The sequence below is a fragment of the Notamacropus eugenii genome, chromosome 6 (assembly GCF_028372415.1).
Source record: "Notamacropus eugenii isolate mMacEug1 chromosome 6, mMacEug1.pri_v2, whole genome shotgun sequence".
NCBI classification, from domain to species: domain Eukaryota; kingdom Metazoa; phylum Chordata; class Mammalia; order Diprotodontia; family Macropodidae; genus Notamacropus; species Notamacropus eugenii.
In genome coordinates this window covers 214,979,288-215,051,376 of record NC_092877.1, presented here as the reverse complement: position 1 = coordinate 215,051,376, position 72,089 = coordinate 214,979,288, and the positions used below count along the sequence as shown (strand labels likewise).

General features: G+C 35.6%; 1 protein-coding gene across 1 annotated transcript; it reads left to right on the top strand.

Moving 5' to 3' along the window:
- Nucleotides 1-17,792: 17,792 nt before the first annotated feature.
- TNFSF13B (TNF superfamily member 13b) lies at nt 17,793-60,271 on the top strand. Its single transcript, XM_072621989.1, has 6 exons — nt 17,793-18,251; nt 18,365-18,464; nt 31,234-31,290; nt 55,303-55,415; nt 55,503-55,653; nt 59,659-60,271. Exons 1-6 carry the CDS (start codon nt 17,892-17,894, stop codon nt 59,769-59,771), a joined length of 894 nt encoding a protein of 297 aa, XP_072478090.1. The 5' UTR covers nt 17,793-17,891; the 3' UTR covers nt 59,772-60,271.
- Nucleotides 60,272-72,089: the final 11,818 nt, after the last annotated feature.

Sequence of the window (72,089 nt, the reverse complement as noted above, 5' to 3'; positions counted from 1 at the left end):
CTTTTATTCATTAAATACATTTTATATAGCTGTAACATACTCATAATGAATTACCATTCAGTACTTTTAAAGAACAGTGAAATCATATGTTAAATGTTAGGATGCATGACATATAGTGGTAGTAACCTAAAGGTAGTAACCTGATGAACTGAATTACTCCATTGTAGAAAATGCTGTTAAAATTAAAAGTGACTCTCCTCAAGATGATGTAGTGAGTAGCACCCAAACAGCCTGTTCACTTACAACTACTTTAACAAGAATTTTTTTCTCTAAAAGTAGTGGCTCAAATGATCAGGTAGAAACCACAGAGAGTGCATTTTGCCAACTCACTTTTACACAAAGACATCTAGAAGCTTGCAGGTATCAGTGCAGTGACAGCCAGAAGATCCTAATTATGGTTCAGGTAGGCCTTCTTTACCTGAAGGAGTGGGGACTAGGGGTGTGCAAGAGAACCCTAGAGTCTGAGGGCAGTGTGCACAGGGACCTCGGAGGGAACCTGAATCAGGGTCTTAGACAAGGAACATCGAGCCTGCTTTTGGATACAAAGTCTCCCAGCAAAGGCCCCATATACACACCCAACTTGGTGCAGGCTGTTCACCATACACTGCCTCCGTACAATGAAATTATGAAAAAAAATAAAAAAGAAATTGAAAAGAACTGGCAGAACCAGATCTCAAAATTTAATACACTGTTCTAATCATCAAATCTAGTCCTTAGAGAGGTTAATCAATGAAACAGATTAGGTACACAATATATTTAAACAGACAAATCCAAATACTCTTAACTTCTGGGGTAAGGACTCATTATTCAAACATCTGCAAACTGCAAAGCAATTTGGCAGAAATAAGGTTTAGACCAAGTTCTTACACCATATGACACAAGTTCCAAATGGATATATGACAGAGATAAAAAGTCACATTATAAATGTGATAGAGGAACAAGAAAGCATAAACCTTTCAGAATTTATAGAGAACTCATGAATAAACAAGGGAATAGAATAAATTCTAGAAGATAAATGGGCAAGTGTGATTCTACGAAATTAAAAAGATTTTACACACACTAAACTAATGATGAAAATTAGAAAGTAAATAGTAATTTGGAGGGAAAGCCTTTGCAGCAAGCTTTAATGAAAAATGTCTCATATTTGAGACACAAAATTCAAATGTATAATAATGATAACTATTCCTCAGTGTTCCAAATCACTAAGAAGTAATTAGAAAATTAAATTTTAAAGTAGCTCTGAATTTCTACCTCATATCTATATGATTACCAATATTAAAAAAAAGTGAAAATTTCAGTTATCAGAAAGGTTGTGGGAAGAAAGACACAATTGTGCACTGTTTTAGAAGCTATCAGTTTGTTCAGCCACTCATTCTAGAAAGCAGTTTGAAAATATGTCCTCAAAGTAAAATGGTTCCTTACCCCTTGAACCAACAATGCCACTATTAGTTCTATAGCAACTGTAGTTCTATAGCCACTGCTTGTTCTTCTTGACTGAAGAGATTTTTAAAGAAGTACAAAAATGGCATCTATTTTTGTTGTAGCAAAGAGCTAGAAACAAGGAGCGAGCATTATTTTTAAAATAGCTAAACAAATTATGATCTACCACTAGAATATTATAATAAATGGTAAATGACAGTTTTGGAGAAACTTGGGAGGGAAAATTATAACAACTGACACAGAAACAAATGAACAGAATCAGGAGGACATTTTGTATAATAGCTGGGTAAAGAAAACCACTCTGAGAAACTTAACTCTCATCCGTGCAGTGTCCAGCCATGACTCCACACGTCTGGTGAGGAAGCGTTACCTGCCTCTTGACGGGTTGCCAAAGAAGACACATTTTTACACATGGCAGATGCGTGTATTCGTTTTGCTTAACTGTTCTTACTTAGGAAGATTGTTTTCTTTTTTATATTTTATATATGTGCACATATATTTGGTATAATATATATTTATATTTTATATTTATATCTATGTATTTCTTTATATGTATCTATATTTGGTAATATATTCTTTTTATATTTTATATTTATACTCTATATTTATATATTATATGTATATTTGGTGTATATTTCTTTTATGTTTATATAGAATATATGCATATTCTTTTTATTTTTTCATTTATATATATATTATATTTAGGGACTTGAGAGGAGGACTATTAATAGGGTTATAAAAAAAAGAAAATGTTATTGAAACATTTTTGAAATGAGCATATTACATTGAAAGAAGTTTCAGAAGGAAACATTTAAGAAATTCAGTTTTAAAGTAGCATTGAATTTATTATGTACTTCTAAAAAGCAAACTGTATAAGAGAGATTCACATTTTCACATATAATGCTCTTTCTATAATGTTCTACTTTGTACATTGAAATGTATTTTGGGGGTGTTTATTAAATTCAGAATGAAAAAATTAAAAATGGAAGAAAAACAATTCTTTATACAGACAGACAGATACACGCACACGCATACGAACATCAAGACCTAAAGCAGTCACCATACAAATTGAGGAAGCATTTTCAAATGAAACAGGTTTTTAAGCTCTTGCAGATATCAAGATGACTTCTAACTTATTAGCATAGTTTTTTTTTTATTTTTTTCAACAGAAAGAAAAGTAAATGCCATTAAATGTGTAACATGAAAGAGGAAATATTTGATGAAACGGAAGTAATGAGGACCTTGTGAAAAATTCTGCATGTGTACTACTGTAGCTTGAGCATATAAAGCAAAGATAACTGAAGCAATATGAGAGAGTCTGAAAAAATAATTTCTGAAAATACAATGCTGAACAATTCCAAAGAAAATGTCACTTAAAAAGATAAATGTAGCTCCACAAAGAACTCTTGAATAAACTTCACTTTTACAGTGATCTATGTAAAAGTTGGAAGGGTATTTTGATCAATGATTTTTTTTTTTTAATTTAGACTTCTATGAACAATATAAGTAACATTGAATCCCAGTATGAGATTTGGCTGGGAAAAATGGCAAGGGACATAAAAAAAGAAACTTCTTAATGTATATTAAGTAAAGTATATTAAGTAAAGAAGAATCAGAAAATGGAGAAGCCATTACTTGATGCAGATGATGCAGTGTCAACAGGAGTCAGACAAAAAGAAAAACTCAACTTTCATTTCATTTTTGTCTTCTCTATTAAGAGTGAAATAAAGTTAAGAGGAAATAGAAGTCCAAGATAAGTGAGAAGACGGAAGAAAATAAAGATCACTGATTTCTTTAAGTGAGTTCAGATGTTCTGAACTGAATTGATTAAATTCCATGGTATTGAAAGAGCTTTAACAGCTATGATGGTTGAAGTGTTAATGTTCTCAGGAATCTATGAAACTCTTGAAGAATTAGAGAGGTTTGATAAGACTGCAGATGAAGATTTTTTTTTTAAATTTTCTAAAGAGGGAAGATTCCAGGAACTTTAGAGTGGGGAGCTCCAATGTAGTCCTGAAGATTCTAAAATAGATTATCGAATGAATGTTTTGTGAATAATTGTAAGATGAAATAAAGGTCATCAGGAACCATGGTGTTTCTCTAAGAATATCATACTAAATTAAATTCATTTCCTTTTTTGATAAGGTTATGAAATCAGTAAAATGCCATAGAGAGAGCTTATCCATTTTATCTTGAAAGGAATCTGAAACAATCAAGGCCAGTAACAAGAGAATAGAGGCCAAGGCCTAGGCAGAAACCTCATGTCAGCAGCTAAAAGCTATTGGTGAGGAAACCTCAGGAATTAGAGATCTCTGCTTTGAGAATTCCTCAAGTTCCAGAGGATGTCAGAAAGTAATTTCAGGTTCAGACAGGCAACAACCAAAGTTTGGGAGTCTGACTGTTAGGTCATTTGCAGAAAAGCAGGACATCTGAAAAATAAATGGAGATAGAAAATTGGCTCTAGTGTTGAAGGGCAGGATTGAGAGAGGAATAGTAGTGCCATTTCTTAGAGGGGAAAGAGCAGTAGCTCAAAAGTAATGATAAACAACCTGCCAGGTAGTTATAATGGAGTCATAAATGATTAGATCTGGAGAAACCCTAAAGATAAGGAAAGCAGTCTAAGGAGATTAAATCATTTGCTGAAGGTCATACAATTAGTTGGTAACAGAGCTAGAACTCAAAGACAAGTATCCAGATTCCTAATGCTTTACTGCACTATGTTACCAGACTCCTGGGAAGTCATTTATTATGACAGTGAACTTAGGAGAATAGACACATTTCCAGAAGTAACAGGACTTGTCTGGATCTTTTTGGTCTGGTCTCTTTGTTTTGTAAAGATGGCCTGCCCAAACCAGTTATCTGGCAATATCTGGATTTCATGGTATGACACACTTGTGGACAACATGACCAACCCAAGCAAGAGGAACTGAATTGTTATCTAATTGAGCAACCACACCTAAAGGATGCTAATCTATGGATCATTTTGAACTTGATAAGAAATCTCTAATGTCAGGTCTCAGGGCTCTGCTCGTAACCCTTCTTAACCGAGAACATAATGGATTCAACATATAGATAACAGTTCATGTGAGAAAGTTAGTTTTTGTTGAGAGGAAGCTTATTTAATATTACTCCCCCAGCCCCCAATAAATAAAGACAAAGCAATCTTGGGCATCATTAACAGTGTCCAGAAAAAAAGAGATAATAAACCTGCTATACTGTACTAGGATGTACTAGGACTAATATAGTACATCTGTTAGGATGTATGTAGTGTAATAGGACTACATTGGAAGGATGTTACCTTACCATGATATAAATATAGCATATCATTTATTGAATAAATATTAAGTGTGGTGTGCACGAAGCACTGTTGAGTGCTAAGGGAGATAAAAAATTTATATAAAACATGGTCACTTCCCTCATGAACCTTAAAATTTTTTAGGAGAAGGAAAAATGCAGCCTGCTAATAATATACAATACTGCATGATAAGTACATTAGAAATCATAAAACAAAACTGCTATGTGAAATTCAAGGGGAAAGGTCATTATTGAAAGGGATCTTTAGAGATGGCATGCTGTGGGAGAATTTCTTTGAGTTTCTAAGAGTTTTTAAACTAGGCTTCATGAATTTGTTGATAATTATATTTCAGTTATTCTGAGAAAAAGTTCATAGACTTTATCAAATTGCCAAAGGGAGGTCCATGACAGAAAAAAAAAGAGTTCTTGCTGTAAAGGATGTAATCAATTAACAGTTGAAGAAAAAGGAGGAGGACATTCTAATCATTAGAACCATCAGGAGAAAAAGTACAGAGTTGGGAAAGTCCAGAATTTTCATAGTAGTCCAGTTTGTCTGGGTCATAGAATACAAGGAAGGGAAAAAATGGGATAGGGCTATAAAGTTTGCGTGGTGTCAGATTGTGGAGGACTTTGGTTGCTAGTCAAAGGAAACACGATTTTATTTGACAGATAACACAAAGTCACCGAATATTTTTCAAAAGAGGCAAACCTACCCATGTCTCCTATTATAGCACACTGAAGAATGAACTAGGTAATGGGGTTGGGGGGTAGTTAAAATAGAAACACCTATTAGGAAGCTGTTAAAATAGCCCTGACAAGTGGTAATGGCAATAGAGAGGAAGGGACTGATACTAAAAACACTATGGTGATGAAGTCAATGTGGTATGATAATTTATTGAGCATGGGAGATCAAGGGGAAAGGAGAATCAAATATGAAGCAAGGATTTAAACATGGAAATCTGTGTGTGAATGATGGTACCACATGCAGAAATAGTAAAGGCAAAAGCGACATAGATTTAAAGGGAAAGATCTTGAGTTTTGAATATACTGAATTAGAGGTTCCAGTGCAACATCCAGACAGAGATACATACTGGAGCTTTTGAATATATGATGGTGGAGTTCAGAAGGAAGGGCAGGGTTGGAGATTTAGGAATCTTATACATTAAGGTCATCTCTGCACCCATGGGGATAATGTTATTGCCTTGGGAGAGGATATAAGGACAGAAGAGAAGGGAAATGATAGAAAATTCACGTTGAAGATCTGGAAAGAGGTTTAGGAGACAAAGTAATAGGTAGAGGAATTGGGCAAATGCAGTATATCTGGAGCCAATGGAATGGAGAGTAGGAAACAGTGGTTAAAAAAAATGCCAAAAACTGCAGAAAATTAGAGTATGGAGGATGGAAAAGGCCATTTATTTTGGTAGTTAGGAGATCATTAATGAACATTCAGAAACATGATGGTAGAATGATAGAGAAATTAGATCACACGGGATTGAAAGAAGTGGATAGGAAAAAGTGGATGAATTGAATACAGCTAAATTTTCCTAGAAACTTGGAAGAGACTCAAGAGACAGTAACTGGATAGGTTAAAATGATCAAGGGAAAACATTTTATATGATAGATTTTACGTCTATGTAGATAGATGGGGAGGAGTTAATGTTAAAGAAATTACTGAATATTCACTGGCCGTGAGAGAGTTATTGCTGGAGTAAAGGAGCAGTGTAGTTCAGTGGGGAGAGGGTATTGCAATCTGGAGTCAGATCACCTGGGTTTGAATACAACTCTGTCACTTAGTTCCTATGTGATCTTGGGCAAATCACAAATTCTCAGAATTTCAATTTCTTCGTCTGTAAAATGAGATGTTGGACTAGAATACTAGATGATCTCTAAAGGCCCTTCCAGTTCTAAATCCACGATGCTATAGGTAAAGTCCTTTAGCAAGAGGAAGGCAATAGAATCCAGAGTGCAGGATGAAGGATTTAACATTAGTGAAGATGATAGAGACCTGTGACCAGAGGAAAGAAGAATGAGTGATGCTGCTGCAAAATTCTGAGGAATGGAGAAAATTTACATTAGTTGGATTTAATCTTCTATGGGAAGTATTAGGCCAAGTTATCTGTATAGCTTTGGGGTTTGTGAGTTCTTTAGAATAAATATGCTAAATATATACTAAAAAAAGCTAGTTATATGTAATATTCATGTGCATTTTTATTTTCTTCCTCATGGTTGCTGGTGTTTGTCAAGTTCAGAATAACTAAAAATAAAGATCATCTAAATAAAGATCAAAGGACAAAAATCTATCTGAATAGAATCCATAGGTCACCTCACAAAGATACACATAAGGCATCCAAGCTATGTGATAGTTGGGATCAAATTGATAGGTCAAAGAAAAGACATTGCAAGGAGTAAAAAAGAGACACTTGCATTTATTCTTTACTCCCATTCAGAATCAACCATGAGAAAGGAAATAAAAGATGAGAATGTTACATATTGAAAGGGAAAGGGAAAAGGCTTGCTTTTGTAACATCATTTAAAGTTGAGCATACTCTTATAAGGGAGAAAAGTCTTTTAAAAGAATTTAAGAAATTCAGAGATGGACAGAAATTCAAGCAACTGGCATTTATTAAGTTTCTACAATATGCCAGGTACTGCCAAGTGTTTGGTAGACGTAAAACAGACAAATCCTCTTCTCCCTTCCCTGCCTCCACCCAAGAAAGGCCTTAGCTCTCAAAAAGCACTTGGTCTAATTGGAAAGACAACACCTAAACTATGTACAAACAAGATATCTATATCTATATCTATATCTATATCTATATCTATATCTATATCTATGTCTATGTCTATCTATCTATCTACCTATATATATATATATATATATGCATATATATATATATTAAAATTAGAGATGATCTCAGAGGGAGGGTATTGAGAAGGATTAGTGAAGGCTTTTTGAAGAAGATGGCATTTTAGCTGAGACTGTGGAAAGAGAGATGTCTATCCCACACTGGGACCAGATTAGAATGGAGCAGATGAAAGCTAATGACTTTATGAAAAATCAAGAAATTATAAAACAAAACCAAAGGAATGAAAAAAATAGCAGGCAATGTGAAATATCCCATTGGAAAAAGAACTAACCTGGAAAACAGATCCAGGGGAGAGAACTTAAACATTATTGGACTACCTGAAAGCCATCATCAAAAAAAGAGCCTGGACATCATCTTTCAAGAAATTAACAAGGAAAAGTGCCCTGACATTCTACAACCAAATGATAAAATGGATATTGAATGAATCCACTGATCATCTCCTGAAAGAGATGACAAAAGGAAAACTTCTAGGAATACTGTAGGCAAATTCCAGAGCTACCAGGCCAAGGAGAAACTATTGCAAGCATCTTGATCTAAACAATTCAAGTACTGTGGAAACACAGGATAGCACAATATCTAGAATCTTGTACACTAAGGGATCCGGGGGCTTGGATTATAATATTCCAGAGGTCAAAGGAAAAAGGATTAAACCAAGACTCACCTATCCAGCAAAACTGAGTATAATACTTCAGGGGAAAAAGTCATCATTCAATGAAACAGAGGGCTTTCAAGCATTCTTGTTGAAGAGACCAGAGCTGCATAGAAAATTTGACTTTCAAACACAAGAATGAAGACAAGCATGCAAAGGTAAACAGGAAAGAGAAATTACAAGGAATTTACTAAAGTTGAACTGTTTACATTCCTACATGGAAAGATAATATTTGTAACTCTTGAAACTTTTCTCAGTATTAGGGTAGTTGGAGGAATTACATACATATAGACAGAGGAAGCAGGGTGAATTGAATATGAAGGTATGATATCTAAAAATAAAATTAAGGGGTGGGAGAGGAATATATTGGGAGAGGGGGAAAGGGAGAAGTATTTAAAATGGGGTAAACTATCTCTCTCATAAATGAGGCAAGAAAAAAGCTTTTTCAATGGAGGGGAAGAGTGAATCTTACTCTCATTGGATTTGGCTTAAAGATGGAATAATATGCACACTCAGTTTGGTATGAAAATCTATTTTACACTACAGGAAAGTAGGAGGGAAGGGGATAAGAGGGAGAGAATAGAATAAATGGGGGTGTGATAGGATGGAGGGAAATATAGTCTTTCATACGATGACTGTTATGGAAGTGTTTTGCATGACCACGCATGTATAATCTGTGTTGAATTGCTTGCCTTCTCAGTGGGGATGAGTGGGAAGGGAGGAAAGGAGAGAAGGTGGAACTCAAAGTTTTAAAAACAAATGTTAAAAATTGTTTTCACATGCAACTGGGAAATAAGACATACAGGCAATGGAGTATAGAAAGCTATCTTACCCTACAAGAAAATAGAGGGGAAAGGGATGAGAAGGAAAGTATGTGATGGAAGGGAGAGCAGAGTGGGGGAAGTAGTAATCAGAATGCACAATGTCTTGGGGTAGATGGAGGGGAGAGATGAGAAAATTTGGAACTCACAATCTTGTGGAAGTGAATGTTGAAAACTAAAAATAAATAATGTAATTAATAAAGAAAATGTAAAGTCCAAAATAAGTGAATTAAATGGAAGCTTGAACTGGGTGAGCAAAAAGAAATTTTAGAGGGAAGATAGAGTTGAAGTGGAAATAGCCTCAAATAAATGAGGGCCAGAGAAAAGTAAATATTTTAAAAGTGTTTGAGAGAAAAGTAAACAGCTCTCCCACCATCAAAGGAAAATGAATGAATTTTCTTATAAATTGGAAAAGAGGGACAAAATACAATTTGTTGTTTATAAGCTGCACACTTAAATATAAAAAATCATCTAGAATTAAAATGAAGTGTTAGAATAGAAATTGTTTCAGCTCAGCAGAAGCTAAAAAATCAGGAGTAAAATAGCTATCTTTATCTCACATGAGAAAGAAATAAAAATAGATAGCTAAGGGAGAAAAGCCAGGAAACCACCCTATTTTTAAGAGGATGATAAATGGTGAAATAATAAGAGTATAACAAACATACAGTATATCCACTGGATGACCTACCATTTAAGCATTTAGAGGGAAACCTAACTAAATTATAGGAAGACCTGGACAGTTAATCATTTTTGTGAGGAGCCTTCATCTTTTCACATTTAGAGAAATCTAACAGAGACAATAATTAGAAGTTAAGAATCTTCATAGAGTATTAGAAAATTAAACTATTGTAGACATTTTCTGATTATTGAATCAGACGTTTTTAATCTATTTTTCTCAATTACATGTAAAAATTATTTTTAACCTTTTTTTTTTTTTTTTACAATTTTAGCTCCCAATTTCTCTCCTTCCCTCCTTCTCCTGCTTCGTCCTTAAAAAGGCAGGCAATTTGACATGGATTATACATGTGCATTCATGCAAAACATTTCCATATTAGTATGTTGCAAAAGAAAATACTGAATAAAAAAGGAGAAAAGAAAATTTAAAACTTATTCTTTGATTTGCATTAAGACTCCATCAGTTTTTTCTCTGGAGGTGGATAGTATTTTTATAATAAATCCTTCAGAATTGTTTTGAATCACTGTATTTCTGAGAATAGCTAAGCCATTCACGGTTGCTCATCATATAGTATTGTGATTACTGTGTACAGTATTCTTCTGGTTCTGCTCATTTCACTTTGTATCAATTCATAAAAATCTTGCCTTGTTTTTCTGAAACCATAGCATAATAATATTCTATCATAATCATATATATATATATATATATTTGTGCCATAAAAGGAATTTGATAAGACTCCTATGTCTATTTTTTCCCAAATAATTTATGTAGTATTAAAATTAATTGTTCTTTAAATGTTTGGTAGAATTTACTTGTGAATCCATCTAATCCTGGGAATTTTCCTAGGGAGCTCATTGATGACTTTTTCAGTTTCTTTTTCTAAGATAGGGTTACTTAAGTATTTCATTTTCATTTTTGTTAATCTGGGGGGTTTATATTTTTATAAATATCCATTTATTTTACTTAGATTGTCAGTTTTACTGGTATATAATTGGATAAAGTATTTCCTTATAATTGCTTTAATCTCATCTTCATTGGCTGTGAATTAGTCTCTTTTTCTTTTTTGGTAGTGGTAATTTGTTTTTTTAATCAAATTAACCAATGCTTTACCTATCTTGTTGGATTTTTTATAAAATCAGCACTAGTTTATTTATTATTAGTTCAATGGTTTTCTTATTTTTTTTGCTAATCTATCTTTTGATTTTCTGGGTTTTGAATTTGGTCTTTATTTAGAGATTTTTAAGTTTGTTCTTTTTCTTTTTATTAGTCAGATGTCCAGTTAATGTATCTATTCTTTCTTTTATTGACATATGTGTTTAAGGATATAAATTTTCCCCTAAGTACTGCTTTTGCTGCATCCCATAAATTTTGCTATGGTGTCTTTAATAAAATTATTTATTGTCTCTATGATTTGTTCTTTGATGTACTCATTCTGTAGGAGTAGATTATTTCATTTCCAAATAATTTTTAATCTATGCTTCCACAGCCCTTTATTAAATATAACTTTATTGCACTGTGGTCTGAAAAAGGTACATTTAATAGTTCTGCTTTTCTTCATGTAGTTATGAGGTTTTTATGTCCTCATACATGGTCTGATTTTTTGAAAGTACCATGCACAGCTTAGAAAAAGGTGTACTTTTCTATTCCAATAATTTTTTTTGGTGAAAGGTCTGTCATATCTAACTTTTCTAAAATTCTTTTGATCTCCTTAACTTTTCCTTTTTTAAAATTTTCTCATTAGTTTTATCTAGTTCTGAAAGGGGAAAGTTAATTTCCCCCACTAGTATAGTTTACTGTCTCTTTCCTCCTGTAACTCATTTAACTTTTCCTGTGAGAGTTTGGGTGCTATGCCATTTAGTGCATATATGTTTAGTATTGATAACACTTTATTGTCTATGGCATTTTTAGCATCATGTGGTTTTCCTGTTTATCTCTTTTAATTAGCTCTGTTTTTGCTTTTGCTTTGTCTGAAAGAAATTGCTACCTCTGCCTTTTTTAAAATTCAGCTGAAACATAAGAAATTTTGCTCCTGCCTTTGTTTCTTTTGGTTGTTTGTTTTGTTTCTTACCCTGTGTGTGTCTCTTTGTTTCAAATGTGCTTCTTATAAATGACATTTTTTAGGATTCTGGTTTTTTTAGTCTATTCTGCTGTCCACTTCCATTTTATGGGTGAGTTCATTCCATTCACTTTCACTAACTGGTTATTTTCCTCTAACCTCTTCCCTCCCCTACTGGTCTCTCTCTCTCTCTCTCTCTCTCTCTCTCTCTCTCTCTCTCTCTCTCTCTCTCTCTCTCTCTCTCTCTCTCTCTCTCTCTGTCATACACACACACACACACACACACACACACACATCCTATCCTTCCTCTGTTTTGCCTCTGACCACTGCCTCCTTAATCTATCCTTCCTTCTATCAGTAATTCCACCACCCACCATCCCCTTTCTCTCCTACTTTCCCATAGGGTTAAATAGAATTCTATACCCAACTGAGTGTGTATGTTATTTCTTCTTTGAACCAATTCTGAGAAGAGTAAGGTTCAAGCATTACCTGCTACACCCCCATCTTCTTCTCCACTATAAAAGCTTTCTTTTGTCCCTCTTTTATGTGATAAATTTATCTCATTGTACCTTTCCCTTTCTCCTCCCAGTGCATTCTTCTTTCTCAGCCCCCCTTTAAAAAAAAATCATCCCATCTTAATCAACTCGTACCCTTGCCCTCTCTATATGTATACTTCTTCTAACTATAATAACTAAGTTCTTAGGAGTTATAATATCATATTCCCGTAAAGGAATGTAAACAATTTAACCTTGTTGAATCCCTAATGATTTCTCTTTTAATGCTTCTCTTAACTCTTTTATTTGAAAGTCAGATTTTTCTATTTCGGTCTGGTTTTTTTCATCAGGAATGCTGGAAAGTTCTCTGTTTCATTAAATGTATGTTTTCTCACTAAAGGATTATGATCAGTTTTTTCTGGGTAGGTTATTATTGATTTTAATCCTAGTACTTTTGCCTTCTGGAATATCATATTCCAAGTCCTTCCCCCTTTAATGTAGAAGCTGCTAAATCTTGTGTTAGCTTGACTAAAGTTCCACTGAATTTTAAATTGTTTCTTTCTGGTTACTTTCAATATTTTCTCCTTGACCTGGGAGTTCTAAAATTTGGCTATAATATTCCTGGGAGTTTTCATTTTGGTATCTCTTTTAGGAGATCAATGAATTCTTTCAATTTCAGTTTACCCTCTGATTTTAAGCAATCAGGGTAATTTCTTGAAACATAATCTCTAGGTTCTTTTCTTTGATGATATCTTTTAGGTAGTCTAACAATTGTTAAATTATCTTTCCTCAGTCTATTTTCCATATCTGTTATTTTTCTGATGAAACATTTTACATTTTTCTCCTATTTTTCCCCTTTGGCTTTGTTATATTGTTTCTTAATGTCTCATAAAGTCATTTACTTACAGTTTCCCAATTCTAATTTTTAAGGAATTAATTTCTTCAATGAGCTTTTGTGCCTCCTTTTCTATTTGACCAATTCTACTTTTTAAGGAGTTCCTTTTCTTGGTGAATTTTTACACCAATTATTTTTCCATTTGGTCGATTTTGCTTTTTAAGGAGTTGTTCTCCTCAGTGGATTTTAATGCTTCTTTTACCATTTGGCCAATGCTATTTTTTGAGGTGTTTATTTTTTTCTCAGTATTTTTGTGTCTCTTTTACCAAGCTCTACTTTCTTTTTACAATTTTCTTGCACCACTCTCATTTCTTTTCTGAATGTTTCTTCTACCTCTCTTATTTCGAACTCTTCCAAGAATTCTTGTTGGATTTGTGTCCAATTTACACTTTTCTTTGAAGTTTTGTATGTAATTATTTTGACTTGGTTGATTTCTGAATTTGTTTCTTAATCTTCCATGTCACCATAGTAACTTTCTGTGGTCAGGTTATTTTTAAATTGTTTGCTCTTTTTCTACCCTATTTATTGACTCTTAACATTATGTTAAAGTTGGACTTTGCTCCTGGAGTGGAATGGCCATTGTCTTCAGGTTTTTCACACTGCTGTTTTCAGAGCTAGTTTTTATAGTCTATAAGTTTTCAGTTCTCCCAAAATGGTGTGATCTTCTGGTCTATACTCTGTCCTGTAAGAACTAAAAGTACCCTTCTCTTCTCCGGAATTGTTACCAGTATTCCTGTTCCTCTGTGACTGCAAGTGCTCTCCTACTTTATGGTTCTGGAAATGTAACTGGGAATCCTGCTCTCCTGTGGCCATGTTAGTACTTTTTTCAGCCTTGGAGCTAAGACCAGCATCCTTGCTCCCTTGTGAGTGACTACAATTATTCTTCTCTGCCCTGGAACTGTGATCAGGGTCTCTATTCTCCTGTAGCTGCATATGTGAGTATCCTTTTTTTGTTCTGGGACTGTGACTTGGAACTGTGCATGGGCACTACAACAGGATCCTGCACCAGTGCCAGCAAAGAGGCCCCTGTAATCTCCTAATCAGTTTTCTGACCACTTTACCGTCTAGGAGTTTCCAAAGCTGCCACTGCTGCTGCTGCTTCAGCTACTTTTGAGGCCTGCTGTTGCCTTGTCAAGAAATGGCCTGCACTGCACTGTGCTCAAGGCCTGACCACTATGCTGGTGGGACAGACCTTTCCACAACCTCCTAAGTTGATTTGAAGCATTATTTTAAAGTTATTCAGAGGGGAAGATGAGTGAGTTCTGGTGAGTTCCTACCTTTAGTCTGCCATCTTGGCTCTTGAATGTGAATCTTAAAAAGGTCACATGGAAGGAGAATTACACTTATTTCACTTGGCGCAGAAATTGGCACTAGGAGTAATTAGTAGAAGTTATAAAGATACAAATTTAGGGAGCTGTAATGAGAAAGCTCCTGACAATTATAGGTGTCTGAAAGTGGGATCAGCTGCCTTGGGAAATGCTGGATTCCCCCTTACTGGAAATCTTTAAGCAAAGAATTCAAGGTACTGAATACTTTGTCGGGTATGTTGTAAAGGATTTTTTTCACATATAAGTTGGCCTAAATGGCATTTGAGGTCACTTCATCTCAAAACCCTTTGACATCATGTTCCACTTCTTCTTCTCCCTGGTCTCTGACAAAAGGGTGTCCCTTCTTGTCAAGGTTTACCTCTTTACATGTATATTTGATTACATTCATTAATTGTCTTCTCCATCAGATTGCATTCTCAATATATTCATTCTTTCAGGTCTTCAGCCTATCCCTATCAACTGATTCCTTCCCTGAAACATTCCAACCTGCCCAAGTCTTTCCTCCCCATCCCCCACATATATATATGAACATCTTCTGTGTCCTTCAGAACACTCTAAACAAAGTCAAGTGCAAGTCGTGTCATCATTTCTCTGATGTCATGGTTTTCTTTGAAAACGAAGGACCAAAATAAGAACATATATATATGTGTGTATATATATATATATATATATATGTGTGTATATATATATATATATATATATATATATATATATAATATACATATACATATATATATATACATATATATATGTATATATATGATTTTCAATCTCATTACTCAACTCAAACTACTCTCTTTATTGCCAAATATGTTTGTCTTTTCTCAGCACCAGTTCTTCTTGTCTGCTCCGCTATATTTTATACTATCAATCATCCTCTTCTCCTGGCTACTCTTTGTTCTCTGAGTTTGCATGACACTATTCTGTTCTGGTCACCTCCTTTCTGTCTAACTACTCTTTCTCATTCTTTGATGTATCACCATCCATATCACACCTTCTAACTGAAGGTGGTCCCCAAAGCTTTGCCTTAGGATCTCTTCTCTCCTCTCCTCTCCTCTCCTCTCCTCTCCTCTCCTCTCCTCTCCTCTCCTCTCTTCTCGTCTCCTCTCCTCTCCTCTCCTCTCCTCTCCTCTCCTCTCCTCTCCTCTCTCTGTCTTTGTCTCTCTATTTCTGTCTCTGTCTGTCATTCTGTCTTGGTCTCTCTTTTCTCTGCTTCTCTCTGTGTCTTTCTGTGTCTGTCTGTCTATCTGTCTGTCTCTGTCTGTCTCTACCTCTCTCACTGTCTCTCTGTCTTTCACTCTTTCTGTCTTTCCCTCTCTCTCTGTTTCTCTGTCTCTATCTCTCTGTCTCTAATATGTCTAATATGTTTATGTCTGCATAAACTCCCCTGAATTTGACAATTATCTCTATGTAGATGACTCCTAGATCTACCTATCCATCCCTGGTCTTTCTCCTGAACTCCAGTCTTGCATCACCACTTGCTTATTAGACATTTCAAATGCAATATCCCATCGATATCTTAAACTCACTATTCCTAAAACTGAACTCATTTTCTTTCCCCTCAACCTTCTTCTCTTCCAAAATTTGTTATTTCTGTCAAAGACACAGACCATCCTTCAAGACTTCCCGGTCCATAACTTCAGCCTTGCCCTCGACTCTTCACTGTTCCATGCCTTATATATTCAAAAATTTGATGATTTTTGCCATTTATGCCTTCACAATATTTCTCACATTCAATCCCTTCTCTCTATTCACACAACTACTGTCTTAGATCAAGTCTTTTTCATCTAGATTATTGCTAATTGCAATTCGCAGTGTCTCACCAATGCAGTCAATCCTATACATTGATGCCAAAGTAATTTTCTTAAAACATGGATCTGATTCTGTGATTTTCTTGATCAACCAATCAACTCCAGGTTTCTTGTTGCTTCTAAGATAAAATATAAATCAAGTTAGTTTTTAAAGCACTATAGAACCTGGTCCCAATCTATCTTTCCAGATTCATAGGGTATTTCTCCTCCTACACTCTGATCCAGACAACAGACAAATTGGCATTCTCTATATTATTCATACAGGAAACTTCATTTCCTTTCTTGGGGTCTTTACATTAGTTATCCTGATGACCAACAAACAACTTCTTAATTTTCTTCATATTTGTGTCATATGCATTTTTATATATACTTGTCTCTTCCATTAGAATGTAGGCCCCTTGTGTATACCAACTATTTCATTCTTTGTGTCTGTATCTACAGCATGTAGCCCAGGCCTCAACATATAGCAGGTGCTTAATAAATATTTGTTGTTTGAAGATGTTTTTGTTATTGCTGCTGCTGGGTTTTTTTTGGCATTGATTCCTAGTCTGTGATTCTTTTATCCTGTGATTTGGAAAGTTTTCCTGGAGTTCAACTTGGAAAGATGGATAGGATTTGAATAGGCATCCAGGAGAAAAGGGAATCCCCAGAATGGAAAGGATGCAGAACAGCACAAGAGAAGGGGTAGAGGTGGCACTGAACATAGTGTATGTGGAAAGCAATGAAGAATCTGTTCCAAGTAGGTGATTGTGTCTTGTTCCTAAAGAGCTTCAGTATGTCTCCATTAGTAATTTATGCAGAAGCCTACAGGAAATGTTCATTATTGGATACTGGATATTGGATCCCTCCCTCTCCCTGCCCCCCCCCACAACTAACCCAAATCTATCTTTCAACATTTCTACTTATGCTGTTAGATGGAATCAAAACTGCTGATGATCATTTCTCACATGATGACCCTTCATCTGTTTTAGTGCTTCAGATTATTTTTGAATCATTCCCCCAAGAAAATGACCCTGTACTTTATTTAGCTGACCCCACCTAATCATTCATTAGTTTTATTGCCCTGCCTTGGACTCGTCCCAGTTTAGCCTCATCTATCTTAAAGTAGACAGAGCCCAACCAGAGATAGTCTAATAAAGGTTTCATATATGGCTACTTAAACACACTAATCTGTTATTTTGGAACCTAAAACATTTCCCCTGATAGACCTCTTAGTCAAAGGTCAAAGCTGTATCTAAGAAAGAAGGGCTATGGGAGCCCATTTGCTCCTGGAAGTTTGAGAGATGCCAATAAAAACATATAACAAAAACTGAAAGTGAAAAGAGGAAGGCTGATTGTGCAATAAAATAAAAGAGGGAACGCCAGTAAAAACCTATTCTATGGTAACTAGAGAGATGCATAGCAGAGGAAGGAAGAAAATTCAGGAGAGGCCTCCTGATGAGGCAAGACAGGCTCTAAGATCCCCTCGGTGCTGGACATCAGCAAACAAGGCTAACAGGAAATGATCCATTCCATGTGGTCACTTATTCTGCCTTCTCTAACTCTCAAAGTTCAAATAGAGAAATGGATGACGACAGAGAAAGAGGAGCAGTTAAGATTTACTTCTTCACTTCTGGCCTTAAGAAAAGAGAAGAAATGAAACTCCTGGATTGTACACCCACCCTTCCTCAGGGAAGAAGCTCTGCATGGCAAGCTAGAAGAGGGCTCCTGTCAGCCACTCTGCTACTGACGCTTCTCTCCGGTGGCCTGGCACTGGTCTCATTGTACCAAGTGTTCACCCTGCAGGCTGAGTTGGGGAGTCTCCGGCATGAACTTCAGGCTTATCAGAGCAGGGCTGAGCAACTTCAGGGCCTGCAGAAGGAGAAAGCAGGAACACACCCTACTATTCTCCAGTCAGAAGCTGCTACCATCACAGGACTACAAGTGAGTTACCAAGAAGCTGCCTAGCCCTGGTTACAGGGCTCTCATGCTTCCTATTTCTTTTACTTCTGCTTAGTTTTGTTTTTTTAAATAACCTGGGTCTTTTCCATTAACAGGAGCTTGGGGTACCCCCTATCACAGGAGAAAGCAGTCCCCAAATCAGCCTTAGACAAAGCAGAAGAAGCAGAAGAGGTGTTCCGGACTCAGGGGAAACTAGTAAGTTGAGGGGAAGCAGTGTTTCAGAAACTTCCCAACTGGGGCATATACCCATAGCACAAACTGGAGAAAATTAGGTGAATTCATTTTCCTTCCTGGATCTCTGATCATATTTTCTAGCTGCAAACAAAACCTGACCAGCTATGTTGCTAAAACAAGGGAGCCCTTTACGAGGATTGCTTCACTTGTTGCAGGTTGTAATGAAGAAGACATTTAAGAGTCAGTCTTCAAGGGCCCTGGAATCATCTGGGGGAATGGTGGAAGGGAAGGAAAAAACCTCTTTTACTATTTTACTATTAGCTCTTCTTGGTGATTGCAATAACCTAGTCAGTATTTTAATGTTTCTAAATAACAGATTTCATTGGTGGAATAATTCACCTGGGCTTGAGATAAAGGGAGCAGTTTATTTAATCTTCAAATAAAATAAAGGCCACTTTGTCAGAAGCATTGCTCATGACTCACCTAATAAAACCACACCCTTTCCTATCCCTTTTCCAATTCTGGAACCACAATCAAATTAGGGACTGTTTCTACTTTTGTATTTATATATATACTCAATGCTAGACACAGTGCTTGGCACATAGAAAACCCTTAATAAATGTTTTGTTTTTCATTCTTTCATTCAGATGCTTTCATCTCTCTATTATTAGAATGTGCCTATCTGAGACAGAGAGTTGGCTAAACATACTCATCTCTCCATGCGCCATTTTGTGATACTTTATATCCAAACAGGTGTACTGTTTTAATCTTAATGCTTCTCCTAAGACATTTTTAATGGTTTCTCCAATGAAAGCTGAATGTACTGCTAGTCTTTTTAAAGTAATTCTTCATGGAGTCCTTAATTTTTAAACATCTTCTTATCTTAGAGAGGCAAAGTGTCAAAATGGATAGAGATCTGGCCTCTGAATTTTCTCCTGTGTCTGACACGTACTGACTATGCAATTCTGTAAAAGTCACTTAACCTCTTAGTTTTTAAACAACTCTCTAAGGCTATTATTTAGAGTGAAGATACCTTCCTGCATTCATAGACAGAGTTCCCTCATCTGGGAGTTCCCTAATCCAATGTAATAAGACGTTCAGTCTCTATTTTTCTGTCAGTTAATCTTTTCTAACCATGAGGCATTTACTAGAATGGCTTACAGCCTCACAGGGTCTTAGAGATGACCTTAGAATCCTTTCCATTAAGTGAAATCCAGTATAATTTAACGTAAGAGAAAACAGGCCCAGAGAGATACAATGCCTTATCTGAGAGATTAATTATACCGTTTTGCATTTAGCCATCATTTGCCCATGATCAGAAAAATTCTTTACAATAATTCAGGAATTTATGTTTTAGAGTTGACAAAGTATGACTTCAAATGTAATGGTTGTGGTCACATTTTTTATTAAAACCCCAGTGATTCCCTTTTTAAAGATGTGCTCATAAAATGCAATCAAGCTTTCAAGTCCAAATTTAAAATATATCTTCTTTGTGGGGCATTTCCTGAACACCCTAGATCATTATAAATCTTCCCTTACCCTGAACTTTTACCATTTATCATTTTTACAAGTCATACTCATTTGGCACTTAATGACATTGTATTTTTCACTCTTGGTTACATTTGTATGTGTATTGCCTGTTTACCAATAGAATCCAATCAGAAGCTCCAGGAAGAAGGAAGGAGAAAGGGAGAAGGTTAAAACTTGGTTCTTCTACACTACCTACTAGAGTCACTTGTACATAGTACACAGTAAACGAATGTTTAGTGATTGATTCAATAGGAACTTTAAAGTGATAGTGATTTGAATGAGTTTGAGGTTACTTGACATTGTATTTCTTCTGAATTTCTTCTGATTTCTCAGTTTGAATTTAACCAGAAAACATTTTATGAAATATTAAAAGTTCATATTTATTACAGCTGATTGAAAAACATAAGAGGACTGCCACAAAGTTTTAGCTAGGAATGCCTTTTGGTTGTGGTGGTGAGCCTAGGATGATAGCTCCCTGAAACTTTGAGTACAATGGCCGCAGAAACACCTTCTTTAAGGCATTCCTTCAGTTATAATTCTGGTGAATTGGAGTTTTATCTCTTTTTCATTCTTCAATGGCAATATTTTTCTTAATCATTTTTTAACCTTTCAAATTAAAGACTTAGCTGGGTTCAAAGTATTTCACAAGATTGTTTCTGGATAAAATCAAACAGAAATGTGGGGAAATCCAGTATAAAAGAGGTGCCAAATAACCACAAAGTTGCTCAAATTAATTTCATGCTTAAACCCATGAACATATCTAGAGTTTGACTCTTAGTAGCTTACTAGTGCAAACTGCCTTCTGTAGTAGCAAAGGCAGGTAGGCAGCATCGTTTCTTTTTAGGTGAGGACTTGACTGCCCAACCCTCCAGTCCTACTTACCTGAGTCTTTGTCCTTAGATATCCAAGCAGTACACGATTTATTTTCTGTAGCTAGCTTCTCTTTCCATATTTATTTTTGGGTAAACTGTATAGTGAGAAGAGATCCTAAAGATCCCAAAGAAGTGTAATGGGAGAGTGCAACATAAAGTTTTAAGAGTAGCAACGGGTCCCATATTCCTGCCTACATGGAAAAAAATCATGAGCCTCTTTTCTATCAGTTCACACAAAAGCTATAGCGGAGAGCCAGCTGGCTATTGACACTATACCCTCTGGCCAAAATTTGTCCCTGAAGGGATTTTTGTCTTCATCAGAAGATCAGAAACTTGGTCTCCAGTGTTGCAAGAGACAAACATCTGCTCTGTTTTTCAGAGTGGAATATGCAATTGACAGCCATGACCTAGCAACCATATTTTTTCTGAACCCTGTTATTGTTAAGCTTGACATTTTAAGAATATAAAGAGCCAAGAGACAAGATGAACATTTTCTTTAAGTCAAGTCAGTCAAAAGAGAAGTTGTACATGTCTATGCCATTCATTTGGTTGGAAGTAACAGATTTAATGACTAATATTTCTTCACACGTTCAGGGACTTTTTGAACCCATTTTGAGGTCAAGATACCAGTAATGGGCTAATTTTTCAGAAGTCTCTACAGTGTGAAAGAGTATGTAATAATGGCAATATGATTTAAAATTTGGTTACTGTTGGTGATATTTGTCAGTTGCACATTTTCTAGATCAAATCCTATTTATAATAAACTACTAAATCTTCCTTTTCTCATTGTTGAAATGGAATTTGATGCTAGCAAGTACATTTCTGGATGCAAGTGCTAATTCAGAAGGATTAGAAAAGAAACAGAACTGACATCTGATCTTCCCTTCCCTCTAAAAAGTTCATTCAACAATTAATCAATAAAGAACATTTCAGTGAGTTTTCATATAGCACTTTCTACCTCCCACATATTTTTATTCAGTGTTATTTTGTGTATCATAATTTTCTTCTAATCAACTATATACCCCTGCTAGCTTTTATGTTCCATGAGAGCAGCTACTATGTTTTGTCTAAGTTTTCTACTTTACCCAATACTCCACATAATGATCTACATATAGTAAATACTTAATAAATGTTGAATTTAATCAATCAAACAAAAATACATGTTTAGTGCTTCGTGTATTCTGGGAACAATGGTAGATACTAGAGTGTATGTAAAAAAGTATAAGACTTGTTTTCTTCCCTCAGGCAGCTTATGTGATCTAGTTTGAGATAGGTAGGTTTGTTGACAACTGCATGATGACAACATATGCATGTGAAATAGGTCACAATAAGTGTTAGTTCAGAGGAGGAAAAGAACACGAGGGGCTAGGATAACGTGGAAAGGTTTCAGTTGAACCCTATCTTCTACTCTTAGAACATTTACGCCCTTGTCTTCATGTCATTCATCCCTTATCAAGCCTCAGCCTTAGATGACTCTCACCACTGGCCTCCTCTGCTCCTGCTTCTGTGCTCTCGAGCAAAATTAGAAGCATTCACACAACCTTACTGACCTGATATCATAAAAAATTTGTGTCATCTAACTTTGACTGCATCTTTACTACAAGATAGTTCTTTCATTACTGGCTGATTCCTTATCTCAGTCCACACAGAAATTACACCAAACCGTCTCATTTCTCCGGAAGCCTGCGACACCTCCCACCTACCCCTTTCCTCTCAACAGAGGACCTTCCTATTTCTTTTACTGAAGAGATTAAGGCCACTCTTTTGTCTGTGAGCTTCCTCTTCTCATCTTTCTCTTTTCTTCCAGTGTCTAATAATGATGTGGCCCTTCTCAACACTTTGCAATTTGGCTTCTGATCTCACCATTCAGTTGCAGTTTTTTTTTCTTTAGAGTTATCAGTAATATCTTAATTGTAAAACCTGATAATCTTTTATCACACTTGATCCTTTTTAACCTCTCCAGCATTTTATACCTTTGACCATCCTTGCCTCCTAGATATTCTCTCCCTTCTAGGCTTTCCTGACACTTCTTTCACCTGGTTCTCCTCTTACTTCTCTAACCATCTCTCCTCACAAAAGAGAGACTCATACATTTCATGCCTTCTAACCCTAGGTGTTCCCCAAAACTCGTCTTGGGACTTTTTCTCATCTTTCTCTAAACTCCTCATTCCTGACTACTATGAATTTAATTACTATCTCTATGCATATAACATCCAGATCCATATATCTAGCCCCAGTTTCTTCCCTAAGCTTCAGTCCTGCATCACCACTTGCTTTTTGGACACTTCAAACTGGATGTTCCAGAGACATCTCAAATTCAGCATGCCACAAACAGAATTTACTACCTTTCTTGCCAAGCCTTTCCAATCTTTTCTATTTAAAGGCACCTCCATTCTTTCAGTTTGATAGATTTGTAACTTTGGTGTCATCCTTGAATTTCTTACTTTCCTTTACCCCATATATCTAGTCAGTTGCCGCGATTTCCACCTCTACATCTGACCCCTGTTTTCCACTCATAGCCACCATGGTAGTGTCAGCCTTTATCACCTCTCAGTTAGACCAGTGCAGTGGCCTTCTAATTCGCTTCTCTCCCCTCTCTAGTTCATCTTCCACAGAAATGTCAAAGTAATTTTCCTTAGGTGCAGATTTGACCGTACGATTCCTCTAATCAATAAATTTCAGCACTTCCTTATTGCCTCTGGAATAATATATGAATTAATCTATTTGACTTTTAAGCTGTTTACAACCTGGACCCACATTACAAATGACTCCCCTTTCTGCACTCTCTGATCCACAAACTACTCTTCTTTCTGTTTCGCACACCAGACACCCCATCTCTTCTTGGTATATGCTTTTGCACTGATTCCATCCTCTTCTATACCTTATAGAATCCTTCTCCTCCTTCAAGACGCAGTTCAATAACTACCTTCTTCTAGCTCCTAGAATTTTCTAAAGGAAGCTTTTCCTGATCACCCCAACTGTCAGTCTCCCTCCTGCCAAACTACCTTGTATGTATATTTTACTTATTCTGTTTATAATTTGTTCTGGTAACATTTATCTATGCGCATATTGTCTTCTCCAACAGAATATAATTTCCTTGAGACTAGGGATTATTTCATTCTTCATGTTTGAATGCTCAGTACCTGGTATGGTACTTCCATAGTGAGTGCTTAACAAATGCTTAGTGATTTATGGGATAGTTAGGCTCAGAGCTGAAAGGATGTAGGAGTGGAAGAGAGGATTCTGGAGGGTAGAAATGGCGTTTAAGTAGCAAGTGATCTATACAGTTAGTGAGAACAAAGATGCATCATTCATGCACAATTGCATTTGCACCTCTGAACCTTTGAAAAATATGTCATTTCCTTTAATTCAGAGATTTTGTAGTGTAGTTGTGATAGGTGGAGGTATTTAGGATATTTCACGTAGAGACAGATGAGAAAAGGTGTAGTTTGATGGAATTCAATGATGACAAAAAATTTGAGAAGGTCCACTATAGCTCATCTCTTCTCTTTCCATCCTTCTTAAGCTATAACATTTATAGTGAATTAAATAGCATTAAATCAGGTAAAACACTTTGAAAAGCACAAAGTATGTATAAAGTATTATTATTTGTAATGGTGCTAATAATATTTATCAGTGCAGATATAATCTGGTAACAGCACATAGTCAATTTTTCTTTTATTCATTGTCAGATGTGCAGGGACCAGAGAAACCAGTGTGTGTGTGTGTGTGTGTGTGTGTGTGTGTGTGTGTGTGTGTGTGCGCGTGTGTGAGACCAGATAAAGTATTGTTAACATTGGCTAAGTAGAGAAATTGCATACTTATTCAGAACCATTATTGTACACTAGATTATCCAGAACCCTTAATTATCCAAAATCTCTTATTTGTTATAATGGAATGAAATATAGAATGAATTTTACCCATAATCTTAGATCTTCAGGAATCATTTAGACTTTGTATACTAATGGGATGGTGCTCACACTTTTGAAATAGTTCATCCCAAGTTCATCATTTGTCATGGTAGGAATTTTTCCTTTTGCCTTTTATAAGCATCTCTTATACTGGGCATTAAGTCATAATTGAACAAACTTTTCTTTTGCCTATCAAATACATGTCAGAGATTAAAGGAGAAACAAAGATTACTAAAGTGAAGTGACAAGTTGATTAAAAACTGATATCAGAAAGAGTAAGCTTACTGCTTCACCAGAATGTGATAGAAGAATTCTTCTGTTCATATGGATTAGACTAATGAATATAATATAAATTATAATTGTATATGTAAGTATATTATACATTTTCATATTATTTTCAAAACTGTTTTGCTTGTTTCCTTCAGTTTTCTTATGTGAATTTTAAAAATGTTACAAGAACCCCCTTTTTGTCATCACTATTGCCAAAACTCTTACCTTTGATCTGCCCCCAATTAAAAATGGAGAGAAATAGGGAAAAGTTGTAAGAAATAAATATAATTGAGCAAATGAATCCTTGCAGTGACCATATCCAATATATATCTCTTTCGGTACCTTATGTACATTGCTTCTCTGTCAGGAGATGGGTAACATGCTTCATCATGGGTCCTCTAGACATATTGCATTGATCAGTCTTTCAAAATTATTTTTCTTGGCAATGTTGCTGTACTTGTATAAGTTGTTCTCCTAGTTCTGCTCACTTCACTCTGTGTCAGTCCTTAATATCCTGAATTCTCTGAAATTACCCCATCATTTCTATTCAATAATATTCCTTTAAACTCATTTATATTATACATATTATAATAATAACAAATATGGATTATTATAATTATTATATGTTATATATAATATAGCTCAACAATATTCATTTGGACTTTTAAACTCATCAGCTACAATTTGTTCAGCAATTCTTTAACTAAGAGGCAATCTAGGGCAGCCACTTAAATTCTAGCTTTTTGTCTTTCTTCCTGTTTTTATCTTTATTTTCAAGATCAGGATATTTGTTTAGTTTGTGACTATATGTTCCCCAATATTTTCTCCTCTCTTAACTGCTTTCCTCCTATCCCTGTTATCATGTTCTCCTCTGAGTCTTCTGACATCCAGTTTCTTCAAATGATCTTCACATGGTAAATGCTTGAGGTTCTTCACCATCCTGATTTCCTTCCTCTGGAATTTCTCCAGTTTATTATTGTTCTTAAACTATGATGCTCAGAATATCCCCAGAAGAGACCTGATACAAATAGAGTACAGAGAAACTTCCTGCTCCTTACTTCTGGAAGTTATGCTTTTAGTATTATGGCCCCAAATCTCATTAACTTCTTTGGTTGCCACATTTTTTTAGCTGCTGACTCATACAGAATTTGCAATTCATTAAAGCACCTAGATCTTTTCCCAGCAAACTTTCTCTAGTTATGCCTACCCCATCTTATACTTGTGAATTTGATTTTTTTTAATCCATTTCCCTTTTTTTGTATCCATTTATCCCCATTGAATTTCATCTGATCAGATTCATCTCAATGTTCTTGCCTGTCAAGATATTTTGAATCTTGACTGTTAAAAGTCACTAATTATTTATTAAACATCTAATATGTGCCAGGCACTGTACTAAACTCTAGAGATACAAAGAAAGATAAATGACTATCGTTAATCTCAAAGGAGCATAATCAGCTTAGTGTCATCTATAAATCTGATGAATATGCCATCAATGTCTTTAAGCAAGCAGCTAGTTAAAAAAAATAAATAGCACAAGTTCAAGCACAGACCCATGAGGTACTCCATTAACACTGAACCATTAACAACTTCTCTTTGAGTCAAGCCTGAAAATTAGTTCTGAACTCATATAATGTATTATAATTACTATTCCACATTTTTCCATCTAATTATATTTATTTTTGCTGCTAACCCTACCTTTTTTTTTTTTTTACTTCAGCTAAAACATAATCAATTCTGCTCCAAACCCTTATTTTAGCTCTGTTTGTCTGTTTCAAATGTGTTTCTTCTAAACAACATATTGTGGGATTCTGGTTTCTAATCCATCATGCTATCCCACTTCTGTTTTATCGGTGAGTTCACCCTATTCACATTCACAGTTACTGCTAAAAGTGTGTGTTTCTCTCCATCCTATTTTCTTCTGTTTATTCTTCTTTCTCTCTTTTTATCCTGTCCCTCCTTGAAAATCTGTTTTGCTTCTGACCACTGTCTCCCTTAATCTACCTTCCTTTTTCTCATCCATCTCCACTTCTCTTATCCCCCCTTCCTCTCCTGTTTTCATGTTGGGAAAGATGTATCTCTATACCCAACTGAATGTGTGTGTGTGTGTGTGTGTGTGTGTGTGTGTGTATTTTTCCCTCTTTGAACCATTTCTCCTGAGAGTGAAATCTAAGCATTTTCTTCCACCACCCATGGGGGTGGTCCCATTTCCCCTCTACTCTAAAATCCCTTTCTTGCACACCTCTTTTATGTAAGAAAAATGTCCCCATTCTACTTTTCTCTTCCTTCTCCAAGTGCATCCTTTTTTCTCACCTCTTCATTTTCTTTTGAGATCATTCCAACATAATTGACTCATACCCAGGCCCTCTGTCTGTTTAGACTTTAACTCTCTAAACCATAATAAAATTCTTAGGGAGTTACATGTATAATCTTCCAATTTAGGAACATAAACAATTTAACTTTACTAAGTACCTTATGAATTCTCTTTCATGTATTCCTTTATATACTTCTCTTGGGTCTTGTGTTTGAATGTCAGACTTTCTATTCAGCTTTTCATCAGGAATGCTTAAAAGTCTTCTCTTTCATTAAATATCTATCTTTTTCCTCTGAAGTAATATATTCGTTTTTTCTGGATAGAGTATTCTTTGCCTTCTGGAATATGGTATTCCACATGCTTTACTTCTTTGACATAGAAGCTGCCAAATGTTATGTAATCTTGACCATGACTCCACAGTATTTGACATGTTTCCTTATGGTTGCTCTCAATATTTTCTCCTTGACCTGGGAGCTCTGGAATTTGTCTGTAATAGTCCTAGGAGTTTTCATTTTGGGATTGTTTTTTAGGAGGTGATTGGTAGATTCTTTCAGTTTCTATTTTACCCTCTATTTCTAGAATGTCAGGGCAGTTTTCCTTGATAATTTCTTGAAATACAATGTCTATACTCTTTTTTTGGTCATGATTTTCAGGTAATCCAATACTTTTAAATTTATCTCTCTTCAATCTATTTTTTCTGGTCAGTTTTTTCTGTTTCCCCCCATTGTTTGGCTTTGTTTTATTGTTTTTTGATGTCTCAAGGAGTCATTGGCTTTCAATTTCCCAATTCTAATTTTTAGGGAAATATTTTCTTCGGGGAGCTTTTGTATCCTTTTTTTTTTTTTCCATTTAGCCAATTATGCTTTTTTAAGGTGTTCTTTGGTGAATTTTTGTAGCTCCTTTTCCATTTGGCTTATTTTCTTTCTAAAGAAGTTCTTTTCTATGGTGAATTTTTATGCCTCTTTTACCATTATGCCAATTCCATTTTTAAGGCGTTTTTTCTTCAGTATGTTTTTGTGTATCTGTTTTATCAAGCTATTCATCCTCATTTCATAGTTTCTTGTATCACTCTCATTTCTTCTACCAATTTTTGCTCTACCATTCATCTCTATCTTTAGCTCTTCCACAAATTCTCGTTATGCTGGTATCCAGTTGGAATTTATCTTTGAAACTTTGCTTGCAGCTGTTTCTATGTTGTGTTCTGAGTTTATGTTTTGGTCTTCCCCGACATTATAATAGCTTTTAATTGTCAGGTTCGTTTGCTGGTGTTGCTGCTGTTTGCTCATGTTTCCAGTCTATTTCTTGACTTTGAACAATATATCAAAGTTGGCTTTGTTCACCTTGGATTGGGGACGCATTGTCCCAAGCTTCAGGCGTTTTCATGCTGTTATTTTAAGAGCTAATTCTTGGGGTCTGCAAGTGTTTGGTGCTTTGCTGCTTGATCTAGGGAAAGGGGTCTTTACTGCTTTCTCAGTCTTTATCTTTATCCAGAAAGGGGCCCTGCTCCCCTACAACTGCAAGTGCTAGAATCCCCCTTGGCCCTGAAACTGGGACCAGGTCCCTTGATCTCCTGCAGGTACTAGTGCTGCTCTCTGCCTTAAAACTGCTCTTGTCCTTGCTCAACAAAAGTTGAAAAAGGGGAGGGAAGGAAGACAACATATAATCCTCTATTATCTAATTGGGGAAATTTTGTGTCAGTTTTTCTCCATTAATAAACACCCTACCCTCTCCCACCTGTAAGCCCCTAGTTTTTTGTTTTGAGGCATTTTTAGTTTGATTTTGGGTTTTTTTTGTTTGTTTGTTAGTTTGAATTTGTGGAGAAGAGTTGTATGTCATGCAAAGTCATGGAAATGAGTAAGGTTAGCTCTCTTTAAGTGCCCCAGGAAGGAGACCAAAATGACAACAGTATATCCTGCCTTTCTTTCTAGGTGACAACAGTAGTAATGGAACTGAGGAGGGATAATGTTGTTACAGATACCCACTGAAGTGTGAAAGAGGAAATTTAGTTGCTAATATTTAGGTTCTAGCCTTCTAAAAAATAGTATAGTACATGATCCATAGTAAGTGCTTAATAGATGTTTATTGATTTTTGGTTAACTGGTTGATTTTATTTTATTTTTTAAAATTCACTGCTATCCCGATTAAAATCAAGGTGCTAGCATCACTATTGTTTTTTTCCAACAAGAGATGCCCTACTCTGCTACTGATAGCACTAGCAAATCACTTTCTTCATATTCATTAGTTTTGGTTATTGTTGGTTTGCTCAAGTAAGAATAAACCAGATACTAAAATGTTTGACCTTCTAATAAATCACTAGATTAACCCAGCAGTAAATCTAGTTATATTATAATCTTAAAAAATCATCAATACCATATTTCCATCCTTAATTAATAGAATTCTTCTTTTAACCTTTCTTTGTGGAAAAAAACCAACTTTGAATATTTACATAGAATTTTCTATCCCTTAAGAACAATCTCATGAATTTCCTTAATGTGGCATTAATTTCTGAAAGTCTATTTTTACAATTTAGAATCAAATAATCAATGTTATAAGAGTAGCAAATATATTGAATGTATTCTGCAATAGATTAGTGCATACTAGTCCAGACTTTTATAGACTTGAAATTTTATACTAATTTTTTTCTTTCCTGGAAGAGACAACTGAAGATTATTTCCCGAAATATAATTGTTTGATTACATAACCTCATTAAGAACTCATATTTTATTTGGAAAAAAGTGTTGATTTCTTTTTTGGTTCAGTAATGTTAAGTGAACTCATTCTTCATTGTTAAATTTTCCAGCTGATTATACTGCATGTTAAACTAAATATATCAGAATAGATGCTGTCATTTCTCTAGTTTTTTTCTAAGTCTCAGTGTACTTTACAGACTAATCCTACTGAACCTTCTGAGATAAACACTTGAATTTTAAACCAAATTGGATTAAACACTAAAGATGAATTATAGGACTTCTGTCAGTCTGTGGAGCTCTTCTAAGACCATATGGGTATAAGTGTACATTATTTTGAAAAATTGGTCTTCACACCTATAGTGACACATAAATAAGAAACTATATCAAGACCAGTTGTGGACTCCACTTTATGCAAGTTGTAAAAATATTTCTTTGATATTGTACTGATGTCTTGGTATGTACATTTTGTAATCAATAAGACTTTATCAAATTATGGTGTGCTATAATACCATGCTATGTTTTGGAGATACAAAGACAAAAATGAAATAACATATACATGCATATATATGCATACACACAAACATATATGTGTATATTTATATGTGCAAATATATTATAATAGATTTTATATATATATATATGTATGTATTACAAGATAACTTTAGAGATGAAGACTGTAGCATTAGGGAGGACTATAAAAGGCCTCCTGTAGAAGGTAGCTCTTGAGTTGAGTCTTGATGGAAGACAGGGAATCCAAGAGGTAGAGTGAAGAGGAAAAGGTCTTTCAGGCTTGGTAGACAGAGAATTCAAAGGTATAGAGAGAGGGATATCCATTTGTGAGGAACAGGAAGTAGACTAGTATGGCTAGACCATAGAATACATTGAAGGGAATATTATATAAGGTGGCTGGAAAGATAGGAAGGGACCAGATTGTGGAGAGTTTTCAATATCAAGCAGAGGAGATTATATTTGATCCTAAAGGTAATAGGGAGTCACTGGAATTTTTTGAGTGATAGAGGAAAGAGAGGTGACATTGCCAGATTTCTGTTTTATAAAAACCACTTTGATGTTTGCATGAAATATGGGTTAGAGTGGGGAGAGCCTTGAGTCAAGAAGATAAATTAACTGTTAGCTTCATTTCTCAGGGAAAATAATTTGTATTAGCTTCTTATTATTTCTACTGACATAACATTTTTTGCCTTTTAGGAATACAAGACTGCTTGCAATTGATTGCTGATGGTACAAGTCCCACAATACAAAGAGGTAACACAACAAATCACATTTTTCCCTCTTTTAGACACTAGATTAAATGATGATAGATACATTTATCTAATGCTATCATTCTGAGTTACAAGTAGCACAACATATCTGCCTCAAAACTCATTTGTCTAATACTTCTTCCACATGTTGCATCTTAAAATTCCTGCTGTAGTAGACCCCTTCCCCTAAGGCTTTTCTTCCCTGGGCTAAACATACCCCATTTCTTCATTCAGTCTTAATACGAAATGATTTAAAAATTCTTTCTGACCCTGTGGGCTCTTCTCTAGACATTTTCCAGCTTATCAGTGTTCTTCCTAAAATGTATTACCTAGAACTGAACCTAATGCTTCAGATGTCATTTGACCCCAAAGCAAAGTCTGATTCTATTAATGTAGCCCAATATAGTTTTGGCTTTTTTTGTCTTCTACATCACGCTAGGAAGTCTAAATGAAAAGACTATGATCAGCATCCTACAGAATTTCTAATTTCTTATAAGACATGTAAAATAGTATATTCCCTGCACTGTGATTATGAAAAATGTACTGAATGAATCTTAAAGCAATGCAGAAATGGGATGATACTATGACTATATGTAAAACACCACAGTTAGGTCTTTGGGCAAGTAGGACAAATTCAGGGAGTATAGATACATCACGTTTCCTTCCTGTTAGTCTTCTGACCTATTATTTACATAATAAATAGTATTCCTAACTAGGGGTTACTACTATTCAGAGATGGAAGGGGTATTAAAGGTGACCTAATACAACAATCCCTCTCGTTTTACTGAAGAGGAAGTTGAAGTTCAGAAAAAGTGTCTTTGTCAAGTTTATGCAACTATTAAGTGGTAGAACTAGCACTTAAATCTATCTGTTGATTTTTACATCCAGGTTCCTTTGATCTGTTAAAAAGAATGTTCATTAGGCCTGGGTCTGTTTCTTTCCTATTTACAAATATCAAAATGGATCTGTGATATCACATATTTGATACAGACCATATAACATGTTTTAAAAAATATGTTAACGTAACAACATGATGGGAAGGATTTTCAGTAATGATATAGTCCTGGTTCAGTCGGACATAGATCCCTTCATCTCTGTGTAGGGATGTTCTCAAAAGGCAGCAGGAAGTCTCTGAACTCTGTAAAGACTGTGAACACTTTGAGAGCAGGGATCTTGTTTGTGTGTGTGTGTGTGTGTGTGTGTGTGTGTGTGTCTTCCCCCTTTGGACCAGTTCCAAGGAGAGTGAAATTCAAGTGATGCTTGCCATCCTCATTTTCCTCTCTACTATAAAAAACTCTTTATTATGCAGCTCTTTTTTTGTGAGACAATTTTCTCCATTTTTCTTCCCCCTTTCCACGTATCTCACTATGTCCTTCTTTCTCACCTTTTTTTCTTTCTGAGCTCATCTGAACATGATTGACTTATACCCATTCCCTTTATGTAGGCAACTTCTAACTCGCCTAATAATGATAAAGTTCTTAGGAGTCCCATGTATCATCTTCCCATTTAGAAAGGTAAACAATTTAAACTTATTGAGTCCTTTATGATTTCTTTCATGTTTATCTTTTTATGCTTCTCCTGAATCTTGTGTTTGAATGTCAAATTTTATATTCAGCTCTGGTCTTTCCATCAGGAATGCTTGAAAGTCCTCCGTTTCATTAAATACCCATTTTCTCTCCCTGAAGTATTACACTCTTTGTCGGGTAGATTACTTTTTATTGTAATTCTAGCTCTTTTACCTTTTAGCATGTCATATTCCAAGTCCCTTGCTTCTTTAATGTGGAAGCTGCTAAAATGTGTATGATTCTGACTGTGGTTCTACAGAATATATTTTTTTTGTGCTGCTTACAATATTTTCTCCTTGACCTGGATGCTCTGGGGTTGGCTATAATATTCCTGGAAGTTTTTGTTTTGGGGTCTCTTTCAGGAGATAATTGATGGATTTGTTCAATTTCTATTATACCCTCTGTACCTACTCAGTCAGGGCAATTTTCCTTATAATTTCTTGAAATATGACATACAGGTGCTTTAAAAAAATCACGGTTTTCAGGTAGTCCAATAATTTTTAAATTATCTATCCTCAATCTGTTTTCCAGGTCAGTTCTTTTTTTTTTTTTCTGGATGGAATACTTCATATTTTCTTGTATTTTTATTTTTATTTTATTTTATTTTTTACTTTGCTTTATTGTTTCTTGATTCTTGTGGAGTCCTTAGCTTCCTAGGAATTATTTTCTTCAGTGAGTTTTTGTTCTTTTTCCATTTGACCGACTTTGTGTCTAAGGAGTTCTTAAGTGATTTTTTATGTCTCTTTTACTAAACTGTTAATTCTGTTTTCATAATTTTCTTGCATCATTCTCATTTCTTTTCCCAATTTTCCCTCTCCCACACTTACCTCTATCTTTAACTCTTCCAGGAATTCTTCTTGGGTCTTTGTCCCAAAGATTTATTTTTTTCATTGAGGTTTTGGTTATAGCTGTTTTCACATAGTTGTCTTTTTCTGAGTTTTCCTCCATAGAAAGTTTTATGTTGTCAAGTTCTCTTTGTTTGCTCATTTTCCCAGCCTGTTTATTCCTTTATTTTAAACTTTGTGTTAAAGTTGGTTTCTGCTCACCCTGGGGGTTGGGTAGACACTGTCCCAGACTTGAGGCTTTTTTTTTTTTTTTTGGCTGCTGTTTTCAGAGCTAGTTCTGGAGATCTGCAAGTTTTCAATACTTCCAAGGTGGTGTGATCCAGGAAAAGGCATGGTCCTTGCTGTCCTGTTCTGTGCTCTGGTCTTTACCCAGGAAAGGCTCTGTTCCTCTCCAGCCACAAGAGCTAGTACTCCTCTTGTCTTTGAAACTGTGACCAAGTCCCCTATTCCCTTTTGACTGATTGCAGGGGGCTCTCTCTATCCTGGAAATGTGACCCAAAACTGCACCCCAGAACTACATATGGGCAAGAGTTGCCAAACAGCACCAGGTCCTACATCCAGTGGCAGCAAAGGGTCCCCTATTATCTCTTTCTGACCAGTCCCTATCTCTGAGTTGCAAGTTCCTGAATCTGCTGCTACCCGTGTTGCAGCTGCCTCGAAGGCTCTCCACTTATGTTGCTACAATGCCTCTACTCCAGTGTCATAGACCTCTCCTGTCTGAGTTATCTCTATCTGCAGTAATGTCTCATCATAACCATTTTTTTTTGACACTGATGCTCTAGAATTTGATTTGAAGTGTTATTTAAAAGTTGTTTGGAAGGAGATTTTGGGATAGTTCAGCTGAGTGGTTACCTTTACTTTGCCATCTTGGCTCTGCCCCCTGAACTTTCCAGTCTTAATAGATATTTCTCCTATCACAGACATTAGGGTGGAGATATCTTAAAGACAGGTTTTGATGTATGTTTAAAGTTCAAGAGAAAGGTCAATGTTGGAGATATAAATCTGGGAGTTATCTACGTATGTATGAGAGTTGTACTTGAAGGAAATGTAATCAACAAAGGGGAGAGTTTAGAGAAATAGGAATAGGCATGAGAACAGGACTTCTGACAGCAATATTAGAGTTTGGTAAGAAGAAAAAGAGGTGACTCAGCAAGAAGAAATTAGAGGATATGAGGAAAACTAAGAGACTGCAGTGCATTTGAAAACAAGGGAAAATGAATGCACAAAGAGGGTTCCAGGGTCTGTGCAGGTTAGGCAATGTTTGAGATGGTGTTTCAATTGCAAGTGGGAGGTGAGAGAGTGCAGATATTAGACGTGTATACTTTTCAACTAATTCAGATGTGATAAAAACAGAAGACAGGGTGATAGCTTAATATGGTAGAATAATTAAAGAAAAAAACTTTTTAGATCAGGGAAACCTGAGTAGCTGTGGGCAGATGGAAAGGAATCAGATTTAAAGCATGATACTGAAGAAACACGAATAAGATAAGATAATTAATGAAATAAAGTCCCTGAAGTAATCTCAGGGAATGGGAACATGGCTGTAAGTGGAGAAGTTAACATTGACAAGAAATAATAACATTTTATCACTTTAACACTGAGATAGGAGGAAGACAGAAACAATGGGTGATTATACTGAATTTGTAGGCATAGAGGAAGGTAGTCAAAAGGATGGACTTCAAGTGGTCTTGACCTAAGTGAAGTAATAGAGTAGGTAATTTTCTGTAAGTGTAAGGGCTGAAGGTGGACAGAGGACTTGAAGAAGGAAATCGTTTGAGGTAATCATGGTGGAACATAATGAGGGCTTAATAGGAATGCTGACCAACAATAAAGACCTAATGGAGCTTATGCAGATTTGTCATGGTTGAATTCAGAATGACATGTCTTTCTCCAGCAATGCTTAGTGGCCTGGGAAATAGAAGAAGAGGAGGTGGTTGGGCAGATACCTAGGAGCCTGGTTGGAATCTCTCAGGTAATGGCAGGGGCCAATCAAGAAAGAATTATTAGGTCTCCTAATCCCCAGTCTTTTAGCTTTAACCTCACACTCTACTAGATCCATCTGGTAAATCTTCAACTGTAGGTATTTTTCTGCCTTTCTGCTATTAGTTCCTCTAATCTCATTCCTAGGCTGCCTTAGGGGATATTACAGAAATATGAATCATTGAAATCCCTTTTTAGTCTTACTTGAAACCACCATGTTGGGAAGATCCCAACAATTATGAAAAATCTCTTTCACTGCCCTGAGTACTTTGGTACCCATTAGCACCCTCTCAGCTCCATTTAACCCATAAAAGTACAGAAAAATCTACTGCAGTTAATACTAACATTATCTTAGAGAAACTGGTTTCTTTTAAAACAAATGGTGAAATAGAAAGCAAAGCAAACTCATAAAGATAAAAATAAACAAAGCAGAATCAACCCTCTATTGACCATGAGCATAAGGGAAAGTACGGATGGAAGTGGAAGTCAGGTTCTGCCTCCAGTGTTATGACAATTGGCAACAGCTCTCTCTGGCTTTTGTTCAGGCAGGGTGTTCCAGGCAGCAGTGACTACACTTTGTCTGGTTTGTCCTGGCAATGGTATCAGTTCAAGTTCACTCAGGTAGCTAGCTTCCTTTCTTCTCATTAATGACTCCATTACTGACATTACTAATACACACACACACACACACACACACACACACACACACACACACACACACACACACACACACACACACACCTAAAATGCCTTGCTCACTTTTTATCTCTTACAAGCTTCAGCTCTGCCTACTCCCTTAGGATGAAACAGACAGAGAGATAAAGAAAGATAGACAGAAATAGAGACACAAAGACAGACAGAGACAGACAGACAGACAGACAGACAGCCTGACTGGTCATGCCTTTCTGTCCCTCAGTCCTGACACATAGGCTTCTGAAAGAGAATAGTCGGAGGTCAGGGAAATAAGGAACTTCAAGAAACAGAACGTAGAAAGTATATGGAGCCGAGTTGAAGCTAAAATTACTTTAGGATAAAATCTCAAAATTGTTTTGTTTTTTGTTGGTGGTGGTTTTCTTGTTCCAAGATAATTATTTAATAGCAACTTATATTCTTATCATTTGTCACTTTGTCATGAAGAAAACTTAAAAATATATTCTCCTCTTCGAACTCCAACATCTTATTGTTTATATTTTGAATAACAATTATTTTATTGCAAAGTGCCAAACAAAACCAAACTTTCCTAAAGGATAAGCTATCATATGTACACTATCTGAATGTGAAGAGGCCTGTGATAGTGAATAGAGTCCTGGACATAGAGTCAAGGAGACCTATAGGTTCAAATCCTACCTCTGGTATTAATTAAATATTTGATCATGGGAAATTTTCCCAACCTCTAAAAACATCAGTTTCTTCTTCTGAAAAATAATGAGAATAATACCTGTAGAATCTAACTCACAGAGTAGTTCAAGGCTCAAATAACATTATGTAGGCAAAGTATTTTGTAAATGTTGAAGTGACATATAAATGTCACTTATTAATATCTGTGAGGTCCCTAATTCATGAGGGAAAAAACATATGTCATAATAGAAAGAAAGCCAAGGTTTAATTTCCATTTTCTCCAGGGAAAATTTCTTACTGAGTTGATTTATGAATTTGGTTTAAGTGATTAAAAATATTTCCTATCTCAACTCTGGATTTTGAAAGATGTAAAATTAGATTTTCTTTACAAAACTTTTGTTCACTTAAGTGTGATATGAATGACTAAAGAATGTTGTTTTTTTTTTTTTTTTTAAAGCACTTGCTCTTTGCTCTGCTTTTCCAACAACAGATGTATGCAGCATTTAACTGGAAGCAAAAACAAATTTCTCAGAACTAAAATAAAACCACAAATATATATTCAGGTCAAATTCTATCTTTAAACAACTTGGAAACAACTTGAAGTTGTTAAAAAAAAGTCACAATATTGTCAAGATAATCTTTGGCAGTTCAGTTCACATGGGAGACACATGAAGGAAAGATTTGCATGACTTGGTAAACAAATATGCTATCTTTTTTGGTTTAAGATGATGTGTTGACTTATTGTCAGTGAAGGCTTTATTTAAGTTGTTTCTCCAGTAAATATGGACTCATTTTTGATGACACCTGGCACTCTCTCCATTTGGCCATTGATGGCATTGCATCAATAAGATCGTTGTCTGAGATTGAGGGCACCCTCCTGTTCCACAGCAAAGAGAACTAATTGACTCACATGGGGTAGGATCCTTGACTTGGTGTTGTGCTAGACACTATTTTAGTAAATAACTGGAGTAACCCAAGTATTCAAGTATTGGAACATTATCTGGAAAATAATTGTGATAGAGGTAATACAACTCACTAAGTGCCCTTCTTTCCATGATTTAATGTACTGTGGGAATCTAGTTCCCTATGCAGGAATCTCCCTTTTTGTGAAAAGAACACTAGACTTGGAGTCCAAAGTCTTGGGTTTGAATCCTGGTTCTGAATCTTATTAGCTGCAAGACTTTGGCCAAGTCACCTCATCTCCCTTTGCTACGGTTTCCTTACGTATTATTGGGAATACAAATGCTTGCAGTTCCTCCTTCAAAGCATCGTGAAGCTACGCAGTCAGGTACTTTATAATTCTAAGTTGTTATTTTTACAAGTTAAATTGATATCATTGACTTATTTACTCATTGATTTGATAAGCATTTGTTAAGTACTGACTACAGAAAACTGAGTAAGGCACTGGGAGAGACAGGAAGTGAGGAAGTGAGCATGACTAGTGAAGAAAATGCTAGAGTTAGTTGGCATCCTTCCTCAGAGACTTGCTAACTATATGACCATTGGACAAATCACTTAATTTCTCAGGGTCTCAGTTTCCTTAACTGTTAAATGGAAACAACAATAATTGCAGTGTCCACCTCAAAAAAGATGGAATGAGAAATGTCTCTTGCAAACCTTAAAGAGCTACTTAAATGTGAGTCATCATCATTTCTATAGAATATAGTCCCTGCCTTCATGGATTTTACAGCTTAGTAGAAGTGTAAGACATAAAACAGATTAGTTTGAAGCAGAGAAATGCAGAACAAATTGCTAGCTAGATGTGATATAAGGAAGAAGATCATCAGTGGTGGTGATGGGCAGGTCACACAAGCTTTCACATGCAAGATGGTTTTTGAATTGAGCAATTGAACTTAAAAGGCTAGCTACAAGTTCAGCAGATGAGGGTGGGGAATGATTATATCCTAGGCACTAGGAAAGGAGTGAGAAAGAATAAAGCAAATATATTGATTATAGGGCTGAAAAAATGTTGAGGTAAGGAGATATTGGGAGAATTTTACAATAGAATAACCCAAGTGGCTGGTGATGAGGACCTACATGAGGGTAGATGGAGTAGAACAAGGAGAGGAAAGCTGAGGGAGATGTTATGGTGGTGGAATCAGCTGGAATTTGGGACAGCGTGGAGATGAGGAAGAGGGATGAGTCTAAAAAATCCAAAGGTTTTGAATCTGGTAGTGGTGCCACTGACCAAAAAAAAATGGTGAGATGAGAAAGAGTAGGGTTTTGTTGGGGGGGAGGGGAAGAAACTTTTGTTTACTAATTTTGAATGTGATATTATAGTAGGTTTCTCAGGTATAGATTTTCTCTAGGTCACTGGGAATATGAATCTAGGCATTGTATTCCATATAAAGCAGGGCTTATATGTGTGGCTGGCTACATAAACCAAAAGATCAAGCTATGAAAGTACCAGAGGTGTTTTTTTAGAGCTCTGAAATCCAAGGACTATTTCTTCTCAGCATTCAATACTACTAAGAAGACAAGATTAGGATTGTAACAGGAGAATTGACAGTTTGACTTAACTCATTTCTCCAAAGCTTTATATTTTATTTTTCTTTCTTTCTTTTTTATAAATAATCTACCTCAAGCTTATGCTGAAGTCTTAGAATAGTCTTGGACCTGGTCGATTCTGCCTTTTCATCACTCAGCCACACAAGGAAGGACATAGGTGCTATAGATAGATTCGGAATGGAGGTTAGGGCTAAAGATACAGATTTGGAAATCATATGCATAAATAACAGGTAGTACTTATATGATGCTTTAAGGTTTGTAAGGTGCTTTACAAACAATAATTCACAACAGCTCTGTGAGATAGGTGCAGGTATTATCCCCATTGTTCAGATGAGGAAATTGAAAGGGAGAAAGAGGATAAGTGACTTCCTCAGGATCATGCAACTTATAAATGTCTGAGGTAAGATCTAAATCTAGCTCTCTATCCACTGTGCCACCTAGCATAGAGGTGATTATTTAAGCCATGGGAATGAATGAGATTTCCAAAGGGAATGAGTGAACTCTAAGATGAGGCAAGGAAGAAAGATATTACCTTGAATACCAAGATTAAGAAGTCAGGAAGAAAGAAGCCAGAGGAGAAAGAGAATGGAAGGTTAGAGAGTTTAGAAGAAAACATGCAGTTTCTGAAGCAAAGGGAATAAAGACCACCTAGTAAAAGGAAATGGTTAGTAGTGCCATATGCTAGAGAAGGGACATGATGGATAGGGACTGAAAGAAGGCAATAACATTTGATGATTAGCATTAATCTTTTGGCAAAAAGTTGCAATATAATGTTGAGGGTGAGAAGATCAGATTGTAAGGGGATGAAGGAAGTGGGTAGTGAGGAAATAGAGGCATTGAATGTAACCTTTCCCAGAATGTTTGGAATGTAGAGAAAGAAAAAAAAATGAAAGTTCTTGGATGGTAGAACTATCAAAGGAAGGGATTTTTTTTTTTCAAATATTAGAGAAAGAGGAAGGATCCAGTGGGAAAGATAAAAAGAATTTAGTACTGGAAAGGACCATAGAAATTGTCTTGTCTAAGTCTTTCTTTCTAAAGCTGAAAATCAGAAGTTAAGTGACTCGCCCAAAGTCACACAGATGGTGAAAAGTAAAGCCAACAGTTGAACCCAGTTCCTCTTGACTACAAATCTAGTATTTTTTTCACTCTGTTAAAATGAAATTAAAATGAAATATTAAAGATGCATGAGAAAGAGTAAATCAATGATTGGTGGAGCAAGATCCTAAAGAAGATGGAAAGAAATATGGTTAAGAGTACAGTTAAAAGTATCAGCTAGTACGAATGTCTCTTCTCTGAGTAGAGGAAGAGAGGTGAAAGTGACTGAAGATGCATTGAAATTTTGAGGAATGGAAGATCATTCTTGAGGAAGCTCAGGTCTTTTTGTTTGTTTTTTGGTTTCTCAGTAATGGCAATGGTTTTATACAAGAGTTTTAAAACAAGAGTAGTAGCTACAACTTTATGTGATTTCATCATGGTTTCATAAGAGCAGTGACTGCAGTCTATTAGAACACCAAAGATTCACATCATGCATGTGAGATGCAGATAAATCCGATCTTTTAGAGATATAATACACTTTTTCATACTACTTTATATTTCATCATGTCAGAGAAATGACCCTGGACTTTTGAGCATCTTACGCTGGAAAGGCTTCCAGTATGAGCCTAGCAATAAACGGTATATCTGTTGTCCAAGAACAGTGTTGAGAAATTTTGGCCTGCAGTTGATAAATTCTTTTTGACCACATTAACCCATGAGGACTATGCAATACAATTCTGAGAGCACTGTGACTTCTCTCAGTGAAAGGAGTATCCCCATACACCCAAATCAATATTGGAGTAATGAGGATTTTTTGGTTTCTTTTCTTTTGTGTAATATGAGAGAACTAACAGAAGTAGACGACTACCAGAATTTCCCATGTGATTTTCAGTTCATCTGGCTCTTGGTTCCTTATTTGATAAAAAAAAATAATAATTCAGTAATAGTGTTGTACTTCTTGCATCCGTATCTGAAACAGATGTTTTCTGGTTTCCATGAGAGGGTCTTTGCGTTACTATGGTTGCCAGCTGCATGAGGGGTCTAATGCTAGAAGCAATTAGACTTTTACAAAGTGTAAAACAAATTATTTGATGACATAAAAATAAAAGAAAACTCTAGGATCCTGGAAGATTTCTCAGATGTGAGCAATATTTGGGGCTTAATTTAAAGAAAAACAATAGTTATATTTCAGGAGTTAGTAGAGCAATTCTTTTAGTGTTTGCATATTGGAGTTGACTAGATGAATTTTGATTATATTTGAATTATATTGAACTGGAATAGAAAATAATTTTTAAATCCAGAATAACTTTTCCCTACTACACCCAGGATGCTTAATCTTGAATGAGCATACACTGAGAGCAGCATTCTCAAAAATATTTTCCTTGAAGATGGGGAAGTAGAGGCAGGAACTCACTCAAGCTTTCCCAAATTCTCCTCTAAAGAGCTTTAAAATAATGCCTCAAATAAAATAATGGAATAGCAGAGCAACAAAAGGTCAGTCTAACATAATTCAGGAGGTCGACAGGAAAAGTCTATGTCACTGAGGTGATGGTTGGGCCTGGCAACCAGTGTAGGCCCTCCATAGCAATGCCAGGAGCAGGCCTTGGAAGCAGCTGCATCTGAGGCAACAGCAGTTTCAGGAGCTTTCAGGCCACAGATGGTAAGAGAGTCTGAAAACTTGTCAGAAAGAGATTACAGGGACCCTTTGATGATGCTGGGTTCAGGACCCTGTTGGATGGCCCATATACAATGCAGTTCAGGGTTACAGTTCCAGGGCAAAAAAGGAGCACTAGGACACTAATATCTGTGGTCACAATGGAGTAGGGACCCTGATCAAGGTTCCAGGATGAAGACAAGTGCTTGTGGTTGCTCACAAGGAAGGAGGGGGCACTTGTCTTGGTTGTAAGGCAGAAAGCACTTGTGGTTGCAGGAGAGCAGGGGAACTGGTCATAATTATGGGGCCAAGAGAAGCACTAGAACCTTCAGGTACAGAAGCAGGGTCACTTTCTGGGTAAAGGTAAGAGCATAGGTCAGGAGAGCAGTGACCACACCTCTCTTTAGATCATACCACCTCAGAAGAACCAGAAACTTAACAGACCCCCCAGAACTACCTCTGAAAACAGCAGCATGAAAAAGCTGAAGTTTGGGACTTCCTCCCAGGAAGCAGAGCTCAACTTTAAATCAAAATTCAAAATGAAGAAATAGAGTGGAAAAATGAGCAAACAGCAGAAAAGAACCTGATCATAGAAAAGTTACTATGGTGACAGGGAAAATCAAGACATAAACTCAGAAGAATACAGTGATGTCAAAACAGCTACAAGCCAAACTTCAAAGAAAGACCTGAGTGTAAATCCAACCTCAGACACTCATTTTTGTTTAGTCATGTTCCACTTTTCCTGACCCGATGTCCACAGGATTTTCTTAGTAAAGATACTAAAGTGGTTGGCCATTTCCTTCTCCAGTAGATTAAGGTAAATAAAGGTTAAGTGACTTGCCCAAGGTCACCAGGTAGTAAATGTCTGAGGTCAGATTTGAACTGAGGTCTTCCTGACTCTAGGCCCAGCACTCTTTTCTACTGAACCAACTGCAAACAGAAATTAAATGACTTGCCTAAGTACTCGTAGGTATGTGGGCCAAAGAGATCAAAAGAAAAGGACCTGTATGTACAAAAATGTTTATGGCAGCTATTTCTGTGGTTGTAAAGAAATGGAAATTGAGCAAATTCCCCATGCATTGGAGAATGGTTGAACAAGTTGTGCTATATGATTGTGATCACATAATATGGTGCTATAAGAAATGACAAACAGGGTGGTTTCAGAAAAACTTAGTAAAACATGAATTGATACAAGTGAAGCATGTGGGACCAGAAGAACTGAATGGCTTATGATGAAAAATACCATCCACCTCCAGAGAAAAACTGATGGAATCTGAATGCAGACTGGAGCATACTTTTTTGTAGCTTTAATTTTGGTCTTTATTTTCTTTTGCAATATGACTAATGTGGAAATATGTCTTGAATGATTTCTCATACATAATTTATATCAAATTGGTATTATCAAAGTGGGAGGGGAGAAAGGGACAGAGAATTTGGAAATCAAAATAAAAAATAAATATTTAAAAAATTCTTACATGTAATTGAGAAAAATAAAGTAAAAAAATCCTTTATACAAAACATTTATCATATATGCTATATGTAAAATTACTTCTCTATACATCACATTTTATAGCATTTTGTTTCCAGTTATGGCAGGGAGAAAAGGAAGCAGAATGTTGACCTGAGAAGTACTTACTTTCCTGCAACAAAAATAGAGTAAACAAAACACACACAACACATGCACAAAAGATTAAATTATTTTCACTACAAAATTTGTTTTCATGAGTCCTAATTAGAAATTCTTTAAGTCTGATAAATCAGGGAAACTCAAGGTGATTTTTTTTGGGGGGGGGAATCAGAAAATAAATAGGCAAAGTACCTTCATATCATAACTTAAGCCACAGTAATAGAAAATTTATAAATGGTATCATACAATTTACATCATGGGAGTTAGGGGAAATCCCAGAATTATATTCTCCCCCTACTACACCCTGTTTATGTGATGCAATACAGTCTAATATGAAACAGTTGTCCTTGTAATTTGGAGTTGTGAAACATGTGCAGTAAGGAGAAATAATACATCCAAGTGAGAAAAACACTCACAACCAAATAAAAATATTACTCTAAGAATAGTAATCTCCATAAAGACATCCCCTGCTTGGTTTAAATCACATAGCTTTGTACATTGACATTTTACTTTTAGTAGATGTGTCTCTGGTTTGGGAGGGATTTATCAATTCCTAGCCGTACCAGATAAAAAATATCTCTACATCATTGCTGACACATTATTATCCAGCCTTTGCTAGAATGCCTCTAGTGAAGAGGAAAGTTCTGCCTACCAAGCAAACCCATTTGATTTTTGATCTAATGGTTACATCTTTCCTTATGTTGAGCTCCTCTCTGTGCCTCTCCATCCTCTTTTATCGTGCCTCGTTCTGCTCTCTGGGGCCAAGAAGAACAAAGCCGATGATCCTTGAAGACAGCTCTCAGAGCTTCCTAATAAAGCACTTACAAGGGATCCCATACATTTCTGGATTTCTCTGAATTTTTGTGTTTATGTTCCAAAGGTCCTACAGAGCTCTGGTCTTTTCCTCAGAAAAGCTTTGAAGTCCTCCATTCCATTAGAAGTTAATGTTTTCTCTAGTAGGATTTTGCTCAGCTTTGTAGACTTTTAGACTGGTGGACTTTGTAGTTTTTTGACTATTAGCCTATATATTAGAATCTGTGATCCTAATTATAATTCCTTGATATTAGAACTACTACTTTCTGGATGCTTGAAATACTTTTTTTTTCTTTGAAATGGGAGCTCTGGATTTTGACTGTCCCATTCCTGGGCTTGTTTCTTTTGTGGTTCCTTTCAGGAGATGATTAGTGGATTCTTTCTGTTCTTTGCTTTACCTTCTAATTTTAATAGATTGAGACAGTTATAATTTGTGATTTCCTAAAATATGATATCCAGACTTTTAAAAAAAATCATGATCTTCAGGGGATTCAATGATTCTTAAATTACTTCTTGACTTTTTCCCCCAAGTATTTTTTTTTTATATCAGGTATTTTATTTTTTGTCTTTTTATTTTGTTCTACCACTTCTTGCTGTCTCATTGAATCATTGATTTTTATTTGTTCTATTGTAGTTTTCACCAATTTTCTTTCTTGAATGATGTTTACCACTTTCTGGTAAAAGCTTTTTCTTCTTCCAATTCTTTTTTTTTCCTTCTTCAGTTCTTAAATCATTCTTGTCATCCTTGTGGAAAATACATTTTATTCTTTGAGCTTGCTATTATTATAGTTATATTTGCATTTTAAAAAATAGCGGTTGGTGGTTTTTAAAAATTGTATTTACTCAATTCTGCAGCTTTAGTTCCTAGTTAAGGCTTTGAACCAAAGTCAGGCTTCAGCTCTTGCTTCACTTTTGCACAGGGTAGTGAACCCTACCCAGTCTTACTGTGGATCCTCTGGGTTCTTTTGTTGACTTTCATCTCCCTGTGTTCATTCCTCCTCCTCCTGAATCTTTGATATTCTCAATGCTATATATGTGGGACCCTCTCTGAATCTCAGGACAGGGCATTAAGGAGCCCTTTGACCTCCTGGGCCTGGGTTGTTCATGTCTGAGTACTTGTTAGCAACATAAAAGTCACTATCACTATTTCTCAAGGCTTCCAAGATTCCCCATCCTGACACTTTCTGACCACACTGGGGCTTTTGAGGGAAACTCTGTACTCTCACTCTCTCTGAATCCAGAATCCACCAATTGACATGTTTCTCATCTCTGGTCATTCTGGTGCTTGCTTTGCTTGAAGGAGCCCCCTTTCCTATTCCCCTTGGACTTCTGGCTGACTTTTATACAGCTCTAGGATAGAAGTTGTCATTTACTGTAGTTTCTTTCTGGATTATTTAATTCAGATATTATCTGAATTTAACTGTTTTGCTGGAGTAGATAGATAAGATCTGAATAGCCTGTTTTTTGTTCAGGCAGCCATTTTGTCATGAGGTCCTTTTCTTTTTTTTCCTTTTTTTTGAAACTGGCACCCAGAACTGAGCAAATACCTCATATGTGGTCTAACTAAGGCAGGATGCAATTGAGCTATTACTTCCCTCATTCAGTGCACTTAAAAGCCTAAGTTTGGATCAGTTGTTTTTTGGCTTTCATATCACAGTGTTGAGTTATATGGAGCATTAAGTCCACTGAAACATCCAAAAATTTTCAGATGGGTTCTATTCTAGCTGTACCTTTCCCATCTTCTGTTTGTAAAGTTCAACCCAGTGTTCTAACCTGCTAAGATCTTTTTTGGGATTCTTTTACCTAATATGGTACCAACCCTTCTTGTTCTGTCATATGTGAATGTGATCTGTATCATCTGTTTTTATTCAAGTCTTTTACAACAAAGAGCCAAGGAGAGAACTTTGGACTCCTAAAGTTCCTTCTATGTGAATGTTGAACCATTAACCTGCACTCTCTAACCATTCATTTCTGAATTCACTTAACTGTATTACACTTCACTTTATCCATAAGAGTAGCATAAAAAATATTGTTAAATGATTACCTAAAGGCTAGGCAAACATTTGGCTACCAGTCTAGTAATCATGTCAAAAAAGGAAATGAAATTAGTCTGGCATCATTTATTAATGAAGACATGCTGATTTCTGTGTGTGCATACTAGATGCTAGATGTTCACTAACCATCTCCTTAGTAATAAGCTCTAGAATTTTTACCAGAATTGAAGGTAATCTCCATTAGTCTACAATTTGCATATTTCATTCTCTCCATTTTAAAATTTTTAAATTGAGAAGATGATCACCTTTCTCCAGTCTAAATAATCTCCCATCTAAATAATCATATCTACCAGTTATTTCAGTTCCCTGGAGAGAATTCTTGTGGATCGAGTGATTTAAACTGATCTAAGGAACCTAGAGGTTGTTTTCTTTGTTTACTATCTCTTTACTTATATCTTTATAGACTTCCAGGCTTATGCAGATTTATTATATAACAAAGGCTATTTATTTTAGGTGCGATGAATAAAGGGTCAGAGTGTGATGCCCTAAAGTACAAAGATATACTTTGTAAAATAGAAATAATACCTACTGTATCTGACTCACAGGGCTGCTGTCAGAATCAAATGAGTCAAAGAACATAAAAACACTTTGAGAACTACAAAGCATTGTGTGCCAGCTATTTTTCCTACTGTTATTATCATAATAACTTGTATGTTATGGCTCTTCAGAATGTGCAAAGCACTTCACATTTCTTCTCATTCTTAAAATGTTGCTTCTTATGAGTGAAAGGGATTATTGTTTCGTAATGGTTTGGGTGAAAGTGGAGCCTGGTTAATGATTCACAATAACTTTCTGGCATATACGATTTCACCATTTTCCTTTTTAAAATTGCAACATACATTTCTCTTCTTATGGGATCTATTTTTCCTACACACTTCCGCGTGAGGCTTTTCTAATGCCCACAGTTACTATCTGTCCCCCTCGCCTCATTACTTTGCATTTATTTTGCAGCTACTTATTTTGTATATACTTATATTAGTACATATTGTTCCCCTCTTTGCAATAGAAGCTTCTTTAGAGCAGGGACTATTTTGTTTATCATTTTTGGATCCAAGTGGATAGCATAGTGTCTGCCGATGTGTCGTATTTTGTTGCTTAGTTGTGTCTGACTCTTCATGACCCAGTTTGGGGTTGTCTTGACAAAGATACGGGAGTGGTTTGCCATTCCCTTCTCCAGTTCATTTTTCAGATGAGGAAGCTGAGGCAAACAGGGTTAAATATGGCTTGCCCAGGGTAATAAAGCTGGTAAGTGTCTGAGACTGGGTTTGAACTCACAAAGATGAGTCTTTTTGACTTCAGACCTGGTGCTCTATCCACTGAACCACCTAGCTATCCATTCTGTCACATAGTTGTCAATTAACAGATGGTTGTTGACTGAGGATATTTACTTTTTGGATTTCTGTTATTTGTAAATTAATTGAAGTAGTAAACTAACTGGATAAGCAAAACAGATTAATGCCAATAAAATAAATTAGAGAAAAGAATTAAAAATGTTAAATATTGGGTCTATCCAATTCTATTTTTCAGCTGTGGTATGCCTTTGGGATATAACATATAACCTGTTTCTGACCAGCAATAATTCAATTAAAAAAATTAGGAACTTACTTAGGCAAGACACTGTTTTAAGCACTGTGAGAAATATAACAAATCTCTTCTGTTAGTAAGAGATATCTAAACTGGACTTGAGTTCATACTTGTGCAAATTAAATATTTTTGAGTCCCCATTAGTGTTACATTCTCTTTCTCAATTTCTTGACCATGAACAGGCACTCTGTTAAATTACATGACACCCACTGTTGTGCTGAAAGTGGATGTTCTATTTGAAATATAAATGTAAGACAAAATCAGGAAAATATATTCACCACATATTCTATTAACATTATCCCAGAAAACCCCCAACCTAATCTCCAGGTTGAGAATTCAGTCCTACATTTTCTTTGTATTTTGACTCAACGTATTGGAACCCAGAATGTCTGTACACAGTTTTGCTTCTCCTACATAAACCTTTCTACCTCTCACCCCTGCAGCTAAAGGGATAGCTTAGTCACTCCTAGGGGGCTTTCGGTAATAATGTGGGCTACCATTGGTACTGCCATTTCCTCCCTGCTATAGAGCAAGTCTTAGGTGCACAGAAGCCAAAAGGGATATTTAACTGTGCATGTCTCTATGCTAGCCATCCTGCAACTTCTGCCCCTGCTGCTAATCTCAGCATAGGATAAACATAGAAATAGTGTTCTCCTGTTTATCCATTCATCTTCCAGCTTCCTGGGCCCCCCTTCCTCCCCCACTGTTCCTTGCAAAATCTCTGTGCATCTTTAGCAATAGCAGGGAAGTAGGAGTGTGGAGACAACTATCTTGTTGATCTGATGCACCATCTTAAGAAAAATAGAGTATGCTAGGACAACTATATCCATTTCTTTACACAAAAATAACCCCTGTCCTCTAGACACCTAAGATATTGCTGTGCACATAAGATAGATGAATAAGTAACTATAATAAAATGAGAATATGGTGAGTGTATAACAATGAGTTCAGAATGCTATGAAATATCCCAGAAAAGAGCTATTACTTTCAGAATATAGCACTCATTAAGTTTCTGAAATGTAATAAATGTTTTACATTGATTATAATAAAGTTGTTTTTTGCTCTTTTTAACAAATTTAAAAGAGGAAAAAAAAATGTCCATCAGACTTTATCCATTGTCCCCAAAAATTCTTTCTTTGGTAGAATGCCTTTTTTTTAAGAACAAACATGGAACCTCTCAGTTTTTCCATTTCTAGTCCTATTTAAGTGGTATTAAAATTAGCCATGGTAATCAATGGATCATTAGCTGCTTGTTCCAATGTGATGTGAAAAGATAGAATGCCCTGGACAAACTACATGTGGACATCCCTTTGCTCATTGCTTGGCACTCATATATACCTCGTAAGCAATGGCGTGTTTAAATTATCCAAATTCTTGTTCCAATTACCTTCTATCTGGGGCCTGTGGAGTTTACCTAAAGATGTAACATTCCCATGTTTCCTGTCTCCCATTTTAATGATCACATCCAAGTTTTTACTTAATGTTTTGATATCAATAATAATGAATAAAGAGTAAATAATAATAACGATGATGACATTATGAGTGATTCTCAAGTCCAATACTACTTACATGTATATAGTACTGTTATAGATTTACTATAACATTTAGTATTGACCTCAGACATATGTTATCTGAGCAGCTAACTGCTACACCACGTAGAGTGAACCATCAAATATTTTAAATATAAAAACAAACAAAAAAAAAGGTTCCTAAACAGAAATGCAGCTGATTTTTAAAGGCTTTTTGCTTACCAACTCATAGACCCTGGAAATAAAATTAATTCCCATCTGTGTAAATAGCTCCGATCCCATCAAAAAGCATTTATTTTCTACTCTGCTGACTTTTTATGTTTAGAAATTGTAAACTAAATCTTCAGGATAATTTCAGAATTTTAGATGAAACCTATATTTGTAACACGTATAACCCTACCCTTGTCTACTTCAACAATTTCACTGTGAGAACAAAAGGAGTATTCTTATTGTTTAATTATGGGAATTGTATTTTTATAAGATTTATGAAGCAGCATAGGACTGCATAGGATTGAGGACCATTTTGTATTTTTCTTTGGAGAGACAGTGCTAAGAATAACATCATTTTTGGTCATCTATAAATCTTAAGTTAACTCTTGGTAGTCTACATAAGAAGCCTTTGCCTAATGATGATTGATATGCTACCAGAGCAACTGATTTTTTTTAAAAAAAACTTTATTAAAACCAGAAGTTTCTTAATATTTAACATTGTATTTATGTTGTTAATGTATATATGAGTGTGTAGTTTGGAATAATTTGCTGTTCTGGATTTGTAACTGAGAAATTAAGGAGAAGCCCTTCCCTTAATCCTGCTATTTCCTTAAGTTAATGCCCTATCATTCAACTCCTTTTCATTATCATACTTCTACAAAAGTCACTTCTCTTGATTCACTACCTCCACTTACTCCCAGCAATTCACTGCCTCCAAGATCACCAAGGGCCTCCTGCTGGCCAAAACGGTGGCTTTTTCTTACTTCTCACTTCTCCTTGACCTTTCTGCAGCATTTTGGGTACCTTTTCCATCTCTTTATTCTTGATACTTTTTATCCTCTTGGCTTTTGTGAAACTACATTCTTCTAGTTCTCCTGCTGCTTCCCTGACTTTCTTTTTCTGGTTCACAGAATCTTAAAACTAGAAGTGATCATAAAGGTGATTTATCTTCCAATAATTAATACAGGGTGTTCCCAAAATGCCAACAATTTTAGTCCCCAAAGTTAGTGCAATTTTAAACTATTAAAGCTTTAATAACTTAAATTTATATATTAATTTGTTGTTGTATACTTACTATGAAATTATTATTTTTATTACTTTAATGGATTTCATTTATTAATGTATTTCATTTATTAATAATTGCATTTAGTAAGACACCCTATGTTTATTTTTGGAATTGAGCACTTAAATGTGTAAGGATTTGTGATTTCATTAGTATAGGGAACTCCTTGATCAAGGAAACACCCTCTAACAATGAGTCAGCACTTCCTCTTCAGTTTATAACTTTAATTAATTCCCCAGAGCACTGAGAAATTAAATGACTTGCCCATACCACCAGGATATGTAGGCAGAACTGATCTCTGTTCTTCCTGGTTCTGAGACCAACTCTTCTAGCCACTTGGCTCTGCCTCCTCTGTAGAGCAAATAAGAGTAACACAAAATGTTACGGTTACAAAAATGGATGTTGATAATCAAGGCAATTTACTTAAAGGAGGTGGCATTTGAGCTCTGACTTTCCCTACCCGTGTTCTTGAGTATAAGTCTCCCCCAACTTTGTCCTTGCCTCTGTTTTTTGTTCTCTCTACGGTCTTACTCATCTTCTTTTTTTCCATGGCTTCAGCAATCAATTCTCCGTGAATGCCTTACAATTAAATGCCTCTAAATGCGGTCTCTTGGGTCATATTTGTTTTCTCATTTCATACTACTTGTTGCATGGTCATGGCCATTGTTTTCATCAATTGTCATTTCTTCCATAAAGTTTTCCTTGTTCCCTCAAATTGAAATCCATTTATTTCTCCATATATTTCCTAGAAGGTTTCATCTGGCTCTCTCCTTTATCCTTATGGTATTTTGACCTTGAATTATGCTTTTTTGGGGCACATGTAGTTGTTTACCACAGTGCCAATAAATACGTGTTGAATTCAGTGGAATGGTGGTGACATCACAAGGAATAAAGAATTGGAGGGGCAGAGTCCTGGAGAATGATAAATTCAATTAGTAAGTATGTACTAAGCACTTAATATTAATTTTATATTAATATTATTTTCATCACTGTACTAAGTCCTAAGGCTACTGAGAAAGGTAAAGCAGTTTCTGCCATAGAGGCATGCTGAAATCAGCTCTAACCACTTTAGTGTGAGCGTTTGCTCCTTAAAAATCAAAATCACTACAGATCAGATTTATTGTTTTGTTGATTGTCTGGATTTAGGAAAGTGTTAATAATGCAAATTGGGGTGTATGAGGTTTTCAAGGAGCACTAGCACCTTTGGTATGAGGGTTTGCCAAACCTTTTTCAAGGCTGTTCATCTACCTTTAGTGTCCACCTTCACTCAACTCTTACCTGTGACTCTAAGAATCTGTACCATGTGCAGTGGCCACATTTGAGTAAAACCATCTTGGTAGATGGGCTAAACTGAGGTGAGGGTAGCTGAAGGGCCTCAAACCTATCTGTGAATTAGGGGATGGCTACCTCATGCATATGAAGACTTCCCTTGGAGGAACAGGCAGATGAGAACAGTTTGTTCCAAGGGCCATGAAGGCAACTGAAGAAGGTTCTGTGGAGTGCTTAGAGCATGGTTAGACAATGAAGATTATCCACTGCCTCCTGGGCCATCACCAGCCATCCTGACTTTTGTCTTGCCACTGGACATCGATGATTTTGGAAGAGAGGGTGAGGCGGACAACTTTGTGCAACCCTGCCTCACTTAAATCCGATTCACATGTGATTCAAGGCATCACCTGTGATGTCCTTGGTCCTCTTAAAGATGGAGGACAGACAATAATAATGCAAATTAAATTTCTGCATGTGTGTCCTCATACATCCCCCTTCTCCATCAGGCTGGTTGTTAAATATTTACTAGCACACTCCTGTACTGCTCTATCAACAATGCTTGAACTCAGCAGTAAAATAATAGAGGATTCAGAGAATAGAGTTATCGCCAGAATGGAGACCTGTGACTATAGATTAACAATAATAACCTTAATAATAAGTATTTATGCTGTACTTTATGGTTGCTGAAATAGTTTACATCCATTACCTCTTAGGAGGTTTAAAACACCACTGCTCTGCTTGCAGAGAGCTTATATTTTCATGGAGAAAACAATGGGTATAAAAATAGGTACATATAAAATAGTTCACTTTCAGGCATATCAATCTAATTAGAATTCTAATCTAATTCCAACCTAATAATTAGTATTTATCCCTATACTCTCTACAATTCCCAATGCATTCTTCAAAATGTTGATTATACTGCATGTTTCGCCAACCAATTAATATTAATTTGCCTGAGAAATTAATTTGCCCAAACCTCATCCAGTTATAGTGAGCAGATCCAGGTCTAGTGTTCCTATGCCCACTGATCTTTCTAATACTTCACACTCCCTCTATGCCTACTTTTTTTTTTTTTTTTTGATTCCGTATCTCCTAATCCCATCCAGGCTCGAAATATCACCACTGGTCATTCATGGGTTCTGTTACAATACTGATTATCAAGGATGTTTTAACTTGCTCCATTCTTTTTGACCTTGACTTAGGCATCCTGGTGGCCTCCTGTTCCTAGAAACTCTGTGTATTGGTGCTGAACTTGGCATAGAAACTTGACCAGTGTCTGCATCTAAGAACTCCTGAGCTTAAACATTCTACCAGCCTTAACATCCCTGGCAGGAGGGACTAGATTTGTACTACCACCACTCTTGGCTGTGCTTATTTCATTCTAACTTCTATCCTAATTATTTGTGTCTTTGTTTTATCCTCCTTATGTATTATTAGCTCCTTGTGAAGGTACATGTTGTTGATGCTAGACGGTGCCTTACAAAGTTATTCTGTCAGCTGGTGCAGAAAAAAAAAAGACCCAAAGCTTACAAATATATGATCAATTCACACGTTTCCCTAGTACTAAGCTTGGTACCCTACATTTTTCTAGATGCCCGCTTAGTGCTGGCCAATTTAACCACATTCGGGCCATTAACAGTAACATTCATTGAAAGATTACTCAGGTTCTCTGTACATATTTCAAGTTAGGTTCATCAAATACCAAGTACCAACCATTATAGCTGTCTACCCAAAATATGTGATATGATATGTAAGTGGCTCTTTCTCTGCTTTTAAAGATTATGATCTTGCCTGGGGTGGAGGCGGGGAGCTAGGTACTTCAGAAGAATGTAATTGTTGAACGTAATCAAATTGAATTATATCTTTCTTCCAAGAAGACATGTTGACTTCTCTCTGAGGCAACCCTTAATGTTTAATTAAACCAAACTTAACCTGTGTAAAATTTCCATAGGTATGAAAGGCACATAGTGATTTGTCCAGAGGCCTGTAATCTTTTCAGTATAGGTTCTAGTTTTTATCATTTGTTTTCTAAGAATACTAAATAGGAAGAAATGATAGACATGCTAATCAACTTTGGGGACTGATGAAGTATTTGGGGGAGATTTTAATAGTCAATTCTCTCTCCCTTTAGATAAAATTAAGTAAGTAGAAATGAAAAATTCAGCATTTTTCGTGTGTGTGTGTGTGTGTGTGTGTGTGTGTGTGTGTGGTCTTACAATAGATTATCTTTAAAAGAGGAAAAGCCCTGGTGTGATAGGCTATTGAAATTTGAATCAGCAATCATAATTTTTAGGTCTTCACAAGTGCAAATTTTAGATATGGACTACGTTCTGTTAGCATTGCACTATTTACATTAGATGTACATTTATTAAGTACTACTGTCTTCAAGTTACTGTGCTAGACCCTCTGAAGATAAATATGAAATGAACGTTGCCCTCAAGGAACTTATATTTTGCTAGGGGTGTCCCTAGCATATACACATATATACAAGTAGGTAAATACAAGGATGTTTGATTGAGAGTCAGTGCTAAAAATGGTAGGAGGAAGAAGTAAGAAAATTAGAAAAGATTTCATGTAGGAGGCAACCCCTGAACTGGGACTTAAAGGAATTGAAGGATTATAACAGCTAGAGGTGAAGAGTTAGTGCATTCCAGGTATAGAAGAAAATAATTTTCATTACATTGAACCTATTTTGTTTTCACTCCTTGTTATTAATTAACATTAGAAGAAAAGTGAATGGAACAAAGGAGAAGAAATTTGTGTGTAGAGAATATGCTTAACTTCAGCTATTTGATGAACAATAAATCTTTGGGACCAATGCAATATTTAGGGAGAATTTGGGGAGAATTCTCTCCCAAGGGTCAAGTGGAAGTGAAAAAAAAACAACAACCCTGTATCTCTTATATTTTTTTCTTTCATACAATAAATTCTCTTCATTATAGGTCCTTATACCTTTGTTCCATGGCTTCTCAGTTTTAAAAGAGGAAAAGCCCTAGAAGAAAAAGAAAATAAAATACTTGTCAAAGAAACTGGTTACTTTTTCATCTATGGCCAGGTATTTTCATAGATAATTTTATGTCCAGCTTTGTATGCCTATGATTGTCTACCTCAGTGCTTAAACACTTTACTCTTTGTTTCTTAGGTTCTGTACACAGATACCACCTTTGCTATGGGACATCTTATACAGAGGAAAAAGGTCCATGTTTTTGGGGACGAACTGAGTTTGGTGACTTTGTTCCGGTGTATCCAAAATATGCCAACAACTCTCCCTAACAATTCCTGTTATACGGCTGGTAAATGTTGCCTCTCAAACCTGATTACTGGGCATTAAAACAAAAAAAGTATATTAATGGCAGCTAATGTGTAACCAGAACACAACCCAAGCTCCTCTCACTTTATGATGATTTGAGGGAAATGTTTCTTTTTTTCTATCACATTTAACTTTAGGCATATTTACTGAAAGATGTATGAAAATGAGAGTATAAAATTTAGCTTAAGATATATGTGGTATTAAAAAAATAAATTCTATTGAGATCTTTTGTTTTTTACATCATGTCACTTTTCTCAATATGTATTCTTTCCCTTTTCAGAAAAGTATAGCTTATAACAAAGAATAAAAAGAGGAAAAAAAGTTTAACAAAACTAACCAACGTATCAAAAATCTCTACCCTCAAATATAGGGTTCCATGCCCCTACACTCAATTTCTACTAAAAAGTAGGAGGAACTATCTTTTCATATTTCTTCTTTGGAGCTAAACTTGGTCACTGTAAATTCACAGCGTTCAGTATCACTTTTTTGTTATTATCTTTCAATTTGCATAATTTTGGCTGTTGTATCTATTAATTTCTTGGTTTTATTTTTTTCTTTTCCTATGCTTTTCTGTGTTATTACATTGATTGTTTCTCAAAGGGAAGTAATTATTCCCTTACATTCTTATATTATTATAAGTCGTTTAGTCAATCGGTGGGCACCTATTTTGTTTTTAGTTCTTTGCTACCAAAAAAATAATAGATGGTAGAAATATTTTGGTATACATGGCATACTTTTTATCATCGACATCCTTGAGTTGTACATCGAGATCTCTTATAATCCCAAATTGTTTTCCTGAATGATTAGAGCAGATTATAACTCCACTAACAGTCTATCTTCTCCAAATCTATTCAACATTAATTATCATCATCTTTTGTTATCTTTGCCAATTTGCTGTGTATGAAGCAAAACTTCAGAGCTGTTTTGCAACATTTCTTGGAAGAAAAGCAGTAGACTTGAGATCCAAAACTCTTTGTGTAATTTTTGCCTTTTACAGAATCTCAGAGTTGAATCGAAGAGGTCAATTCGTCTGACTCATGTCTGAACGGTAGTCCCCTTAACAGCATCTGCCAAAAGGAGATGATTAAATATGTTTTGTTTTTAAGAAAAGTCCTTATTTCATGTTCTCTATTTTTTTCCTTTATTGAAAGCACTGAAGGCTGTCATGATTGTTTGAATACGCCATTAGGAAATGAAAAAAAATAAGTATTAATTATTAAGTGCCTAACATCTGCCAGGCTTTATGCTAACTGCTTTACAAATGTTATCTCATCTGAACCTCACAACAGCTCTGTGAGGTAGACTCAAGTATCATCTCCATCTTCATAACTGAGGAAACTGAGACAGACGGATGTGAAAGTGACTTGCCCAGGGTAACAGCTAGTATGTGTCTGAGCCTGGATTTGAACTCAAATTTTTTTGACACCAGGCCTAGCACTCTGTCTATTGTGCTACCAGCTGCCTCTAATGATGAAATAAAATAAAGTGGGCTTACTTTTTAGAAGTATGGGGGAAAATTCTAGTGGCTTTTTAAAAAAGTCAGTAAAATACAGTAATTCAGTTTGAAGTTAAGAAACTGAGATTACTTGGGGAACTACTGTCAGAAAACACACAGTGGGCATTATGAAAAAGTACATTTAAATGGAATCACTTAATTTTCATTAAAAAATCTGACAAAAAAATAAGAAATGTAACTGATAATCTGGTAATTATTGACCCCATGTGCTTTAATATAGCTAAGCACCATTAATAACAAACCTCCTTTGATTAATTAGTACTTTGTCAAATTCAAGAACTCTTTCAGGACTACAGGATACCATTTTTTTTATAGCATTTATTTCTTTAAAAAAAATCATTACTTTTCCTTATTTTTATGTCATAATTGTCAGTAGGGATACCACTTCCTTGAAATGTATTTTCTCTTGTAACAAAGACCAAAAAAAAATTAGGTAAACAAACTTTATCTGAAGCCTGTAGTCCCCCACTATGACAGAGAAAGGTGAGAGATTCATTTGCTCATCTCTTTTCTGGAGCCAAGACTGACAATTGTAGCTATGAGGCATTCTGCTTTTTTGATTATTTTTAGCATTTACTTTTCTGTAAGTCACATGTATTTTTTCCTGGTTCTGGTTCCTTATTTCCTTTGCATCTGTTCATACAATATTTCATTATGTCTAGAAATTACTCATAATTGCTGTTTTTCTTATAATACAATGATTACATTTTATTACAGCTTTCTGTAGGAATTTAGCCATTCCCTAATTGTTGAGTATCCACTTTGTTTCTCATTCGTTGCTTCCATAAAAAATGCTATAGATGTGAATATTTTGCCATAAACGATAGATTTCTGTCTTTGATCTCCTTTGATTATATATCTAGTAGTGAGATCTAGTAGTGAGAGTAGTGAACATTTGGTCGCCTTTCCACCCGTATTTTCAAATTATTTTAGGATGGTTGGATCAATTCACAGTCCTACCACAATTCAACCTGCCATCCCACAGAAGCTCAACACTGTTTCCACTTTTGTCATCTTTGTCAATTTGGTGTCAGGTGAAACCTCAGAGTTATTTTAATTTCTATTTTTTTTTTTTTGTTATATGTGATCTGAATCAATCTCCCATAGTTTGTCATTTTTCTTATAAATGTTTATTCATTTCTTTTGATTACTTGTCCATTAGATAATAGCTGTTGGTTATATATCTCTGTTAATTCCCAATATATTTTGGATATCAGAAATTTATTAGAATAATTTAATGTAATTTTTTAATCCTAACCTTAGTTTTGATTTTAGCTTTAGCTGCATTAATTCCATTTATGCAAAACATTTTCCACTTCATATGGCCAAAATTATCTATTTTATCTTTTTTATCTACCCTATTTCTTTTTTTTATTTAGAAATCTCCCTCCTGCCAATTTGAAAAGTTATCTCCTTCCCTTTCTTCCATTAAAAAAAATGATATAACCTTTAACATTTAGGTTGAATATCCATTTTTAACTTATTGTGTGATATACTATAATATGTGGGTATAATCCTATTTCTTACCACTCTGATTTACCACTCTTGCTGTTTTTATCTTGGTTCTAACTAAACTGAGATATCTGTTCCATTAAAACATTAGGTTTCCCTATCTTAGGAAACAGATTTTTCAACCCATTCACTACAATATTAAACTATTATCATTCAGAAATGTTCTTATTATGGGGATCTAGATCTTAACTAGGAGGAGGCAGGGAGGTGAAAGAAGGGGATAGAGAAGTAAAAAAAAAAATGTCCAATCCTTTAATTCCATCTTCCTTTCCCTCCTCACCACCACCACCACCTCTTCTCTAAAGGGACACATTATGTTTTCTTTTCTAAACAAAGTTGGAATATATACCTTTGCTAATTAAAGATGGAAAAAATAACTTTACCAAAGGATTTGTAGTGCAATCTGAAAATTTTAATAATTAAAGATTATATCCTATAACATTAAAAATGGATGTCATATAGTTTTATAATTATTTTTATTTATTCCTATTTATTAAAATAACAAAATTAAAGAAAAAAATCTTTTTGGATAATTTATTTAGTCTCAGTCCAATCATCTTTTATAATTCATCATCAAAGAAGCAATTTGATGAAGACAATGAATATAGGGGTAATTTATGAATTGTTGAGTAGAACTTTCAAAATGTGCATTTGCTGCTCTTCTACTTGGAAAACTGAAAGGATTTTTTATTTGTTTAAAGTGTATCCACTGCATTAGAAGTTAACTTGTTTACTTTTGAAGTTTACAAGGCTTTACTAATAGTTTTTTTCCCCCAAAACGGAACTATACCCACTTTGATTTTAGGTTAGACTGTACTTAGATTTAAATGTGTCTGAATTTCAAAGTAATGACTAATAGCCAAATTCATTTCTGCTTCTATTCAAAGTATATAGTTAAGTGAAATTTTTTTCTCTCCTTTTTGCATATGCACTTAAAGTTCTTCTAAATTGTTTTCCCAGGCATTGCAAAGCTGGAAGAAGGGGATGAACTTCAACTTGCAATACCTCGTGAGAATGCCAAAATATCCCAGGATGGAGACGGCACTTTTTTTGGTGCGCTGAAGCTGCTCTGACATTCTCATTAACACCATGTTTGGGGCTATTTCCTTCTCTTTTTCTATACCTCCTTGGAGGGGGGAGGGGAAGTGGAACTACCAAAAAGTGGTTACATTAGTCTTTTTTATGAACCATTTGTCCTGGTTTGATGAACCCAGACCCAAACAGGAAACCCAACAGATAACCACAGCTGTATGAATGATGACAAATTCAGTCCATTTGAATAGAGAGAGAATATTTTTTTTTTAACTTTGTTGGCATATTTTGTCCTTTGGCTATGTCTTTTTGATCAGGATGTCACATTCACTTAAAAGAGACAGTGAGGATTCATTCAAATGTTGTCATTGATAATAATATAGAAGTCCCTTTGTATGTTTGTGTCTGTTCTACCATTTTTTTCTACTTAACATTACATAAAATAAAACCTTCTTGAAACAAAATTATATCTATGAAACAAAAACAAAATTTAAGGGGTTTACAATTATAATGACATGTTATTAAAGAATTTTACCCAAAATACTGTCTTGGGAGTATTAGAACCTTGACTTGTATCATGTTATGTTTATGTCTATTGTTCTGAATTACTTGATGACATGCCAACTTCTCCTAAGAAGGAAACAAAAAAATAAGTATGAAGATGTATGAAAATCATCAGAGAAAAAAATGAAAAGTTAAGCAATTTGATATATGAGATTAGACAGACTTCAGGAGACAGAAGAAGATAGAAGGGTCTAGTGTTCTATGGTCCATGGGGTCAAGAAGATATGACAAACAACTAAACAAGCATTCTGATGTGTAGTTTGATTACAAATCAAATCCAAAATTTGGATCCATGTGCAACATGAACTGCATAAGTAATTGCAATTCATGAGGAATTAAGGAATGAGCAAACTCCACTGGTATAAGTTGATATCCATTTTCTATAACTGTTTCAAATTGCTTCTATTATAATTTACAAGTAAATTGCACTGAAAGTGTTGGCAATTAGCAGTCATAGCATTCTAGCACATACAACTTGTCATATTTTGTAACTGATCTCTAATGGTGTAAATCTGGAAGCCAGTATATCTCACGAGTTTTGTTTCATTAAGAACCATGTCTATCATGCTGCAACCTTTTCTCTCATTTTATTGTAAAGAACTAATTCATTCATTGTAAAGAACTAGTTAAATTGGTTAAGTTTCCCAAATGGGAAGGTTACAAAAATGAGAAACCTCAGTTCCAACTATGCATTATGTTTAAAATTAACTTCTACTCTCAATTTTATATTTTTCATTTTAAAATCAATGCTTTTCCCCCTCACAACACATGGACAAATACCTAATGTGGAGTTATTGGTTATCATTGTTATGTTGCTACCAATTTAAATTAACTAAATAATTTAACTTTTTAGTCCTCATTTTCCCTATATGTATGACAGTCTGGCTTATACCAAATATATTTGGTTTGTTGTCATGTGTCCCCAAATTATTTTTTTTCATTTTCACAGTTATAAAACATTTCAAAATTAACATATGTTCATATTCCAAATACATTATAAAAACTGAATTTTTTTCTGTATTTGAAAATTACTGAATTCAGTACTATACTTGAAAGAGGCAACATGGCATAATGAATAGGTGGATGACCTGAGTCAGGAAGACCTGGGAGGAAGCCCTTCCTCTGAAGCATGTTATCTGTGAGTCTATGGGAAAGTCACTTAACCAGCAGTTAGCATAAATAGTATTATTGCTGTTTCGAAGATGAGGAAACTGGAGCTTGGAGAAATTAAATGATTCATCCACAGTCATAGAATTAACACATTTTAGAGCCAGAATTTAAACTAACTCCCAGTGCAGTGCTTCTTTTATGACACCTCTCTTCATATAACCCTGATCATGAGCAACAAAAGATAGCGCACTAAGATATAAGTAGTATGGAACAGGGAGAGAGTTGGTCTCTGACTTAGGGAGACCTGGCCTCGAGTCTGCCCTTTGATACGTAGTGGGTTTGTGTGGTCATTCAACCTTTTCATATCCCTTATTGGATGAGGGGGTTTCCTCACTGGGAGTTCCTATACCAATGAAATTACATATCTGGACCAAAACTGAAAACAGAATTTGCATAGAAGTGGGAGGTACAGTGTGTATTGGGGGTCTTAAGAGTTTTCTGAAGCATGGAGTACGTGGAAAGGGGGTAGTAGGAGTTAACTCTAGAAAGAGAGGGTTGAGCTAATTTGAAGGTCTTGAATGTCCGGATCAGGAGTTTGAACATTATTTAGTTATTTCTGAGCAGAACACTGCCTAAATGTATCTACACAAAGAAAATGATTTTGATTGGTATTTCACTGTACAACAGTTTTCCAAAATAGCTTATTATCCTATCCTGACAAAATTCTGATTTGTTAAGATACTACATTGTATAGCTGCTCTGTGATGGACTAGAGAGGTTAATATAGCTTCCAGGGATGCTTCATTCTATGTGAGGGAGTAGTGGTTGTCCTGGGAGAATCTATTTGAACACTTTAAGATTTTTGGAAGTAGGACCATCTTTTTAAGATAATGTCATATATTATAAGAGCATTCAAAATTGTTTTTTCTGATTCTAATTCTAATAAATAAAATTTTGCACTACAGATTTATTGACCTAGTGTCTCTTTTTGCTATAATAAAAATAATTGTAATAGCAACTTCCATTTATATGATGCTTTGTGGTTTACGAAAATGTTCCTCACAATATTCTTTCGAGGTAGTAGACATAAGTACTGTGAATACCATTTTGCAAATGACAAAGTTGAAGTTCATACAAGTTAAACTTTTTTTCACCCTCTCACAGCTAATAAGTATTAGAAACAGAACTTTAAGCCAAATCTTCTGACTCTAGATTCAGTACGTCTCCCATGACATCACTTCAAATAACCCTGATTTTTAGCAACAAAAGACTTTGCCCTAGTCCTAGTACATGGAAGACATATGGAGCAGTCTCAGGAACACCTAACTTCAAGTCTCTCCTCTGACAGGAACTGATTGTGTGTGACCCTCAGCAGCTCCCTTCACCTGACAACTCTCAGACTATAAGTTGTAGGACAATTTTGCATGGGTAGAAAGATTTCTCCCTTACTTCTTCCTACAGAAATTTCCATATTCATAAAATCAAAGGGGGGAGAAAAGATATTTACATCCTTCTACTAGCGTATTAAATTTGTAGAGTTAGCATTAGGTTTTAATTGAAATTTTTTGTAAGCTTGTACCACTATATTCCCATAAAATGCTTTAAGAATATAAGAGTAAGTTATAATATTTGTTGTTAATTTTTATGTTAAAACAGGTTTGAGGATTATTTTTGTCCTGTTTTGCTTTAATTTCTAGGCCAAACATTAACCTTATTATACCAGCAAAAACATTTGCCTTTTGAGATAAGCGACAATAGTTATCTTTATTAACATAAAAACAACACTGTATTAGAAATGTCTGATTGGTCACTCTCATTATGGATGACACTGTGGAATGGCTAATCCAGTGGTGAATTGTTTGTGATGACTGAGCAAACTGAATCAATTGAATTTAAATAAAAATTAAATAAATTAAATCAAATCAAAAAAAGTTAGTTTGCACCTAGTTACAAATAGATAATTAGGAACTATGCTATGTCATGTATAGCTTTGAACAAAGTATTCAAGTCTCTGTTTCACTTTCTTTGTCTGAAAAAAAATCTGCCATGGTATGAAGTATTTCCACCCATAGGCAATATACATTTGTAAAATGCATTTACCTCTGAAGAGTTGAGACAATAAAAGTCTGTATTTTGTTAATTTGGTGTTATTATTCTTAATCAACATAGTAGTATGCTAATATAACCTACGTGTCATGGCTCCCTATTAGATTTTTTATGAAGATGGCTATTAGCAAGTGAGGCCAAAACATTTTTAACCAAAATTATTATAGGACAAGTGTCAAGTAATTATGTCAGACCACCATGAGGGTTCTGGAAACAGGTGTGGTTCGTATTAGCAAATTTCCCCCATCTATGTGTGAATCATCACTTTTGGGAAGTGTTACCACATGTCTGTTAATAGGAAGTTCTGCTTGTTTTCACTAGTTGGCCTTTCCATTTAATCCTATAGACATTCTATATGATGAGACACTGGTGGTGGGCCTAACATTATATAAAGTCTATAAACTGTCTCCAAAGCCCTATTTCTTTTCATGTGGAGATCATTTCTGTAGTGAAATGAAATGGCATCATAGTTTAATGGAAACCTCTAATTTCAAAGGACCTGGTTCAAAAACTCTCGGTCCCCTACTATCTGTGTGACCTGGACAACTTGTAACCTTTCTGGGCCGCAATTTTCTCCTTTATATAGTGAGGGGATTAGACTCAATGGCCTAAAAATGGCTTTCTTCAAGGACAAATCTGATTTTGTCACCTCTTTGCTCAATAAACCCCAGTAACTCTTCACCATTCCGTGACCTGTCTTTGTAGCTTCTTATTCATTGTCCCTTAGAATACATTCCTTCCTCATCTCTGTGAATTCTTAGTTTCCTTACAGGTTCTACTGAAATGCCACTCTCTATAAAAAGCTTTTTCTGATTTCTCAGTATCTTCCTCCTTCCCACCAAAAATTATATTCTGCTTTGTAATATATACACATGTATATATGTATGTGTTCATATTGTTTCCTCATGGACAGAACACATATATATACACATACTCATATATGCATGCATATGTATACATATATATGTATGTGTGTATACATCTCCTCAGTGCCTAGCACAGTACTTATATGTATATACATACACATATACATGTATATGCATACATGTATATGAGTATGTATCCTCAGTACCTAGCACACATAATGAGTGCTTAATAAATGCTTATTCATTACTTGCTGTACTGACCATAGACATCTCCCAAATCTAAATTTATGATTTCCTCACTTTTTTCCTGTGATTTCTTGGTGACCTCATCAGCTCATATGGGTTTAATTATCATCTCTATTACCATTGATGTCCAATAATAGTACAGATGATCTAAACATTAACTAGCAAATTAATAAGAATATGGGAAATTGGGGCAAGTAAAGTGATCTCACTTAAGCATTAGTGATTGAATATCATTGTTCTTTCTGGTTCCACAAGCCTGCATACAATATTGTGACATCTCAGTCTGGTTAAATGGCCCCTTGTTAGTCTGTAGATCCCAGAAAATAGAAGCAATTTCTTTTCCCTAAGGTTTTCCAGTGGCAAGAAAAAGTTTGACTTTCAAACAGACAGAAGTGCTATGCGTGAGATGAAGACTGAATCCCATCACATATCAGACCATAAGCGACCTTAGCCTAGCATCGCTACCGATAACCGGGTCTCATTCTGAGCCATTAACAGAGAAGAAACCATGTTAAAGTGAACATTAAGGGATGTTTTGAACAGAAAGAAATCCTAAGATGACAGCATGCTAGGCAGGTATCGGGAAAGGTAGGAAGGCTTTTGACAAGTAATGGGAGGTGGTTATTTCTCCATCATCTTTGAGTTTCTTTTTGAAGTGCCATTTTCCCTCCTTCTGGCAGATTCCCTGAGGCACTGCCCAGTTCATGCATCAACTCCTCCCTGCCCCTGGCCCCAGCGTTCAACCAGTGACAATTGCCTTAAATTAAATATTAAATAAACCATACATAACTATGGTTTATTTTATATTTAATAAACCAATATATTAAATAAAAACCAATAAATCAATATTTATATTAAATAAACCAACTTATATTAAACCACACCAATACACAGCTATGTTTCTAGTGACCATAATAGAATTTAAGAACTAAGAGGAAGGGAGAAAAGCAAGAAAGACAAAATTAGACTCAGAGTCATAGGAGACGAGGGAAATATGTGTGATACCCATAGCAGCCGCTATGAATATGCTTGCGTATTTCCACGGTAAATCTGCAAAATATAAATAACTCTTCCTCAACAGCGAAATGAAAATATTTATTCAGATGCCAGAAAGCCACTTCAACCATGGTAACAAAGAAGTTTATGGACATCACCAATCCAAGTAGCCCCCAAGTCCCCAAGCCTTCCCTCCGTTAGGCTGCTCTCAACACAATTTCTCCTTCTCTCATTCACACTAGCTGCTCTGCTTCCTCCTAGCTCTGCCTCCCTCTCACTTCCTGCTCGACCCATTCAGCAAGCTTCTCCCACCATGGGCTCCGTGTGACTCAGGCTCCATCACAGTAGTCAGCTAGGCCTGAGCTCAAAGCAGGTCACATAGGCCTATTAACGGGCTGGAAAGAGCTTCCCATTCCATTAACATTACAATGTGCTTCACAAGTTATTATAATTGTTTCTTTTACTGCACCTGTCACTTGTTATTATTGGGAACTCCTAGTGAGGAAATTCCCTCTGCCAATATGGGTCACCATGTACTACGTATTTCATAGTTTTAGAGATTTATCTGAAGCACAGAGAGGTTCTTAGAGTCACAGTCAGTATGTGTCAGAAGTGAGATGTGAATCCAAGCGCCTGCCATGCCACACTGTCCCCCTTCATTAAATTGTGATTACAAGGTTACATCAACTCCATTCTGAACCCTTGATGAACCCAGTAGTGAAAACAAGCATTTGAATATTCATATCACTATGAGAGGTAGACCTCTTGGATATGTTTCATCCTGCCAGCACAGTGGCTATAAACAGTTCACTTTTGGGGGAAAGGAAGAATGAATAAGGAGGGAGAGTCCATCCATCTGGTTACCTTCATGTAGGTAGATTCAATAAAGATGCTGCTGCTTTGGCATGAAACTTGATGTTCAAATAGAAACTGATAATGACAATAAAGAGGAAAAGTCTTTGTTGTCCAACTTAACCACAGGTCTAGACTCAGATCTCATCAGCTTCTCCATTGACTGACTTCCTTCCATTTTTCCCACTTTCATTTTAAGTGTACATGAAACCAAAAGTATATGTGATAGGTCAGCTGATTACTGTTTCTGCTGTTGTATGGAACCCACAACTGGGGCCAGAGATAATTTCAGGGCTTATACAGTACCAATGGTACCAGTCAATGAACAGGTGTTCCTGAGTCAATCCCCAGACATGCCCTTTAGGGAACTGCAGTTGCTGAGATAACAGTTCTAAATGCACAACCAACTGAGATGTCTAGACGGTTCATCATTAGTGAGTTTATTTCTTTTTCCAAACACTTTCATATAGCCTTTGGGGCTTGGTTTAAGACTGCATGTACACTTAAAATTCCATTGAATTCTTGCTTTTGTATCCACCATCTTCAATCAGTATCCAGCAAACACGTGAGTAAAGGCAAGGAGATCAAAAATAAAACATATACTTGGGAATAGCTTTCTTGTCATTTTAATTAATCACACTTAATGGGGCCTCTAAACATAATGCTATATGCATAAGCCTGATTGTGTGTATTATAATCTTTATAATTTACATACGTATTTAAGTTGTGGTTCCTAGAACTCATTTAGTAATCTTGTCTAATAGGTGCAATCTGTGACTGCTGGCATGGAATTTAATTACCTAGAAAATTCAGTATCTCATTGATGCTGAATTAGAGGGATTACCATCTGTATTACCCATTTTAATCCTTTACGGAATGTAATGTCTGGCTTGTTAATTTACAAAATAATCATTTTCCTCCCACTTTTTTTTTTTTAAAGCATTGCTTCGTTAGCAAAAATTTAAAGGGATTTCTGTCACTTCAAGGTAAAAATAGTGAATGTAGGCTCTCTTCCAGCAGAATTATCAGTAAGGAATTTATGATTCTTATTAAAGATGTTTTCCATTTATGGAATCTGGAGTCTTTACAGACTGATTGCCTTCTCAGTGAAATACACCCCAAATGCAGGCACCGTAATTTATTTGACAGAGAAAGACTATTTAAACAGGCAGCTTGATTTTGTATTTCCCGATGATCATATATTTATATGCAGCATTAAAGCAGGTATGGGAAGGGAATGATCTTAGAAAGAATTCTAGAATAATCTTGAAAATCTTTGTCAGAACTCTTAGGTCTCAGCTGCAAGTCAGATAAAAAAATCCTGTAGACTTTAGGTGAGTAGCAACGCTAAAAATAATTGCTATAACTTCAGAATCTTGGTCCTATGCTCTCTCCATTATACTTTGCAGCCTCCTATACTGTGTTCTCTGCTACGATTGCCACACAGGGTATTTAGAATCATCATCATGGTGATTATGATTATTAGCATTTATGTAACACATTGAAGTTTGTATGGCATTTGGAAAAAATTTGGAAAAAAATTGTAAAACATTAGTTCGTTGGAAGAATGTAGTTCTTCAATAAGAATAGTTTCTTGTATATGGCTTTAATTTTTGGTCATTAGATTATTTAAATGGAAGAATAACAACCAAAGGGGTTTTCAATGAATGTTAGTGAGGTATTTTAAGATAGACAGTGACTCATTATGATTTACGTTCTGGGGCTTAGAGATTTCTTGTGCATGATGCATATAAACTCTTACCTCCTAATGAAAGGTTGAGCCAATTTGTTTATTTCTCTCACAGGTTAAGATAGAGTAGAAGTTTAAAAAAATCAAATGTAAAATATATTAGATCTTTACCAAAAAAGGAAATACAACAAAAGTAGTACATAAAATATAATTTCCTCTATACTTAGGCATATATTTATTGTTTCTTTTTTTGAAATTTTTGATGTTGTTCAGTCATTTTTCTGTTGTGCTTGCCTCTTTGTGACCCCATTTGGGGTTTTACATTTCAACCCATTTTACAGAGAAGAAACCTGAGACAAACAGGGTAAACTGACTTGCCCTGGTCATAGGATCACGCAACTAATAAATGTCTGAGACCAGATTTGAACTCAGGAAGATGACTCTTCTTGACTCCAGATCTAGCTACCGTGTAGCTACCCAATTCTTGGAATACTGTTCCCTTAATGAACTTACACCAATATCCAATTCTGATGTGGAGTTGACCTGGGATTTTCAATGGCTATGTCACTTGAGTGCAGGTATTTGTAGACCCTGCCAAGTAGAAAGGGGCAGTGGATAAAGCACCAAACCTGGAATCAGAAAGACCTGAGTTCAAATCCAGCCTCAGACACTAGTTGTGTGATTCTGAGCATGTTGCTTAACTCTGTTTGCCTCAGTTTCCTCATCTGTAAATGAGCTGGAGAAGGAAGTGGCAAAACTGCTCCAGTATCTTTGCCAAGAAAACCTCAGGTGGGGTCATAAAGAGTTGGACACAATGAAAACACTGAACAACAACACATCATAAGCCTACTTCAAATGTCAAGTAATGCATTCTTGTTACCCTGGTAACACTCGTACTATGCTTGTAAACCAGTGTCTCAGTTCACTTCTTGGTTTTTCAGATCTAGTTCCTGCTAGTTTGGCATTCTGTAGACTGATGAGAGTTGCTTCCCCTCTGACTAATGTCCAGTGAATCTGGCCTGAGTTTCTCTTTAAAGGTTTCTATTTGTATTTGTACTGTTTGAGAGAAGTTGCTTATAAAATTAATAAAGCTAGTCAGATAAACTAGAGACACCAACTTTGACTTCTAAATATCAGAGAGACAGTGTCTGTCCAGCTGCTGTCTGAGCCCCTCAATTTTCTCTATCTCCCTCCTTGGCTTCTGCAGTCTGTGAGCCCTTGTTTAACTCTTCCTCTACCATTAAAAAAAAAGAGATTTTTTTCTGAGGTTGACACACCTTAGTGATTAACATAGTAGGATATGTGCATCAGAAGAGATATCCATGTAAGATGAATCTAATTCAGGAATTTATTCCATGGTATCATTGACAAGTCATCTATCTTGTACTTAAAGGTCCCCAACAACAGAGAACTCATCTCACAAAGTGGTCTATTCTATTTTGGACAGTTCTCATTTTTACAAATTGTTTCCATAGGTAGTCCCCCTGTCTGTAGCACTTATCAGATGTATTGGTCCTGATCTAGGTCTTGCCACTGGACTCAGAGGACCCTGGAGGAGAGAGTGAAGCTAATAACTTTGCACAGCACAGCCTCACTTCAATTCACTTGCAAGTCAAGATATCATGCTATAGATGTCATTGGTTCTCTTTGAAAAGGAAGGACAAACAGCAATCTGTGAGTAGGAGTAGCTGCCCCACTGGGCACTCATCTGGTCAATTCCAATTAGGCAATGCTTCTCCCTTCCTTCCTCCTCCTCTCCCTCTGTCCACATGGGGAATCATACCTTTACATGTGGGTGCTCTGCCCAAAGGAATATACATTTTGATCACTGAAGTCTCACAAGATATGTTGGGGTTTAGGGGCTAGATTTTTTTCTTATCCCTGCTTATTTATACTGTCATTTAAAAAAATAGGATAATTAACTCTTTTGTCCCTTGTAGTTTTATCTATGACTTCTTGAAAAGGTGCTCTGGAAAACCAGTCTTTGATAAAGCCTATTAGGATTCAAATGGAGCTACTTGACCATGCCTTAAACCCAGATCACTGTGGCTCTCATTGATTGGGCAATAATAAGTCCCAGCCCAATCCTTACTTGGTCACTGATTAGGTTTTGATAACTCAGAGTAAGTGTAAATAGCAATTATTTCTGTTCTGGCCAGAAACCCTGAGGGTCTTTCCCTCTTAGTTTGATTTTTTTTTTTTTTTGAGTAGGTAAACTAGACCAACTTTTGCCTCATTTCTTACCTAGCCTTAAATCACTGAATGGGTGTTGCCTCACACAAACAGACCTGGGAAAGACCTTAACATAAAAATGTCAAAGTCTCCCACAGTATCTGGGGTAATCTTCAGTTGTCCTGACGTATGTCTTGCCACTGGACTCAGAAGACTCTGGAGTAGAGAATGAGGATGATGACTTTGCACAGCATTACCTCATTTAAATCCAATTCGCTTGCAAGTTAAGATATCACCCTCCTAATACCATTGGTCGTTTTTGAGAAGGAAGGACAAACAAACAAACAAAAAAACAATCAGCACTCATTACAAATCTCTGCAGTCTGACCACACTGACTTTTAGATCGCCCAACTTCAGCCCCTCACCTGATTAATTGCCATATATTTAATTTGTTAATCTTGAACTCTATTACAACCTAGGGGTATGTTGGAATAATCAGATCTTCCTTAATGAATTTGCAGCCTCTTCTCATTAATTAATTAGTTCAACCCCCTCACTCCAACTTATTAAATTTTAATTATTTAATGAATTAGAGATACATTCTTTCACAATAGTTATATAAGGATAATTGTGAAAAAATTAAAATATATAATTTATTACCAAATCAGGTAATAAATGGTAAGCACAAAATTATTTATCTGTTTATCTATCTATCATCTATCTATCTATCTATCTATCTATCTATCTATCTATCTATCTATCTATCTATCTATCTATGTCTGTCTGTCTACTACTAGATTGGCCAGGATCAATATCACCCTTAAACTCACCTCAAAACCCGAAGGGCAGCAGCTGACTTCTCTTAACTTGTTTGGAAAACTCAGGCTCAAATCATTCAGCTCACTCCAGATAATTAGTAAAAATCTTTCTTAACATCTAAGAGAAATTAAATCAACAAGAATTTTTAAAACACTTACTATGTGCTAGGACTAGTTCTATGCTAAGCACTGGGGATACAGATACAAGCAGAAAGAAAGATCCCTGATTTCAAGGAGCTTACATTCTAATGTAAGTCATAAAGTAAAGTCATAAAAGGAAATTAAAAAGCAGAAGAAGGAGAAAGAAGATACCTACACAGAGGGATGATGAAGAAAGTCAGGGATAATCAGCAGTGAAACCTGGAGAAGAATGAAGATATAGTTGGATTGGGCATTTTTCTTCAAATAGAGGTTCCAGCTGAAATTCACCAATGAAAGGAAGGCATCTCAAGGGAAGAATATATTTTCCCATCTGAGGAAAGGAGCAGAATAAACTTCCATGAGGAGGAAGCCAAAAGGTCAGATTGAACTTCCAGGGTCAGAAGATTTCTGTGGCATGGTAGAGAAAATCTAGAGAAATGGACAAAACCCCGAGTCAATCAATCAATAAGCCTTTATTAAGTGTCTATAATTAATTTGTCGGACACTGTGCTAAACACTTAGCACAGAAAGAAAAACAAATGGCAGTTCCCATCCTTGAGAAGCTCACAATCTTTGGGAACATGACATGCAAACAATTGTTTATATAAATATAAATATATAAAAAAACTTTACGCAAGACAAAAGGAAATAATCAACAGAGGGAAGTCACTCGAATTAAGAGGGATTGCGAAAAGCTTCCTATAGAACGCAATGTATTAGCTGAGAAATTAAACCAGAAGGTAGGGATGAGGAGGGAGAGTATTGGGGCGCTGTCGTGGTTATTTACTTGTTTCTCA

Excerpts from the sequence above, each read along its gene's own strand:
- TNFSF13B (XM_072621989.1), top strand. The coding sequence starts at position 17,892 with ATGGATGACGACAGAGAAAGAGGAGCAGTTAAGATTTACTTCTTCACT. Across the intron at positions 18,465-31,233 it reads TCCGGACTCAGGGGAAACTA|GAATACAAGACTGCTTGCAA; the intron begins GTAAGTTGAGGG and ends TTTGCCTTTTAG. Across the intron at positions 55,416-55,502 it reads ACTTTTTCATCTATGGCCAG|GTTCTGTACACAGATACCAC; the intron begins GTATTTTCATAG and ends TTTGTTTCTTAG.